This window comes from Microcaecilia unicolor, chromosome 7, assembly GCF_901765095.1.
Source record: "Microcaecilia unicolor chromosome 7, aMicUni1.1, whole genome shotgun sequence".
In the NCBI taxonomy this organism is placed as follows: Eukaryota; Metazoa; Chordata; class Amphibia; order Gymnophiona; family Siphonopidae; genus Microcaecilia; species Microcaecilia unicolor.
The window spans coordinates 277,840,014-277,912,102 of NC_044037.1; the positions used below are offsets into that span (position 1 = coordinate 277,840,014).

The 72,089-nt window shown below is 45.9% G+C and overlaps 1 protein-coding gene across 1 annotated transcript; it reads right to left on the reverse strand.

The window, feature by feature from the left end:
- Positions 1–267: 267 nt before the first annotated feature.
- LOC115474513 (glycerol-3-phosphate dehydrogenase 1-like protein) lies at positions 268–53,808 on the reverse strand. Its single transcript, XM_030210004.1, has 8 exons — positions 53,645–53,808; positions 41,435–41,612; positions 32,110–32,250; positions 28,031–28,169; positions 24,172–24,284; positions 12,555–12,788; positions 9,946–10,052; positions 268–465 (listed from the first exon to the last, which is right to left on the reverse strand). Exons 1-8 carry the CDS (start codon positions 53,683–53,685, stop codon positions 369–371), a joined length of 1,050 nt encoding a protein of 349 aa, XP_030065864.1. The 5' UTR covers positions 53,686–53,808; the 3' UTR covers positions 268–368.
- Positions 53,809–72,089: the final 18,281 nt, after the last annotated feature.

Genomic DNA, 72,089 nt, shown 5'->3' on the forward strand with positions numbered 1-72,089 from the left:
CCCGCCTTCTTCTGACGTCATTTCTGATGTCAGAAGAAGGCGGAACTGAGCGAAGGGAAGACTGACACGTCGGGGCGGGGGGAGCGCCGCCTCCTTCTCACTAACGCTACGCTGCCGCCGGACAGAGGTAAATTTAAACAAAAAAAAAAGAAAAGGATCTGGGGAGAAGAGGGCGGGTAGTGTAGCGATCGTTTTCGGGGGGGGGGGGCAACTGCAGGGGGGCGCCGGAGGGGGGGGGGGGCACCGGAGACCCTAGGCACGGCCCTGGCCTGAAAATTCAGTCTGTCTGTCCTGCTGCTTTTCTTTGAAGTTGTTCGTCCGGAAGGCAGGGAGACGGAGAATATGAGAGTTTTAGTCCTTGGGTCTGGCTAGATATGCTCTGGGTGGTTCTGTAGGCAGCTGATGAACTCTTTCACCGGTTTCCCCTCATAGCAGGTCTGGTAAACAGCTACAAACAATGGAAATCTGTAATGACAACAAAATGCAATTATTAAAAGGGTTTGCTTTTTTTAAGTCTCCTGGCTGGAAGAATGCTACCTGTCAGACTCACCCATTCGGTTATCAGCCTCCTTTAAGAGAGTGAGGTCAGTAATCAGCAGGGCAGTCTGTGTATAAAGACTTATTCATTTATGTTTATGAACATTTTCAGTCACACTATCCATTTAAAGAAGACATAGAGAAACGCAGATAAAGACCTAAGGTCTATCCAGTCTGCCCTTCCATACCATCTATTCCCTTCCTCTCCCTTAGAGATCCTATATGCTTGTCCCACGCCTTCTTAAATTCAGATACAGTTTAAGTCTCCTCCACCTCCAATACACTTTCTGTAAAGAAATATTTCCTTAGATTACTTCTAAGTCTATCATCTTTTACCCAGTGGCGTAGCTACGTGGGGCCTGAGGGGGCCGGGGCCCCCGCAGATTCACCCCAGGACCCCCCTCCCGGCGAACCCGCCCCCGCCGCCGCCTACCTTTACTTTTGCTGGCGGGGGATCCCACTCCCCGCCAGCCGACGTCTTCTCAGTCCTTCCTGCACTTCAATTTGTTTGCTGACGTCCTGCACGTAATTATACGTGCAGGACGTCAGACTCAGAGAACAGTTCTGTTCTCTGAGTCTGACGTACTGCACGTACAACGTGCAGGACGTCAGCAAACAAATTGAAGAGCGGGAAGCGACTAAGAAGAAGACGTCGGCTGGCGGGGAGTGGGATCCCCCGCCAGCAAAAGTAAAGGTAGGATGCAGCGGAGGCGGGTTCGCGGCGGGAGGGGGGGGCGGCAATGTCGGCGGTGGGGGGGCGGCGCCGGGGGGAGGGCTAAAATGTGCCCCCTCCCCCCGGGCTCGGACCCCTCTCCCACGGAAGGCTGGCTACGCCCCTGCTTTTACCGTGGGTTCTATCTTCGTCCCCACCCCATCCCCACAGGTTCTGTCTCCGTCTCCATCCCGCCCCGTCCCCGCCCCCATCCCCGTGGGCTCTGTCCTCATCTGCAGAAACCTCAAACACTTAGGATTTTATATTAAAATCTTTTTATTACAGTATAAAAAGGAACAATATGCTGTGCAACTGTTGTTCATAAATCACAAATAGAAAACAATAATAACGAGCAACTATAATAACCCCCCTCACCACCATCCTCTACCCTTCCAACCCCAACAATAGCTGACTTCTACTACCCCAAGGAATTGTAATCCACCCTGTTAAAATGTCCAGGGGTGCAAAATACAACCCATTCTGTATGCACAGAAGTCTTCGCCCCCAAAACTGTACCACTCCCTTGGGTTTTTGTAGCCGAAATGCATGGCCCTGCATTTTTTAGCATTAAATCTTAGCTGCCAAATTCCAGACTATTCTTCAAGCTTTGCTAGGTCCCTCCTCATGTTATCTACACCATCAGGGGTGTCTATCCTATGGCAGATTTTGGTTTCACCTGTAAAGAGACAAACCTTACCACTATCACTTACAGAGTCTGTATGCCTCAGGAATCCAAATCTGTGTATATGAGCATGTAATCCTAACTTGAACCAAAAAGTTATTCATTCAACTTAGGAGAGCTACTTGTGTGGTTCTACTTAAATGGATAAACTTAAACCTGACAGTGACTCGATATAACTCCCAAGGAGGCAGTGCATGCAAATCTATCTCATGCATATTCATTAAGGATATCCTAAAAACCTGATGGGACTAGGTGTGCCTCAAGGACTGGGTTGAGAAGCACTTGATTAAGCCATTATTAAAATGGACTTGGGAAACTCCACTGCTTATTTCTAGGATAAGCGGCATAAAATCTGTTTTACTCTTTTGGGATCTTGCCAGGTTCTCCTGACCTGGATTGGCCTCAAGGACCACAACCCAGTAAGGTTTTCAAGATTTCCACAATGAATATGCATGAGATCGATTTCCATACAATAGAAGCAGTACATGCAGTGGCGTACCAAGGGGGGGTGGTCCGCCCCGGGTACACGCCGCTGGGGGGGTGCTGCGCGCCTGTCGGCTCTTCGTTTTCATGCTCCCTTTGCCCTGGAACAGGTTACTTCCTGTTCCGGGGCAGAGGGAGCATGAAAACGAAGAGCCGGCAGGCGCGCGGCATCCCCCCCCCAGCGGCGTGCACCTGAGGGGGGTTCTTTCGCCGGGGGTGGGGGCGTCGCGCTGTTCCGGGGGGCGCTGCACCTGGGGGGCGGGGCGCATCAGCGATCTGCCCCGTGTGCCAGCCCCCCTAGGAACGCCACTGAGTACATGCAAATCAATCTCATGCATATTGTTTCCTAATCTATACCAGAACCAACCAATATTGATCCCTTCTGATTTATTTTATCATATTATCATTATTGAACATTACATTTTTTCCTACTCTCACTTGTATGTTATGTATTATCATTTTATTTACCCTATTTACCTGATATTCTTGCACATTAATTGTAACAATATGCCGAACCTCTTACTCTGTTAATGGTGATGCCATTGCAACATAATGTAAGCCACATTGAGCTTGCAAATAGGTGGGAAAATGTGGAATACAAATGGCAGCAAATAAATAAATATTCATTGCAGAAATCTTAAAAACCTTACTGGGTTGTGGTCCTTGAGGATCGTGGTTGCCCACTCCTGCTATACCCTAACACAGGGAGCTATATACAGTTCAGTAGTGGCTTTTAGAATCTTGCCCTTCCTACTAGCTATGATGGATAGAGTTGCTGAGTTCGGCAGTTCTAAGAGGGAGATTTTAGGCTAGTCTTGGATTTCAGGAAACCCTAACTTGAAGCGCTATGGGATCTGAAGCACTGCTTTGCATAGTGAGAATCAGGGATTGCAAGTACCCCCACTGCTTCAGGGATTTAAGCTCAAAACCAGGAGTGGCCAAAAAGTCTACCTCCTGGAACTGGGTAACGTGTCAGCTCTAAAGCTATAGAGTACTGGAAGGCCTGGCAACAAGCCAAGGAGTGATAGTGATGACTCAGTCTCACAAGACAGTAAGCCATGGAGACAGATGCATGAAGAATGCAAATTTCAAAACTTTAATAGAGAAGACAACAGAAAAAAAAAATAAACTATGAATTTATCTTGGAATCATTCATAATGGTATCAGGCGAGTTCCCACCCACCAATTCCCCTGTGCCAATTCCCATTTACGGGGACAATTTCAACCAAGGACTTTTCCCCCCGGACATTTCCCACCCTCCCTAGCCTGTAGCTTCTTTCTTATATCGGGTCCCATTTTTGCTGACCTCTGCTTCAATAAAGAAGCCAGCAATTTACCAGTCTTATTACCCCATTGGTATGGGAGTGGAGGAGTGGCCTAGTGGTTAGAGTGGTGGACTTTGGTCCTGGGGAACTGAGATTGATTCCCACTGCAGCTCCCTGTGACTCTGGGCAAGTCACTTAACCCTCCATTGCCCCAGGTACAAATAAGTACCTAAGCTGCATTGAGCCTGCCATGAGTGGGAAAGCGCAGGGTACAAATGTAACAAAAATAAAATAGATACTATTGGAGATTCTACAGGGAATGTTGCTATTCCACTAGCAACATTCCATGTAGAAGGCTGCGCAGGCTTCTGTTTCTGTGAGTCCTATGTGCAGGACGTCAGACTCACAGAAGCAGAAGCCTGCGCGGCCACATTGGTGATCTGCAAGGGCCGACTTCTACATGGAATGTTGGAATAGCAACATTCCATGTAGAATCTCAAATAGTAGCAACAGTGGAGGAGTGGCCTAGTGGTTAGGGTGGTGGACTTTGGTCCTGGGGAACTGGGTTCGATTCCCACTGCAGGCACAGGCAGCTCTTTGTGACTCTGGGCAAGTCACTTAACCCTCCATTGCCCCAGGTACAAATAAGTACCTGTATATAATATGTAAGCCGCATTGAGCCTGCCATGAGTGGGAAAGCGCGGGGTACATATATAAAAAATAAAGTCCTGGCAGTGCTTTTTTTTTTTTTAACATCGTATGAAACAAGGTGGTTAGAACAGCATATGAATGTACACAGAGAATGTATAGTAACGGAATAACTTTTCATAGATAGAGTAGTAATCTGTTATAAATTGTAATCAGTGTGTCATTTTGAGGGGCTGAATTAGGTTGAAGCCTAGTTTGGGAGTGTGTGTGTGTGTGTGGGGAGGGGGGGGGAATTGTGCCCCCTCTCTCCACGAGCTGCACTTTGTATTTATCTATTTATGTACAGTGCACTCCATTTAAGTGCACGTCGGATAAGCGCATGCTCTGTTTAACTGCATGCCGCATTTCGGTCCCGTTTTTGGCGCCATCAATTTCTATGGGGACAAACTTCGGTTTAGCGCACCACTGATAGGTGCAAGATTCGCTTATATGCATTGTTTAAGACCACTCCTCTGCAGGAAAGACTCTGCATAAGCGCACGCACGGAATATGGAAGCCGACTGGCATGTGACAAAGGGGCAATAAATTGGAAATCTCATTGGTTAACTGCCACATGCAGAATAAGCAAAAGAATGTTGTTAGATTGTACTGGAGTTGTCGTCTTCGTCGTCATCGCGCAACTGTAAGACTTTAACACTGGCTGAACGAATAGAAGTTCTTAAAAAATTAGAAAACAAACAAAGTCAAGCATCTATTGCTAAAGAATATGGTGTCAATCCCAGTCAAATTTCACGTATTTTGAAGCAGAAAGATCAGCATCTGGAAGACTGGCAAAACAATACAAATCCACACAGGAAATGAAAACGGGCGGGAAAAGCTGAGGAGCTAGAAGATGCTCTTCTTCGGTGGTTTTCTCAAGTCAGGAGCAGTTTCCTGTCAGTGGTCCACTGCTTATGGAGAAAGCTAATCAGCAAGCTGAAAGTCTTGGACTAACTGAATTCAAAGCCACTGTTGGATGATTGGAAAGATGGAAGGAGAGGAACAACATAAAATTCAAGAAACAGCATGGTGAAAAACAAGACGCTGATGACTTTGGTGCTGAAAATTGGGTTGTTTCAGTTCTTCCTTCCATCTTGAACGAGTTTGCAGCTCATGATATTTTCAATGCCGACGAAAACGCTCTCTACTGGCGAGCGATTCCTGATGGAACACTTGCATTCAAACAAGCCAAAACTACAGGAAGTAAAACATCGAAGGACCGACTGACGATCCTCCTTTGCTGCAATATGGATGGGAGTGAGAAGTTGGAACCACTTGTCAATGGAAAGAGCAAACAGCCCCGTTGCTTCCAGAATGTTAAGCGACTTCCTGTGTCATACGAGGCTAATGCAAATTCATGGATGACTGGGGAAATTTGGAAGTAGTGACTAAAGAAGTTAGACACTAGAATGTGGGCACAAAAGCGACAGATTTTGTTGCTTTGTGATAATTGTGCAAGCTTTGTTAAGGATGTGGAGAGGGACGAAATAGATGCAGCTGTTTCAAACGCGTCAGATGAACAGGCTATTGACATCCCAGCCGGTGTTACTGAAGAGCAGTTTCATCACCACGTAGCTGTTATGATCTACAAACAGCTGATGACAGCACTAATGTCGAGATATGCGCCTACACGCAGGCAACGGCTGATGATGAAACAGATGATGAAATGAGCAGCGAGGCACATGCTGACAAAATTCAACAACCTCCTGTCAGTTTTGCAAGCGCGCTGGAAAGTCTCAACACCGTGCAGGCCTATGTGGAGGCCACTGGATGTCAGTGCTATGACAGTTTTTACTATCTGGCAGACATAGTTTATGGAACTCACAGACACAATAGTGTACAAAGGACTATGACTGATTACTTCAAGTAAGCCTAACGTCAGTTAACGGAGACTGTATAATGTCAGTTAACGGAGACTGTATACTGTACGATTAATAAACAGTACTGTACATATGTTTATCAGATGTCAAGCTTCTTTGGGTCACAACGGTTAAGTGCATGCTCCGGTTAACTCAGTGGTATGCTGGAGCCGGCTTGCAAGAGCTGGTTGTTAATTTTTTAAAGATCTTGCGAGCCAGTTGTTCAGCACGGCAAGCCGGCTCCGGTAAACGAGGTAAGCATGGCAGGAGGGCGCCACAAGCCATGCTTACCCCATTTACCTCACCTCCCACCACTGCCCTCATTTGCCTGCACCGCCCTGGGGGGGGGGGGGGGTTAAATCATTTTTATTGCCTCTGTCGAAGCAGCCACGTCATTGACAGCCCTGCCTGTCTCTAGCCTTGCCTTCGTGAGTTCGTTCCCTCAGAGTCCCGCCTTCTGACATCATTTCCTCTTTCCACGAGGGCGGGACTCTGAGGGAACGAACTCGAAGGGAAGGCTAGAGACAGGCAGGGCTTTCAATAACGCGGCCGCTTCGACGGAGGTAATCAGGGGAGAGCAGAGAATCGCTGGGTATGGATGGCTGGAGGGGAGGCAGGGGAGAGAAGAGAATCGCTGGGTATGGAGGGGGGCAGGGGAGAGGAGAGTTGCTGGATATGGATGAAGGGAGGGCAGGGGAGAGGAGAGTTGCTGGACATGGGTGGATGGAGGGGAGGGGGGACAGGAGGGTTGCTGGACATGGGTGGATGGAGGGGAGGGCAGGGGAGAGGAGGGTTGCTAGACATGGATGGAGGAGAGGGAACACAGCTGCTGAGTGTGGCAATTGCTGCATTCCAAAGGACTGCAGAACCAGGTGAGGTAGACAGGTAGCAGAGCATGCTAAGAATGATCACATAGGACCAAATTCTATAAATAGAGCCGAAAAATAACGCACGAAGGGGCCTTTTTACTAAGCTATGTAAGGGCCTATGCATGTCCAGCGGGCGCCAAATTGGCACTACCGCCTGGCTAGCAAGTGAGCCGGGCAGTAATTCTGAATTTGGCCCGCGCTGAATCCAACGGTAGAAAAGGGCTGTTACCTGGTGGTAAACAGCAGTTGGCGCACTCTGCATGCTTACCATGCGGGTAGCACGTGAGACCTTACCGCTACATGAATGGATGGCAGTGAGGTCTCGGACCAAAAATGGACACACACTGGTTTCAATTTTAGCGCACGTCCATTTTCCAGCCCCTTAAAAAGAGGCCCTTTTCCTGGACGTGGTAAAAAATGGTACAGCGTGTGCTCAAAAGATACGCTCACATTACTGCAGGCCACTTTTTACTGCGACTTAGTAAAAGGACCCCTCAGTGCTATTCTCTATATGGAACTGAAAGTTAGGTGCAGTTTATAGAATACGCTTAGTGCCAGAATTGATGCCTAACTTTAGACACGAGGATTTACACCTATGTCTAAATTAAGCATTAATCTCCCGTATTCTATAACAGCATGCCTAAATTCTAGGAACACCCCTGATTTACCCATGACCCTCCCATGGCTGTGTTGATTCTTTGCAGCCAGATCCACACGACTAAAAATGCATGTGTAAATTTCAATTAAGGCCAATTAATGCCAATAATTGATCATTAGCACCCAATTATTGGCACTAATTGGCTCATTATTCAATTACTACTACTATATCGACCTGTTCATAAATACATATAGGCACATTGTTATAGAATTACCCTCTATTTACCCAGGTAAATGCCTTTGAAAATTATCCTCCTATCTTGTTGGGCAGACTGGATGGACCGTGCAGGTCTTTTTCTGCCGTCATCTACTATGTTACTACTACTACTACTACTACTTATCATTCCTATAGCACTACTAGACGTACGCAGCAACATAGATTGCATGTCCAAATTAGGTGTGCGCCCAAATTTGCATGCATAATTCAAACATGCGTGGGATAAGCATAAAGGAATCCTGTGCCGAAGGAATGGATCCTCAGGAGCTTAGTCAAGATCGGGAGGCGGGGCTGGTGGTTGGGAGGCGGGGATAGGGCTGGGCAGACTTATACGGTCTGTGCCAGAGCCGGTGGTGGGAAGCGGGACTGGTGGTTGGGAGGCGGGGATAGTGCTGGACAGACTTGTACGGTCTGTGCCAGAGCCGGTGGTTGGGAGGCAGGGCTGGTGGTGGGGAGGTGAGGATAGTGCTGGGCAGACTTATACGGTCTGTGCCTGTGCCAGAGCCGGTGGTTGGGAGGTGGGGCTGGTGATTGGGAGGCGGGGATAGCGCTGGGCAGACTTATACGGTTTGTGCCCTGAAGAGCACAGGTACAAATCAAAGTAGGGTATACACAAAAAGCAGCAAATATGAGTTATCTTGTTGGGCAGACTGGATGGACCGTGCAGGTCTTTTTCTGCCGTCATCTACTATGTTACTATGTTACTAAGTGCCATTTATAGAATTTGGGAGATAGCAGGTATGGGGTTACAGGCAATTAATACATTATGGTGCTAATTTTAGAAGCTCTCTTCATGTTTTGGACGTCTGAAAACCAGTGTTCAGTCATCCATATTGCATGGATGTCTAAATCCCAATTTTATAAAGCTAGGACATGAACGTCTAAAATTGCAGTATGTCCACATGGCAATATGGCGTGGTCTGAGCATGTTTTGGGTGGGACTAGGGAGGGGCCAAGAGATTGATGTCCAACTCCAAATGCAGAAAGGGAAGAGACGTCCATGTCCAAAAAGATGGACATCAGTATTTAGACCTGGTGCTTGGCATGTCCAGGTTACAGAAATCTGCTCCGACTGACCAAATCTCTATTGGATAGACTAAGGGAAATAATAGTAGGTATTTTTCTGTCCATGGAGGGTTCACAATTAGAAAGAAAAAGAAAAGGAAAAGAAAATTATAAACAGCAGCAGAGGGATATGAACCAATGTCCTTTGGCTCCCTGAAGGTTGTCAGCTGGCTGCTCTAACCATTACGCTAGTCCTCCACATGGCTATCTATGTGGTCGTTTTATAATATGGACATTCCTCTGCTGCCACAAAGACGTCTATGTCCCTTCTTTTGTCCCATTCATAGTTTCAACATTTCATTCACGCTAGACGTAGCCAGCACTTGGATGTCCTTCGTGTATTTTAGAACAGGCAGAAAGGTCGGCAGATTCTGTTCTAAACTACATGAGAAATGGATGTCCATATTTTGAGTTGGACGCCCTTTCTAAAATGGTGCTCTATATCACGTGCAATAGCTTTTTCAGTTGTAGCTCAAGGTGAGTTGCATTCAGGTACCATAGGTACTTCCCTATCACTAAATGGTTTACAATCTAAAGGCTCCTTCTACTTAGATGTGCTAGTGGATTTAGAACGTGCTAAACGCTAAGACACTCATTATATTTCTATGGGTGTCTTAGCGTTTAGCGCATGCTCATTTTTAGCATGCTCTTAAATCTGCTAGCGCGCCTTAGTAAAAGGGGCCCTAAGTTTCTAACTAAAGCAACGAAGGGTAAAGTGACTTGCCCAAGGTCAAAAGGAGCAGCAGTGGAATGAGGCAGGCTTCCCTGGTTCTTAGCCTGCTGCTCTACCCATTAGGTTACTCCTCCACTCTACACTGAGCTTGGTTCTCCAGAGACACTTTCAAGGTTCCTTTGGAAAATGCTGTAGCAGAACAGAAGAAGAAGTCTAGTCTGAAAAAACCAGCTACTTACTTATCCACCATGTTTTTCTGCTTCAGAATCTTATAAACTTCTGCTGAAGCCTGAGGGCCTTGGAGCTTTTGTCCATTTAACATCTCGTTCTCCAGTTCCTCAATAGACTGAGAAATGTGAAACAATTACTGGTAATAGCATAAAACAAACTGCACACACAAATCAAGAACCCATTTTAACAGAAGAGTTCAGTTAGACAACCAACACATAGTTATATCCTGTGCTATGGTACAAAGATGTTGCTCACTTATTCTGTGCCTTCAGAAAGTAAATGCAATAAAAATAGTACAAGAAATACAAAATATGGCTGACGCTATCCTCTAGATCCTTCAACAATAGCAAAATCTCCCTTTATTCTCACACAACTTTCAAATATCTAAGGTGGAAAGGTGCCCATCAATGGCCAAACCAGTAGATGGCTTTATTTCACGTCTCCTTTGATCACAGTGTTTTTCTTCCCCTCCACTCACTAAGAAGTTCTTGCAGAGTGACGTCTACTGTTCCTATCTGATGTTGTTCCATCATATTGACAATTCAACATGTCAGTACAACAAAAAAATGGGAGAGCGACCAAGGATACCAAAGACTGGAAGATGTATGTTGGTAAAAAAGTCTTCGTACTTCAATAAACTTTTTTACCAACATACATCTTCCAGCCTTTGGTATCCTTGGTCGCTCTCCCATTTTTTTGTTATACTGTTACTTTTACTGTGGGGCATCTTGAGTTCTCCATCTTTTGGCAGATTTCTTATCACAATTCAACATGTCTACATTATTTGCCTTGTTCAGTATGTAGCACTGGGAAGTCAAAGAATGTACTTTGCACAAAAGGTCAAAGACAAAGTTCTACATTTTAACTACATACATAATCGGTATTAGATCTAGAGATGGGCCAATTTTTAGGTAACAATGAAGTACGAGGGGTAAATTGTGGTATTTTTCCAGAGCTCTTCCTCTTTTGGATCGCAACCTCTGAACAAACTTTATTAATCCAAGCAATATGTGGAAGCCATGTTGCCAAAGATATAAAAAAAAAAAAAAAAAAGGGCACAGTCCAAAGCAGAGCTACCACAACACTGAGAGTAATTCTCTACAGATCACCTTAAGTTAGGCACTGGGATGATGCCTTAGGTGCGAGAACTTACGGTAGCTCAATAGCTGGTAACTGCTCACGCCTAACTGATGTGTAACTGCTAAAATTCTATAACCTGTGCATGCAAGTGCTGGGCATGCCCCTGGTCCACCCATGCCCCTCCCCAGTCAACACCCTCTTGCAGTTACAACACTTTGGATTTTGCACATCAGTTTACAGAATACTAACCTAAGGCAGTTACATGCATTACTGCTAATTAGTGCCAATTAGCACCAATTAACACAAATTATAGCCAATTGGTTACTGCCAATTAGCAGCTCGTTAATCGATCAAGCCATGTGCATAACCGACAGTATTCTATAACTTGTGCGTGCAAATTCGTACACTGAGAATAAAGTTGTGCATGAAAATTTATAGAATTACAGGGTGAAGAATCCATATTATAATCCCCATGAGGAAAGACTTAAGGACTAAACACAGAAAGGTGTAGAGCAGGAAGATAAGATATACATTCAAATTTTTCAGAGGTGTCAAGTATGCGAGGTGAGAATTTGGAAAGAAACTGCTGGAGCAAGGATGCATGGTATGAAGCGCTGCGTACGACTGGTAGCGCTATAGAAATGATTTATAGTAGAGGTTGAAAGGGGAAAGACTGCAAAATCTCTGTTGAAATGGAGGTATAGGCATAGAACAGCCTCCCTGTAAAGGAGGTGAGGGCAAAAAATGGTATCAGAATTCGAGACAGCATGGAATGAGTACAGAGCATTAGTAGGAAAGTGAAATCATGTAGGATCTGCAATACCTTATGGAAATATAGGCAGTCTAAATGGATCCAAAATACACTTTTGATTTACTGATTTGATATGACAAAATAAATTAAAGTTTTAAAGCGGTTTACAAGACGATGTAGAAGGGGTTCCAACAATAGGTTGGCTTTGTATTATCCCACAGTAGCAGAGTGGAAAGGTGTTTGGAGAGGAATCAAAAGAGCGAAAACCATGAAGGTAGGGGGGAAAAAAAGGAGTGTGGCAAAACAAGTAAGGGGGGAGGGAGGGGAGAGGGATAGGAAACTTCAGATAGGGTACCGTAATAATTATAGCATTCCATGTGATGTTAGTGAAATTAATATGTTATTTTGATTAAGACTATTTCCTGTTCATTTTGACAAAGTAAGCAAACACTTGCAGTTTGTGGGAATGAGGGGAGAAAAAGGAACAAAAACAAAATATTGGTGACACAAGTTATTGTTAAATTCGCAAAAGAATGTTGTGTTCATTGATTTGTTAATTGTTACATTTCAAGGCTATGTATAAGCTATGGAATCATCAATTAAAAAAAGTTGAAACATAAAGCAGTTTACAATGAAAACTTATGATTATGATCCACAGGAAAGGAGGGGGCTTCTAGAAAAAATCCAGCTTTGCTTCATTCTAAAAATTACCCCAAATCTCTTCTTTGAACTGCAACCTAAGGTAGACATTTCCTGTACATGATCATCATCTTTCTAAACACCTACTTTTCCAGTTTTGACGAAGGCTTCTGAAACTTTCCTGTTCCGGCCCCCATAGCATGTGGTGATTAGGTCAGCGACTCCGCAGCTCTCCAGAAAGGTGCCTGTGGCTACTGGTCCCTTGCAGAATAGCTTTGCAAAGGCCACCATCTCCATGAGGCCAAGGCGAATGACTGCTGCCTTTGTGTTGTCCCCAAAGCCAAGGCCATCGCAGAATCCAGCTCCCACCGCTACAATGTTCTAAACCCCAGAGGAGAAACACAGCAAGAGAAATGAAAAAGAGCAGGCAGGTTTTAACTGTGTTATGCTCATACTGAGTCACTCTAGAACTGGACATCAAATTGTGAGGGTAAGCCCCTGGATTGCTTGTACATATCTCCTTCCCTCTTCGTCTATTACAGGGGTTCTCAAACCAGTCCTTGGGACCCAGCCAGTCTGGTTTTCAGCATATCCACAATGAATATGCATGAGATTGGAAGCAGATCTGTTTCATGTATATTCATCATGGAAATCCTGACAATCAGACTGGCTGAATGTATCCTGAGGACTGGGTTCTCCAGGCATTAGTTTAACCCTGAAACATATTGCAATGAGAGCAGTAACCCAAATGCACCGAGAAGCTGACACCACTGGAACAAGAGCGCATATCTCAGTGGCTTAATACTCTGGACTTTGTAACTCATGGTTAAAGGCTGAAATATATTCCTAACTAGCCGTTAAGCCCGTAAAAATGGGCGAGATTTCCAGCTACCCTCCTTGCCGCCGCTCCCTCCCCCCTCCGTGCCAGGCCCCGCTCTGCTGCTGCCTGCAGCGCTTCCACACGGAGGTGAGAGGCGCTGTCAGGTCAGTGCAGGGGGCCCGATGCGGAAGAGGGCAGGAGCGGCGGCGGGGATGGGGGGGGGGAGGGTGGAGGTTGGTGCGCGCGATGTCCATTTCCAGGCGGCAGCGTCCGACAGTGACTCCGACTCCGTTTCCCTCTCTGTTCCGCCCTCTGATGTCATCAAGTTGACACGAGGGCGGGACAGAGAGGGAAGTCTGTACTGCACATTTGCAGGTGAGTCGGTCACTTGCCGTTTATATGTTTAACTAGCAGTTGAGCCCGTAAAAACGGGCTGGTATTGGGGTTTTCCTTCCTTCCTCCTTCCCCCTCTCCCTCCCTCCCCACGAGGTCGCCACCGCTACCGTTTCCCCCCCCCCCCGGAGTCGCCGCAATCCCTCTACCCGGCCTGGGCCCTCTCTCTCTCCGCTACTAAACTTACAGATCCATTCGCCGGAACGCAGCACGCACATCAGCTGAGCTGCCGTCGGCCCTTCCTTCTCTGCCTGTGTCCCGCCCTCCTGTGATGTAACGTCAGCGAGGGCGGGACACAGGCAGGGAAGGAAGGCCGACGGCAGCTCAGCTAATGTACGTGCTGCGTTCCGGCGAATGGATGTGTAAGTTTAGTAGCAGAGAGAGGGCCCGGGCCGGGGGGGGGGGGGGGTAATGGTAGCGGCGACCTCGGGTGGGCGGGTGGGGGGGGGAGCGGTATCAACCTCGGCGGCGCAGTTTCCCTCTCTGTCCCGCCCTTGTCATCACGTATTGACGCGGGGGCGGGACAGAGAGGGAAGTCTCTACTGCGCATTTGCGAGTGAGTCGGTCACTCGCCGTTTATATGTTTGATGGACCTTATTTTCCAAGTTACTGGAACTTCCGTGATTTTCCAAGTACCGTAAACAGCAGCGAAGCTGGCAGCGCCAAGGGTGGGGTTTTTTTTACAATAAAGAAAAGGGCCCTTTTACAAAGGCGTGCTAAAAAGTGGTCTACGGTAGTGTGGGCGCATGTATTGGATGCACGCTGGACCATTTCTCCACTGTGTCTGGAAAAAAGGGGGAAGGGGTTTGGGCTGGGAAATGGACATGCGGCAAAATTAAAACCAGCGCACATCTATTTACGGCCTGAGCCCCTAACACCACCCACTGATTTAGTGGTAAGAGCTCACGAGTTACCCGTGTGGTAACCGTCCAGTGCACGCCAACTGATGATTACCTCCCTCCCCCTTTTCCCAGACATGACAGGGATCTTGCTCTCATCCCAGAAGGCCCAAAAGACCCAGTCAGCTCCCCAGTCAAAACCAGGGGTGGGATTTTGACTACCGCCATTGAATATAACCAATCCGTACTGGACAACCTGCCAATAGCAGAGAAGCTATATTTCGTTTAGCAAGCCACTGACCCTTTAAAACCTCTAATCAGTGGGTTCTAAAGATCGTCCAACTAGGATAACATTTGCACCTATTCAAAAAACTTCCTTTGTGGTCAGGTTCTCAGCATTAGGAACTAGTTGCCAAGGAGCTTTCTTCTCTCTTAGAAGCCAGTGTGGTCAAACCCATTCTATCAGGGTAAAGAAGGAAGGGGTTTTACTCCAAGTATTTCCTGAACACAAAGATGGAGGGATTCCATCCCATCCTAGACCAAAGGATATTGTGAACAAGTATTTAGAAAGAGAAGTGGAGGAGTGGCCTAGTGGTTATGGTGGTGGACTTTGGTCCTGAGGAACTGAGTTTGATTCCCACTTCAGGCACAGGCAGCTCTGGGCAAGTCACTTAACCCTCCACTGCCCCATGTAAGCCGCATTGAGCCTGCCATGAGTGGGAAAGCGCGGGGTACAAATGTAACAACAAAAAAAAAAAAGTTCAGGATGGTCTCCCTGGGTACCCTAATTCTCTTTGTTCAAAGAGGAGACTGGTTATGTTCTGTGGACTTAAATGATGCTTACACTCACACAGAGATACATCCCAGTCACAGGAAGTATCGCAGAGGAAAACACCATTACCAGTACTGCATACTGCCTTTTGGCCTTGCATCAGCTCCTTGGGTATTCACAAACTGCCTTCTAATAGTAGCAGCAGACCGGGGTGCACATGCTTCCTATTTGGATAATTGGCTGGTAAAGAGCACATCTTGGGAAGAGGGAGAAGGATCAGTGCACAAAACCATCCGGGTGCTGGAGTTACTAGGGTACATCACAAACCACCCCAAGTCCCGACTAAACCTGCCACCAAAACTGGAATTCAAAGGAGCTCTGCTAGACACAACTCAAATAAAGGATCACTAATCTAGTGTGCATAGTGGTAGAGATCCATGGGAGTCAGCAGACATCAGCATGGATTATGTTGAGTATGTTGGGCTACACGGCTTCACAGGCCAATCAGTCTGCCACAAAATCCCTCTGGGACCCTGTCCTGGTGGGCAGTATAATCCAGGTTGGCAAAGAGCATTCCACTTCCAAATTCCACAATATCAAACAATATTGTTTGTTTGTTTTGTTACATTTGTACCCTGTGCTTTCCCACTCATGGCAGGCTCAATGCAGCTTACATGGGGCAATGGAGGGTTAAGTGACTTGCCCAGAGTCACAAGGAGCTGCCTGTGCCTGAAGTGGGAATCAAACTCAGTTCCTCAGGACCAAAGTCCACCACCCTAACCACTAGGCCACTCCTCCACTGTTGCTACTATTTGAGATTCTACATGGAATGTTAATGTTGCTATTCCACTAGCAACATTCCATGTAGAAGTCAGCCCTTGCAGATCACCAATGTGGCCGCGCAGGCTTCTGCAAGTCTGACGTCCTGCACGTACGTGCAGGTCGTCAGACTCACAGAAACAGAAGCCTGCGCAGCCTTCTACATGGAATGCTGCTAGTGGAATAGCAACATTCCATGTAGAATCTCCAATAGTAGCAACATTCCATGTAGAATCTCCAATAGTATCTATTTTATTTTTGTTACATTTGTACCCTGCGCTTTCCCACTCATGGCAGGCTCAATGCGGCTTACATGGGGCAATGGAGGGTTAAGTGACTTGCCCAGAGTCACAAGGAGCTGCCTGTGCCTGAAGTGGGAATCGAACTCAGTTCCTCAGTTCCCCAGGACCAAAGTCCACCACCCTAACCACTAGGCCACTCCTCCACAGATGTGTCCAAATTGGGCTGGAGAGGCCACGTAGATGGGTTTCACGCACAGGGATTGTGGACTTCCTATGAGACGTTTCACCAGATAAATTAACTGGAATTGAGAGCAGTTTGGAATGCTCTAAACGCTTTAAAAGATCAGTTGGCCAGGGACACACCTCCTATATTTGGAGACTGTCAGGATATAGAAATGACAGGATGACTCTGAGGGACACTTACCTTGCAGGGGAAAAAAACTCCCTGGCAGACAAGCTGATTTTTACACTACAGCTACGCGAGTGGACCTTGGAGGAGGAGGTGGCTCAAAGGACATTTTGAGAGTGGGGCACTCTCACAATAGATCTTTTTGCCACTGTTTGGGACAAGAAAGCACCTCAGTTCTGTTCCAGGATAGGGACACACAGTAATTGATCAGAATGACTCATTGGGATAGGAGGTGGGAGTCCAGCCTTGTGGGGGATGGGGGGTAGGCGAGGGGTTCTAGCCTTGTAGGGGGGGAGTGGATCAGGAGGAGCACAGGGCACTTTACTCTTTTATGTGGGTCCAGCTCAGCCGAGGCCCATATAACCGTCTTATGCGGGCCCCTGCTGATTACTGGCTGGGACCCAAATGAGCTCTGGCAGCCAGCACCACTGTAATTAGATCCGAATATTCACTGCCAATGCTCAGACATGGCCTAGCACTGAATATTGGCTGGACACTGTCTAACTGGCTAGCAGACTTGCAAGCTCATTTTCTTTTTTTTTTTTTTTTTTTTTTTTTCAGTTTTATTTTTATTTAGTCATTTTTCATTGCCATACAGAGTCATTACCATCAAACAAATGTCATCAACAGGTACTTGTAACTGAATAACTCTTCTGAAAGCTTAACTGCTATAATTATTAACAATAAGTATTAACCATGTCCCAGGTCCCCTGACTCTCCCACCCTCCCCTCCCCCTTCCCCTCTTGAGCTAAGTATTATGTGTCTTTATTGGCTTGCGTTAGCAGATGACCAGGTATTATACAAGTCCCATATTCTCTGATGTTGTATTATGTGTCCATTGCGTAGTGCAGTGAGCTTCGACATCAGTTGGATGTGTTTCAGTTTTTCCAACACGGCCGGTAATTCTGGTAGCCGAGGTCGCTTCCATGATGCCGCCAGCACCAGCTTGCCAGCGACAAATACCTGCGTAGCAAATTGGTGGATATGTTTTTTGGCCTCTGGCGGGCGAAAATGTAGGAGACAATAGTCTATTTTCAGCTGGTATTTTGTAGCAGTTACCAAATGCACAAAGTCCACAATTTTTTCCCAGTATCGGCGGGCATGTACACATGACCACCATATGTGCTGCATATCCCCTACCTCACCACAGTCCCGCCAACATAGAGCTGATCCCGAGTGGTATATCTTGAACAAGCGGCTGGGCGTATAATACCAACTATATAATATCTTGTGTCCATTTTCTACCATTGCACTGGATATTGACACTCTAAGCAGGGACCTAAACGCTCTAACCCATTGTAATGGCTCATATGTGTTCTCCATTGCTCGCTCCCATCTTTGTGTGTAGAATTCTACCGGGTGGGTGCGGGCCAACAACGCTTTGTATATTCTGGAAATACCCCCCCTTCCTCCACCACCCATCAATCCCTTCTCCAGTTGTGTTTCTGTTAGATTAAGCTCCTCCAAGGCTCTGCGACGTATAAAGTCTCGTGCCTGGTAATACTGAAAAGCTTGCAGAGGGGAAAGCTCATGCTCCTGACATAGGTCTTGGAAGGAAGGAACCTGACCTTCCTCACACATCTGCCCCAATTCGCAAAGACCCATGTCCTCCCAGTCTCTATATGCCAAATCCACTACTCCTGGTCCAAACTGGGGGGCAAATCTAAGAAATGAGTGTTTAAAGTATTTCCGCTCTGGGAAAAATTGCTCCCGTATCTTACACCAAGTTTGTAATGGCCACTGGAGAATTGGGGGACTCCTTTTGGTAAGCTCTCTGAGTGTGTGCTTTGGCAACCATGGTACTGCTCTGAGCGGATAGGGTTCCAGCCAGCTCTGTTCTATACATGTCCAAATTTTTCCTGCGTCCCTCAGCCAGATAGCCAAAATTCGCAGGTGTGCAGCTATATAGTATGTATAGAAGGAAGGGACCCCCATCCCTCCTCTGTCTCTAAATTGGTACATCACCTCTCGTCTAACCCGTGGTGGCCTCCTCCTCCAGATAAACGAGAACACTCTACCCTGTAAGCCCCTGAAAAAGGTATCTGGTATGGCAATAGGTAAGGCCATAAACAAGTATAACAGCTTTGGGAGAACTATCATCTTAATGGCATTAACCCTGCCCGCCCATGACAGGGTCAAGCCCTCCCACCTCTCCAGTTCCTGAGAGATCTCTCGCATTTTATGAGGAAAATTGGTGTCAAAAATATCTTCTAATTGACGAGGTATATTAACCCCTAGGTATCTAATGTATTTACGAGCCCATTTATATGGGAACTGTGCCTTCAGCAACTCTAACTGCACACTGGGTAGATGTATATCAAGTGCCTCTGATTTATTGAAGTTAATTTTAAATCCTGATACTGCCCCATAGGCTAAGATTTCTTCCCCAATAGTTGGAAAAGCTGTCAGGGGATCCTTAAGGATTAATAGGATGTCATCCGCAAACAGGAGTATTTTGGTTTCAATCCCCCCTCCCTTTAGGCCCTGTATGTTCAAGTTTGCTCTAATCCTGGCTGCCAGCGGCTCCATCACCAGAGCAAACAGCAAGGGGGATAGCGCACATCCTTGTCTAGTACCTCTATAAAGGGAAAAGGGGCGAGTTAAAGTCCCGTTTATCCGTACCGCTGCTGTTGGGGTCTTATATATTATTTGCAGCCACTCTGCAAATCGCCCTCCTATACCAGCCTTCTCCAGAATCGCAAAGAGAAATGGCCAACTGACCCGATCAAAAGCTTTTTCTGCGTCTAGGGATAATATACATAGCGGGGTTTTAGTTATTTGTGCCCCTTGTAACACTTGCAAAGTACGCCTTATATTATCGAAGGTCTGGTGATGTTGTACAAACCCAGCCTGGTCTTCATGTATGAGCAGTGGGAGATATTTCTGCAGTCTAGTGGCCATAATTTTTGAAAATATCTTATAGTCTACTCCTAATAGTGAAATAGGCCTGTATGAGCTGCATAGTTGAGGATCCTTGCCCGGTTTAGGCAGGACCGTGATTGTCGCCAAGTTCCATGTCGGTGGCAGACCCGTAGTCTCATCTGTCGAATTGAAAACCTTGACTAAAAGGGGGGCTATTAATTTCCCAAACATTTTATAGAATTTGTTCGTATATCCGTCAGGACCCGGGGCCTTATTAGGGGATAAACCTTTAATCGTCTGCTCCACCTCTTCTAACATAATAAGGGCCCCTAGGGTGTTGTCTAGGACCTCAGGGAGCCTAGGTAGCTCAATGCCTGCCAGAAAATTTGTAACCTCTTCCATCCCACCTTCAGATTCTGATCTATATAGCTCCATGTAATATTCCCTGAACGCCAATTCAAGAAATTCAGGGTCAGAATGCACAGTTCCCCCCGCGTCTCGTATACCCCCTATCAGATTCCTGCTAACCTGTTGTTTTAGTTTGTGGGCCAAGAGCCTGCTAGGCTTATTGCCAAATTCAAAGTGCGATTGGCGCGCTCTTAGTAGTTTTTCTGCCACATCTGCTAATTCTAATTCGTGCAATTGGTTGCGGAGGTCTGTCTCCCGCAGCCTAATGCTCGAGAGGTTCTGAACAGTCTCCTGTTGCATAAGCGTCTCCGTCTGTACTAACTGCTGGCGTAGCTCAGTCTCCTTGGCACAGCGTATCTTCCATGCCTGAGACCGCAGGGCTATCAGGTGACCTCGCACCACTGCTTTAAACCCTTCCCAGACAGTAGTAGGGGACACCTCCCCGTTGTCGTTGAAAAAAATATAATCTTTAATGTGTTGCTCCAATTGGTTAACAATATTGGGGTCAGTCAGCAAGGCGTCATCTAAGCGCCAATTATGTTGCCGTCTGACATGTCCCTGTCCCTTAAGCTGTAAAAGCACTGTGGAATGATCCGACCAAGTGCATGGATTAATAAGATGGTCCCCCACTATATTCAACATTGAGGTATCACCTAGCCACATATCAATTCTGGAGGAGGAGTGGTGTACTGCTGAAAAGTGAGTGTAAGAACGCTGTGTAGGGTTCTCGCGTCTCCAGTAGTCTATTAATTGCCAGCGTGTTATAAAGTCATGGAATTTCCGCCTATCTTGTCTGGCATAGTTTGTGTCAGTAGAGGTATTGTCTAATGTTGGATTAAGGGTAAGATTAAAATCCCCTCCTATCAGTAGGGACCCTTCGATATTTCTCGTGAGTACCTTATCTAGCTCTGCAAAGAAATCTCCTTGGTTTGTGTTGGGACCATATACATTTATCAAAGTATATACTCTGCCTGCCAGTGCAAAAACAATTAACAAATACCTCCCCCCCTTATCTTTAACCACCTTCTTGACCTCCCAGGGTTTAGACCCGTGGAATGCTATCAGCACTCCTTTACTTTTCGTGTTGTCAATACTAGAAGCAAAGTATATAGAAGGATATTGCTTATGTTTGCACAGATATTCATATCGGGCTTTAAGATGAGTCTCCTGTACCAGACCTATATCTATTTTGAGCCTCTGCATCTCTCTAAACAGCAATTGCCACTTCCTAGGCACATTTAGCCCTCGTACATTGAGTAGCATACACTTAATGTCTCCCATTAGTACTTAATGTTTTAGGTGCCATTTTAAGCCCCTGCTTACACACTGGACATCATCCCTCTGCTTATGGCCATCTTGCTTCATACCAATTCCCTTCCCTCCCATCCCCTTCTCCCACATATAAACCCCTCCCCCCTCCCACATCAACCCCAATTTCTTACAGAACACCCCTGTATATACCAGTAAGTGTTTAAGTGTGAGGAAGGAACCGCGTTTCTGCTTCCCACGTATCCCTTAAGTAACATATATCTCAAACTACCTTGCGTTCAAGGCTGGAGAGTTGCTTAACATGTGCAGTATCTGAAACCAACATTAACACTATTTGTGATAAAAGTAACAGTCTCACCACCTGAATTTTAGTTAGTTCATGTAATCTGTGTAGTAGATCGTTGACGTTGTAGCCTTTTATGGCCTTTTCCTACTCTCTGCCATTTTGGTGGGAGAGAGCGTTGGTTGATCTTTCTGTTCGGGTCTGCCTCTGTCCGGGCTTCTGGTTCCACAGCCTCCGGGCAAATCACTCGGGCCTCAGAAATTGATCTTATTTGGTGTTGTTTCCCATCTTTGTAAAAGACTAGTGCAAACGGATGTTTCCATCTGTATTGTATTTTAAGGTCTCTCAGGTGTCTGGTGAAGGGCTTTAGTTCTCCTCTGCGTCTGAGAGTAGCTGCTGCCAAGTCTTGATATATTTCAACAGCATATGAGTCCCACTTAAATTCCTGGGTCTGGCGCGCCGTATTCAACACCTTTTCCTTTAACTTGTAGTTGGAAAAACAAGCAATAATGTCCTTAGGTGTATTATTGCGCCCAGTACCTAGTTCCCTGTGTACTCGGTCTAAATGCACCGATTCCGGTTCCATAACTTCTCCGCTTGCCGATAACAGTTCACAAACTACTTTTTGGATTACTTGTTCACAATTTTGATAAGTAGGGGTTTCCGGGATACCGCGAAATCTCAGATTGCTGCGGCGGCCCCTATTTTCTAAGTCCTCAAGTTTGTCCAGTAGTTGTTGTTGCTCACCCTGCATCTCCGAAATCTGGTGATCCAGTGCTCCCAGCGTTTCGCTATGGACTTCTACCTGGGACTCTGTATCCTCAAGACGCGAGCCCAACTCCCGTATCTCTCCTCGTAAGTCAGTTCCCAGCGTCGCCACTTCGGCCCGTAGGGCTTTCAGGTCCGCGCTAATATCTTGCAGCCAGGTTTGTATATTTGGAGACTCTCCCTCATCAGATAACTTATCTTTCGGCTGTTCCACCGGTTGCTCTGAGAGTTTGGATTTTTCTCCGTTTACCGAGTCTCTCGGTTTCCGAACCTCCGCCATTTTGTTTTTAGCCGCTACCGCACCACCGGAGAAAGCAAATCGCGAGAGGTCCGCCGATTTTCGAGCTGCGCTCATATAGTGCTATTGCTCTGCTTTTTGGGTACTCCCCTAGCTGTTTTTTGACTTTCCAGCCCCTGTGAACTCCGGTTTATCGCTCGTTTTCTCCGTGGGATCGCGGGAGCTTCACTCTCAAGCGTCCATGCGATCTGATGACGTCACTTCACAAGCTCATTTTCAAAGCACTTAGCCTCCCAAAGTTCCATAGAAACCTATGGAACTTAGCCTCCCAAAGTGCTTTGAAAATATGCCTCTATATTTCCTTCACTTATGCCCAAACAGACTTGAGGATCATGTCACAGCTCATGATGTCAGAGCTCTGGTATTGTTGATGGAGCCTCAATGGCTGTTACATAGACATCTATTCATATATTCACAGCTCAATCCTTTAGAAAAGGGCTCCTGGTACGACAATTGGTTTGGCCTGTCAGTCCTCCAGAATCTCTTTGGGGATTAGAATCCAACTTCATCCACCCTAGACCCGTTACTGGTGAATTCAAGAAAAACAGTAAAAAGGCTGGTTGCCACCAACCATATGTCTGTGTCTGCTTATTGCAGCACCTTGTTCATTGTTTTCCTTTTTTTCTGTTGAAGGCTGTGAAGATTTGCTATCCTGTTGGTCCGCAGAGAAAATCAAGTTACTTACTTTTTGTAGGTATTCTTCGTGGACAGTAGGATGCAAATTCTCTCATACCCACCCACCTGCCAAAGGAATTGTATTCTACTCAGGCTGAATAAAAAAGACTGATGCGGTTCTGCATGAGAGCAGTGTGGACGCACAGTGAAGCAACTCAGAAGTTTCTGGTATTTACTAAGCTGGAGAAGCTTTCCTGTGTGGGCTCCATTAGTGACATCAGCCATGCTGTTAACCATATCACCTTAAGAAATGCAAGTACCAAAGTAAAGCTTGGCCCTAAGAATCTCACCCACTGAAACCCATGACTGGTCTTTTTTTTTTTTTTTTAATTTGCATGAAGTCTTTATTAAACAACTGAACAAAACAACATTGCTTCCTGTACAGAAAGGAGAAAGCTCTGATGCAGTGGCTTAGCAAGGGGGGGGGGGGGGGGCGGGAGGGGCGGTCCGCCCCGGGTGTCAGCTCGGGGGGGGGGGGGTGCTCCCTGCCAGCTCCCCCCCTCGGCAAATCGACACCCCCCCACCTTTAAAAAGAATATCGGGAGTCCGCCTGCCCTGCACGTACATGAAATGTGGACCGTCGGCTCTTCCCTCGCTCTGTCTGTCCCGCCCTCCGCTGCCGCAACTTCCTATTTCCGCAAGGGCGGGACAGACAGAGTGAGAGAAGAGCCGACGGTCCACATTTCTTGTATGTGCAGGGCAGGCGCGACTTCCGGTATTCTTTTTAAAGGTAGGGTGCGGGAGCTGGTTGTCGGGGGGGGGGGGGTGTCATCGTGCTGCACCCGGGGGGGGGGTGCAACGGCGAACCGCCACGCCCCGGGTGGCAGCCCCCCCCTGCTATGCCACTGCTCTGATGCACTGCTTATACACATAATAAACCCAACAAATTATCCTGTGATCACTAACCTTCAAGGCGCCACAGATTTCCACTGTATCGCAGTCGTCTACCACTGTGATTCGAAAGTTTGGTGTCTGCAACAGTTCCTTGAAGATCTGACCATGCTCCTTATTTTTACATCCTGTACAACAAAAAACAGCAACCACAGATTCTATAATATCAAAAATGTGTGGCTCCCCTACACACGTGACAGAAGCAGGGACTAGAACAGTGTACCTGATCTATCTCAAGTTTTAACCTATTAATTTTTTTACTATTCTTTATAGTAATCACTTTAAATTGTGCATAGTGTTGAAAAAATCTGAGGGGCCCTTTTACAGAGTGGTGGTAAGCCCAACACGGGCTTACCACTTGCTCTTCTGGGTAGCCCCGCCCCGAGCGCATGCCATTTCCGGGGAAAAAAGAGAAAACCACCGGAAATGGCTTTTGTGGCAGTAACCGGGCATCACCATGTGCTGCCTGGTTACTGCTGGGTTAGCGTGGGAGCTCTTATCGCCACCTCAATGGGTGGCGGTAAGTGCTCCCCGTCGCATGGCCACGTGATAAGAGTTCTGTTACCGCATGGCCATGTGTGTCTGGGGGCTTTTTACCCGCTGCGGTAAAAAGGGCCCTGGCGCACGGGAAAAAGGGCCCTCACCACTTGGACAGGGCCCTTTTTCCCACAGCTTGGTAAAAGGACCCCTGAATGAAGACAATTCTTTTATCCGTAAATTGTAAGGATAATAAATAATAGGCTAAAATAAACCCGGGTCCCCTTAAGTACACTCCCTCACAGAGATACCTTAAGAGAGTTCTACTGTGGATCTAGACTGCTTAACCAGGAGAATGTGGTCCAGCTAGGGGGGAAATAAAAACCAGGCCCAGAGCAAGAAGGAACAGCCCTTCAGGGTAGACCTCCAAGAATTAAGGACAAGGAACCAGAAGAGTGGCCAAGGTAGGAATGTTCTCAGTCGAACAATGTGAACTGCTAGGTCCTTTCTTCTCTGTTGAAGGCTGAACTTAAGTTAATACTCCTGTGTACAAGGTAACTAACTGCAGCCTGGCAGTAACCACTCCTTTTGTATTGGAACTGGGTTACAAGAGGATTATACTTACTACTGAGTTACCAAGCCTGTGATAGGGAACAGCTCTAGGTGTACACTTGATGCACAGCCCAAAAGAGTCTCGCTCTACTTTACGCTTTGGCTTGACTGTTGAAGATCTGTGCCTTAAACCCACTTACGTTATCATAATCATATACACGGTTCAGGCCCCTCATAATACAGTTTGATATTGATCAATATAGGGATATGAATTTGTTTTGTGAAATAACCCAGTTTAGTGACACACAAGAAGTAATGGAGTGGGGGAGTAACCTAGTGATTAGAGACAACCAGAGACGCCCAATTCAAATCCTACTGCTGCTTCTTGTGATCTTGAGCAAATCACTTAATTCTCTACCGCCTCACGTACAAAGTTAGACTGTGAGCCCTACAGGGACAAAAAATACCTGCTGCACCTGAAGGTAACTCACCTTGAGCTACTACTGAAAAGACGTGAACTAAATCCAAAGAAATACAATTACGGGATAATTCTGAATAGCCTGTATTGTTTTCAGTGAACACAGGCACATACAGGTCACACACATTGCAGTATAGTTGCTCTTAGTCTAATTCAATGCGCAGAAAGAAAGGTCAATAAAAACTTGGATCAATGACCTAACATTACATTTCATGGACTAACTTTCTGGAGCTAACAGTCCCTCAGGTCCAAACAAAAAGTCAGAGCAAAAGATGACCTTGCCTGCAGACAAAAGTGAACCACAGATTACATTACAGTGGTCGTGTGAATGGGAACAGGTGAAGGAGATGTGTTAGCCAAATGATAAGAAAGTGACAAGAGAAGCACTAAATTATGTTGGGTAATGACTCTTAAAAACCCTCCAAGTCTCTGTTAAGTAATTTCTGAAAAGAACTTTGTTAAAACATGCCAGAACAGAGGACATTAACTAACACCAGCTTCTCAATCCCTTGATTCAGGCAGTAATTGAATACTTGTTTCCCATATTAACCAGAAGGAAGCCAGGAGGTATGTTTATGGTTATGAAAATATTTGCTATATTGCCTTTCATAAAAATCTAAGCACATAAGCACCGCCATACTGGGAAAAGACCAAGGGTCCATCAAGCCCAGCATCCTGTCTCCGACAGCGGCCAATCCAGGCCTCAAGAACCCGGCACAACCCAAAAATAAATAATTTTTTAATAATGTTCAATGGACTTTTCCCTCAGGAATCTGTCCAAACCCCCCTTAAACTCCGTAAGGCCAGCTGCTGTCACTACATTCTCCAGTAACGAGTTCCAGAGTCCAACTACACGCTGAGTAAAGAAAAACTTTCTCCTATTTGTTTTAAATCTACCATATTCTAGCTTCTTGTGTCCCCTGGTTCTATTGTTGTTTGAAAGTGTAAACAAACGCTTCACATAAATTTCATAAATTGCACTTGCAAATTTAGGCACTCTCCCAATTTGATAACTAAGTCAATAGACAGTATGGACTGTTAATCCTGCTAAGGTAATCTAATACAAAAAAACTGAAAAACAGCCAAGCACAATCTCAAAGGGTCATATGAAAAGACCCTAAAATAGCTAACCAGTGGGAAATACCCTCAGAAACCAAGGTCTTTGCCAAGGTCTGAACACCAGGACACCGATGTCTACATGAGATCTTTTGTGCCTGTGATCTTGTCTCATTCATAGGGTATAATATCCCACCTGTTTTCAAACAAAACTATTCGCAACAAAACTAATAATTTGAAAAACATAATCAGAAATGAAAAATTAAACATTCCAAGCTTAGCATGAATAAACAACTTTTTCAAGGCTGGCTTGGTAACCCCACAATCTCCCAATTTGCACACGAAATTTAGGAAAAACACTTTTTATTGAATTTTCAAATAACACAACATATACAATACGAGAAACGCACATATTCTCACCCCCCCCTTCTCTCCCACCCAAACCCCTACATCTACAAAACCAAGACTGTTCAGCCTTCTCGGTCCTTGCGATCAGTTTCTTCTAATACGCTTGATGTTCCTTCTTTTAAGATTGTTTTTCTTGATAAGTATAAAAACTTGATTTTTTTATATTGCAGGTCTAATAAGATTTTGGAATGCATTTATATATATATATATATATATATATATTTATTTTTTTTTTGTTACATTTGTACCCTGCGCTTTCCCACTCATGGCAGGCTCAATGGGGCTTACATGGGGCAATGGAGGGTTAAGTGACTTGCCCAGAGTCACAAGGAGCTGCCTGTGCCTGAAGTGGGAATCAAACTCAGTTCCCCAGGACCAACGTCCACCACCCTAACCACTGGGCCACTCCTCCACTGTCGCTACTATTTGAGATTCTACATGGAATGTTGCTATTCCAACATTCCATGTAGAAGTCAGCCCTTGCAGATCACCAATGCGCGGCCACATTGGTGATCTGCAAGGGCCGACTTCTACATGGAATGTTGCTAGTGGGACTCTGGGCAAGTTACTTAACCCTCCATTGCCCCATGTAAGCCGCATCGAGCCTACCATGAGTGGGAAAGCACAGGGTACAAATGTAACAGAAAAAAAATGACAATCCAAAACATATAAGACAGAAAAAAAGAATATAAGTACATAAGTAATGCCATACTGGGAAAAGACCAAAAGTCCATCGAGCCCAGCATCCTGTCCCCGACAGCGGCCAATCCAGGTCAAGGGCACCTGGCAAGCTACCCAAACGTTATCTCACATAACAATAATAACAAAATAACAATCCAGGCTTAGTCCATCAGTTCATGCTGTGAGCAAGCCCTGAACTGCTTCTGTTGGACCTTTACTTACCAACTGTTGTCTCACAGAACTTTTCTTCAGCCACCTCACTGGCAATGTTGGCCCCCATCAAGACATTAACTTCAATTTCAAGCTTCTGGCGAATAATGTCCGATATGAGCTTCAGGCCTTCTGGCCCTTCATCAACCCCCTGTTAACAAGAAAGGTTAGAGTCACATTATCTGGCATTTAGCAAGAAGATAAAAGCACTTCTGTGTGTTCGAGCTTTCAGAAGTTAAGGAGTTAAGTGCTGATGCTAAATAGTTTGCGTTGGTTTTGTGGTCATGCTTCATTAGTTGTCTGGAGATCTATTATTGCTGTGTTATGTATGGTATTATTACAGATGGTCCCAAGAAACAACAAGGCAGCCAATCTGCAAACTCCGATGTGGAAGTAAACAGAGCAGATCAGCAGTAGGTGCAAACAAAATTTTATTGTAGAGTTTCAACCAAATGCAATGCCCGACACAGACCGTGTTTCGCCCACAGATATACTGATCTTCACCACCAAAGAATTAATACCCTTGTGCATATGGCACCAAAATCCAGCACAGTCAAAATGCTCTCTAGAAGGTGGAAAGTGCTCACAGACTCACGTTGGTACAGTAGTAACATAGTAACATAGTAGATGACGGCAGAAAAAGACCTGCACGGTCCATCCAGTCTGCCCAACAAGATAACTCATATGTGCTACTTTTTGTGTATACCCTACTTTGATTTGTACCTGTGCTCTTCCGGGCACAGACCGTAAGAGTCTGCCCAGCACTATCCCTGCCTCCTAACCACCAGTCCTGCTTCCCACCACCGGCTCTGGCACAGACTGTATAAGTCTGCCCAGCACAATCCCCGCCTCTCAACCACCAGCCCCGCCTCCCGATCTTGACTAAGCTCCTGAGGATCCATTCCTTCTGCACAGGATTCCTTTATGCTTATCCCACGCATGTTTGAATTCCGTTACCGTTTTCATTTCCACCACCTCCCGCGGGAGGGCATTCCAAGCATCCACTACTCTCTCCGTGAAAAAATACTTCCTGCTTGGGGCTGCAGTAAAGATTTTACTGATCGGATAGGGTGAAGTTTATAAAATGACCTACAAAACAACTTGACCAATTTGTGGTTGGAATGATAGTTCTATGTTTAAGATGACTCCGAGGATTCTTGTGTTAGCTTGAGGAACTGAATTGTCACGGATAAGAATAGGCTGGGATAGAATATTTGTGGGCTGATTGCTGAAAAGAAGTACCTTTGACTTGGTTGGGTTGGGTTGGGTTGAGACTGAGGTGGCTAACCTGTAACCAGTTTGTTATTTGGGACAGTTTGTATTAATGTGTGCGATCACCTGGTGATCCGGGGAGTCAAGGGGACAAAAAGAGCTATATATTTTCCATATATACAAAATATACAAACAAGGTAAAATCAAGAGACTGAGGTAATAAGAGTAGAGGCGCTAAAAAAAAATGTTAGTGTTGGGGATAGGATGGAACCTTGAAGGACTCCTGCCTCTGGGGCATACGGAGCAGAAGTACTATTGTCCAGATGGATTCTGTGTTGCCTATTTGAGAGGTCATCTTTGAATCATTTATAGATGGTGGTACCAAAATGGTACCAGAACACCAGCTCTGAATCTAATTAAGCTGAAAGATAAAAGAAAGGAGGAAAGGCTGGACTGGACAAAAAAAAATCAGTCTTGTAGAAAACCCTTCACAGTTTCAGTCAGACAGCTGAATAAGGAGACCACATAATCCAGAATGTGCTTGTACCTGGCAACGCCTAGCACTCATAATCCAGTCTATGACTGAGAAACACTGGTCTGGAAGATATACTCATGCCACAAAGAGGTTATGCAAGGTCAAGTCACCCAGTCTGTGCCTGGTTGCAGGTTATCACTGTAAGCAGCCAACAAAATAGGTTTTCATTCTGCAATACACTCCCTGTATGAAATAGTGTGACTGCTCTTAGTTCACTTTAAAGATGATAAATAGAAATAAAACAAAATATCAAAGGAAAATAGGACTGTGATAGTGTGTGTGAGGTTTGAGCATGGGTCTTCAGAATTACAGCCAGACAAATGTAAAAAGGAAACCAAAAATTCTTTATTAACACAAAGCCTGGAGCCTGTTCCTTCACAGGCACAATAAATGAGGAATAAAGTCTCTACAAACTCAGATGCAATCTTTATGTGAGCCTGTTGCTGACAGGCCCCAAGTCACAGTTCATGCAGCCTTACTGCGGAGTTGCACAACCTCTGGTCTGGCTCCAACCAGGCCTCAAGCACAGCTTTCTTACAATACACAAGTTAAAGCTTGGCCTACCTTAGCAAGGTTCTGGTACCTTATACATGAGCTTTGACCTCAGCCAAGAAGGTTGGATTTACAGGAGACGGCCTGACGTCACAAGGCTGAAGCCGTCTCCCCATCTTGGTACACCTAAAACAAAGATCAGCTGCTGCATCCATGCGACCCATAAGCTTCTGCAAACGTATTCAGCCGAGTAAAACTCCAAAAGTAGATTAGCCGTAGCACAATGTAAAACCCCCAAAATATACAAAACTAGTAAAAAAAAGCCCCGTTTCTGATGCAAATGAAACGGGGGCTAGCAATGTTTTCTTCTGTGTGCATGTGGGAGTGTGTGTGTCCCTGCCCTCTGGCCTCTCTCCCCTCCCCCCTCTGAGTCCTTCACTGTTACAGAGCCAGCGATTTGATTTCGTGCTCTGCTGTTTTCCTTCACTGACTGTGTTACAGAGAGGGCGGGGCAGACACTCATAGGGAAACCGGATATCTCGCCCACTTCACACTTCCGGCTGGAGGCTTCATAGAACGTTGGTTTTGCCTTTTATATAGAGAGATAATACATGTGACCAGGAGATTCCACTTACCTTGTCCACTCGGGCGGTCATCGCGACCCATAACCTTCTGCAGAAGTATCCAGCCAGATGATCACCCGGGTGGATAAGCTAAGTGGAATTTTTCTCCTGTGCACATGTATTATTTTGTATATCTTTTAGTGTTCAGATGACATTAACCCTGTAGATTATCGTTTGAGTATTTTCCTGTTTTTTTTGGCTGTAATGTTTTGTTTTTTTTACCCGCGTTGGAGTTGTTTTCCATTGCAGCTTGTTTCAGAGGATAATTGAAACCTGTGATATGAGCCATTAAAAGGGGAAGTCCATCTCTGTAGATGCCCCTGGCTGTTGAGGTTTCCTTTCTTTAATACAGTACTTATAGATAATCTCTTGGGCTAATGTTAACGTTTAGGGCAAAACTTATTAGTATTCAGAGGGTCTACAGTCGAATCAATGGTTGCTGGTGAGGGGATCCTTGCATGCCGCCCGGATTAACCTGGCAAGGCATTGGAAGGCATCGCGGGTTCCCTCGCTGATAGACTGGATTACGAAGGTGAGAGACATATGTGAGATGGAGAGACTGACGGCTGTGAAAAGGAGAACTTTACCCAAGTGGGAAAAAGTGTGGATGCCATTCTTGACTGAGTGTCCGTGATAGCAGATGTTTGGTCTGAGAGGGGAGGGACGGAGGAGTGGGGGGTTTAGCTAGGGCGGTTCTTGGAGTTAGAAGGGGGGAGTGGGTAAATCGGGTGGGGGGGGGAGGGTATCAATAAAATGGATAAAAATTGAAGTACAAAATGTGTTTACATTGGGATTGCTGACTACATAAGGTATTCTTTGTTAAATACTCGATATTATGGTTATCTCACTTGGAACAAGATGTAACGAGCCGCGTTGAGTATGTTCTGTGTTATGTTAACAATGCTCAATAAAGACTTCTATAAATTAAAAAAAAAAACTTAGTAGTATTAGTTTTGCACATACCAGACAAGAATGAACCTCCTAAGCAATCTTATTTGTGGTGCCTGTGTGAGTTGATATTTGTCTTTAGTACCTGGACCATCTCCTCCTCATTATAGCATCCTTATCCACACTTACTACATTGAAAAACATATTCACAAATGGAGCAACATGTAATATCACACTAAAAATCAGCTTTGGAAGACAATCTGACAGTACAGTGTTTGCTGAACTTCCATTTTAAAACTAGCCTTCAGCTTTTGGCACTGTGTACATCACACACACATTACCTTGATCAGTGAAATCCCAAACGCCCCTTGTTTCACGTGCCCAACCAACTGATCACAGATACGGCTGATAAACTGGTGGGGTAGAACGAAGACCAGAATGTTGGCTCCGGCTACAGCTTCGGTCGCATCTGGTACAGCAACCTAAGGGTTAAAAGGCAGGTTACAGCTTGTGGACTGCTTTCTGCATGTAGTTTCCTACACCCAAGGCTGCCATGTTTCATCCACTGGGGCTGTGGATGAGAGATGGGGAGACTTCAGTGATGAATTCTTGCAGCACATGTTCTACAAATAACACCTTTATTACAGCCCCAGACGCACATTTTCTTTCCTGCCTCTTCCTGTAAACTCAACATGACTAACTTCGACCATACCATGTCTTTGATAAAGATAAGAATCATCCATACTATACCGTCTACAGAACCTATGTAGAATTTTTATATTATAAGATAACTAGGAAAAAAGGCCCTTTTCTGATACAAATGAAACTGGCGCTAGCAAGGTTTTCCTCGGAGTGTGTGTGTTTTACAGAGTGTGTGTGAGAGTGAGTGTGTGATAGAGAGAGTGAATGTGTGAGTGTGTGTGACAGAGAGAGTGAGACTGTGTGCGAGAGTGTGTGTGTGTGAGAATGAGAGTGTGTGCCAGGGGCCCCCTCCCTCCATCCCAGTTTCAGGGTCCGCCCGCCCCCCTCTCCAAGTTCCAGGGTCGTTGCCCCCCTCTCCTCCTCCCTCCCAGTTTCAGGGTCCGCCTGGCCCCCCTCCAAGTTCCAGGATCCGCCCTCCCTCCCACCCACTTCCAGGGTCGTTGCCCCCCTCTCTCCCTCCCTCCTAGTTCCAGGGCAGTTGCCCCCCTCTTCCCCCCTCCCTCCTCCAGCCACCCTGTGATGTTTAAGTGAAAAATTAGGGAGCTGTGAGTGTGTGTGTGTGAGAATGAGAGTGTGTGCCAGGGGCCCCCTCCCTCCCTCCCAGTTTCAGGGTCCGCCCGCCCGCCCTCCAAGTTCCAGGGGCCCCCTCCCTCCCACTCAGTTCCAGGGTCGTTGCCTCCCCTCTCTCTCTCCCTCCCAGTTCCAGGCTAGTTGCCCCCCCTCTTTCCCCCCCCCTCCCTCCAGCCACCTTGCGATGTTTAAGTGAAAAATTAGGGAGCTGTGCAGTGTAACAAAACGCACCTGCAACGTTGTGAAGCTGACTCCGTGGCTTCATTGAAGTGAAGGGTTGGTAAGTTTTGTCAGATTCGTGAGTCTGTGACCATCTCTCTCAGCCCCGCCCTCGCGCATCTGATAGGTCCACCGCCCTCAACGTCAAAACGTGATGACGTCGAGGGCGGTGGACCTATCATAGGCACAAGGGCGGGGCCAAGAGAGATGGTTACAGATTCATGAATCTGACGAACCTTACGAACCCTTCACTTCAGTGAAGCCACGGAGTCAGCTTCAGAACGTTGGAGGTGCTTTTTATTATAGTAGAGATTTTATGGACAGTGGTTCTGTTCATGGAGTATCCATTGCTAATTAATCTTCAATTACAAAGTGACTAGGCTTTCCTGGAGACCCCACAACCAGTTGGTTTGTAGCTGTCGCGTTCTCGGGGGCCTTAGTATGCTGTCAGGTCCTTGAGGCGGAACTGGGAATAGCGAGTCCTTGGACCCCTGCCGAGGAGCGGCAGAGGCAGGCAAGACCACCGTGGAGCGGAACAGACGGAAGGGCTGGACTAGACCTCTGGATTGGAAGCAGGCAACTGGAACTAGCAGAACAGGAACCTCTTCACCTGCACTTAGCCACCGTTCCGCTGGAGTTGAGCTCCAGCGTGCAGGCGGCCGGCAGGACTTGCAGGACCAGGTGGAACTGGAATCCAGAGGACCCGACCCCGGGTCTAGGAAACACGAGGGAACAAACTATACTAGACTGCACTAAGCGCTGCACGCAGCCGCTAAGCCAGACACACCGGACAGACTAGACAGACAGAAGCTTATCAGGAGCAGGGCCTAGGGCAGACATGCAAGCAGGGAAAAAGGGGAGACAGGGAATACCCACAGGGCAAACCCACTAGCTAGGTCGAGGCAGGTAACAGGATAAATCCCCCAGAAGATACACGCTAGCTAGACAGATACAGGAATCAGGATACATAAGCAGGGATCCGGATAAGCACACAGGATATACAAGCAAGGTACAAGGTAGACACACGGGACAGAAGGTAGCTAGGCAGAGCGGAAAGCTGGATAACACTAGCTAGCCAAAACCAGGACTCAGGACGAACAAGCAAGGACCAGGATGTGCACACAGGATATACAAGGTTCAGGATGTGCACACAGAATATACAAGCAGGGAGTAGGGCAGGCTGCTAACACAGACGGGGAAACCCGGGCTGAGCTGCAGGCTCCAAACACAGACTAAAGGCAGAAGGGCTAGCAGCCCATGCAGAAGGGCAACTGGCCCACAGGTACAAAACAGAAGGACAAGAAGCCCACACAGAAGACAGGCTTAGAAGCAGCGCAGCAACATACTGACTAACCTGTAGGCCTCTGGGCATGACACCAGACAATGACACCATGCGAAGGCACTGACTGCAAGCACAGGCCTTCCTTATAAAGGAACTCACTGATGAGTCACCCCCAGCAGGACAGAAGCAGGAAGTTCCTTGCCTCCAAACAGAGGCTTGACACCCAGAGGAAGTGAGCCCACAGGAAGGACAAGCAGGAGCCATCTTGGATACTGGCATAGAGGAGGCAGCAGCCATCTTGGAAGAGGCATAGCCCACACAGGTGAGGTCCAATAAGGCAATCAGCACACAGAGCCAGAGAGAAACTAAGACAGAGACAGACACAGAGACAAGCAGAAGCCAGCACAGCCACTGACTCCCAGAAACAGGGTAAGTATGAGGGTGGTCACGGCCACAGACGTGACAGTAGCAGTGGCGTAGCCACAGGGAGGTCTTGGGGACCTGGGACCTCCCCTACTTTGAACTCGGGTCCCCTCCAGAACTGCAGCACCTCTTTACCTTTGCTGGCAGGGATGCCAAAGCTCCACCAGAAAAATAAATACAGTGCCTCCGCTCCCCTCCTCATCTGCTTCCTTCCTGTAGATGTCAGCGACGTACCTTCAGCCACCGCTGCTGGGACATCTCACTTTATCTCCTGATGCCTTAGGTCCTTAGCCTTCATTCCTAGTCCTCGAGGTTCACCAATGACTCAGATTTTCAGGATATCCATAATGAATGTGCAGGTATATGAATCTCCTTCATACATATTCATTACAGATATCCTGAAAACCTGAGCTGCTGACGGCCCTTGATGACTGGGAGTAAAGGCCAAGGCCTTAGGTACTGAATTAGACTAAGATCTTTTGGATAATTGGAAGTCTGTGCGTAAACCTGCTCTTCTAATTATAATAGAGTGCAGTAACCGGCAGGCACAGTTTCCAGAACAATCCTGCCAAAAAGCAGCTTCCACACCCTACAGTTGGGGCGAGGCAACCACATGCTGTACAACAAATGCCAAAGGGAATCAACCATTGAGTTTTCTTAAATAATGTGTCTCCTCGGCCAACTCAATGGAATGTGTTTGTTCATGAGAAGTGTGGGGGCTTGGTGGTTAAAACACAGAACTGTGAGATTTCCTGTGATGAGATTAAGAGTCATTAGGGCCGGCGTTAGGGTGTGCCACCATGTTATAGGGGAGCCCTAAACTTGCCTGAAGCTGAAGGAGGCACATCTTACAGGCAGGCTTTAGGACCTTTTCTCAAATTTCTGCCCGGTGCCCCAGCATGTTTAATATCAGCCTTGGGTCACATGCACATAAGTGTAGTATTAAGTACCAGCTTTATCTCTGACTGCTGTAAAAGCACTCAGCAGGTCATGTGCAACAAAAGGCTTATTTCCGCTGACAAATGCACAAAAAAAAGCCACTTCTGCAATCCAGCGGTTTCCCTACAGCCATATCTCCCTATTTGTTCATACAAGGCTAGTGACTTCAAAACTTGTGAATGAAAATGCCCCAGTGGTATATGCCAAGATATACACTGCATCAAGAGAATTAACGTCAATTAGTTGTACAATGCTCCACCAGCTTTCTTCTAAATACAATGCACTTTGTATAGCTATTCTTTCACTCAACGTGTAATTAAACTCTAATTAATTGCCAGAGAATGTGGTAAAAGTTAGCTTAGCAGGGTTTAAAAGAGGTTTGGACAAGTGCCTACAAGAAAAGTCCATAAGACATTCTTAAGATGGAAAAATCAACTGCTTATTCCCGGGCTAAGCAGCATAAAATCTGTTTTTTGGGATCTTGCCAGGTACTTGTGACCTGAATTGGCCACTGTTGGAAATGGGATACTCACTGGGCTTCATGGACTTTTGGCAATACTTATGTTCTTATGTTATGATCTTATTCCATTGAAAAATAACACAATACAGAAGCATAACAACTTTCCTAAAGCAACCTGACAGGCAACCTCCCCCCCTCCAAAAAAAAGTTACACCCCCTCCAAAAAAAAAAAAAATTTAAAATCAGGTAGAAAAGCTCACCATGATACTATCGGTACACAACCTTGATTCCATCTCTTGCCTGATTGGGATAAACACAGAGGACCCCTATCTAGGAGGATGGGATCAGGGCCACAGAGAGGGGGGGCAGGGGGGACACAATTCCCCAGGTTCGGGCCTCCAAGGGGGGGCCCAGTGCTGGGGTCTCTCTCCTTCTGTTCTCCTGATCTCAGGCCACCTGCACCGCAGTCCCCAGTCTCCACCCAACCACCCCCATCGACAGCCCCCCTCTGTCCGCCACCGTGACCGGGCCCCCTGCATTCAAATCGGCAGCGCCTCACCAACGTGTGAAAGCGCAAGCGGCAGATCGCCTCCCTTCGGGCCTTCCCTCACTGTGCCCCGCCCTCACGGAAACAGGAAGTGACAAGGGCGAGACACAGTGAGGGAAGGCCCGAAGGGAGGCGATCTGCCGCTTGCACTTTCACACGTTGGTGAGGTGCTGCTGATTTGAATGCAAGGGGCCCAGTCACGGTGGCGGACAGAGGGGGGCTGTCGACGGAGCTGGGGGTGGATGGGTGGAGACTGGGGACTGCAGCGCCGGTGGCCTGAGATGAGGAAAGGGAGGCGAGAGTGGTAGGGATTGGGAGGGGGCGGCGGCGGGGGCCCCATGGGCGGCCTTGCCCCGGACCCGGCTCAGTCTCTCGGCAGCCCTGGATGGGATCAAAATAAAACAAATGACATGAGGGGTGTAACCTGCATATACTGTACAGAGTGGCACGCACGACTAACTACTTTGCTGGTCGGACTAGATTCTAGTCTTTATCCTCCATTTGTCGTGATGTTACTATGTTGGAGTGGAGGAGTGGCCTAATGGTTAGAGCACTGGCCTTGATATCCAGAGGTACCCGCTTCAAATCCCACTGCTGCTCCTTGTGATCTTAGGCAAGTTACTTAACCCTCCATTGCCTCTGGTACAAACTTAAATTGTGAGCCCTCATGGGACAGAGAAATACCCAGAGTTACCTGAATGTAACTCAGCTACTACTAAAAAAAGGTGTAAGCAAAATCCAAATAAATACGAACAATCTGCTTTGTAAGCAGGATCTTATGTGTCACAAAAACAACTTCCCTCCCTAGTGACCATCCAGTGTGCTCTGCTCTGCTAAGCCAAGGAAGGAGCCCAAAGCTCTCCGACAGGCCCAAAATGGGGTAAAGGGCAGCCAGGAGCACAGTACTCTGAGTTTTGAAACAAATGGAGAAGCAAACGTCCTGATAAGAAACTCTCGTACCAGATTTTGGTTACACAACAGTAGGAAGTACTTTTATCTGATCAGCATTTGGGCAGCCTGTGACCAAGAAAGGTTATTTTTAAACAATTCTGTTGTCAGAACTAATTTATTTTAATTTCCTTTCTCATTTTTTTTAAGTGCACTTGTTCATTTATTGTATTTGTTATATTAAAAAACAAAAACAAAACAGTAATGATGATTGTCCACTGAAAGTTATAGGGAATCTTAAGTTTGGTTCAGACTAGTCCATCTGAATACCAAACACACCCTTATGTTACACAAGCTGAAATTCTTTCCAAACAGCTTAAATCTGATTCTGCCAGGCGAAATAAGAGCTTAAAGAAATAATAGTTTAAAAGTCTCTCCTGCTTCAACCAAGCACAAAAGTAAATGCTGGGAGGGAGGGAGGGGGTACTGGAAAGCTGACTGAACTGAGCCGGAACCATGCTGTTACATCAAAGCTATGAATACATATAGTAACATAGTAGATGACGGCAGAAAAAGACCTGCACAGTCCATCCAGTCTGCCCAACAAGATAACTTATATTTGCTACTTTTTGTGTATACCCTACTTTGATTTGTACCTGTGCTCTTCAGGGCACAGACCGTATAAGTCTGCCCAGCACTATCCCCGCCTCCCAACCACCAGCCCCTCCTGGCACAGACCGTATAAGTCTGCCCAGCACTATCCCCGCCTCCCACCACCGGCTCTGGCACAGACCATATAAGTCTGCCCAGCACTATCCCCTCCTCCCAACCTCCAGCCCCGCCTCCCACTACCGGCTCAGCTATCCAATCTCAGTTAAGCTCCTGAGGATCCATTCTTTCTGAACAGTTAGCAAGACAAAGTCATTCAGAACATGGGAGAGCACATTTCTACTGTAAGTACACACATGAGCAGAAGGAATTAAAATAATAGTGGGTGAAAATGGGGCACGATTAACTCTTTGGTGGGCTCCAGGTAAGCCCAAGCACATTGGGTTCTCTATCTGAACATAAATAAGCCCCCCAGACTGGGCCCTCCGTGGTTCTGACTGCAGAGGAAATCCAGTAGATGGGAAGCAGCAGGTAAGAGGTGCTGTCTGCTGATCGGAGGATAATGCACGGGAACCTACAGTGTGTATTAATAGACAGACTTCTGTGGGCAGCAAAGATTTCTGTAACACACCCAATATGGACAGCCAAGTCCTGCACAGCTTAGAGGGAACACTGGCTTTGATATCACTCTGTCCCCCTCAGCATTGCCCTTTCCTCTGCCAAGCCCCACAATGCCCCTCTCGTTCACACAAATCTCTGATCCTGTAAATCACTCACATGTACAAATTCCATACCGTAGGCCATCTGATAAAATCCTCCCCTAATCCTCACATACCGCCACCACTCCCTCCCTCACTCTCACTAAATCTCCCTTCTGATCACCTCACTTGCAGCTATGTGGAGTATCTGTCTCCCCCCCCAAACTAATCAGGAGAACGGTGACACTGGCCATATGTTTTTGTCAACAAGGAGTGGACTTGAGCAGCTCTACCTTTGTCCCATTTAATCTACCCCTGCCTTTCTTAAGAAGCAGGAGTTATATAGGTCTGTAGATGCAACAGCAGGAAAGCAGGACTGGCTTAGACTGGTTTTTGTCTGTTATAAGTGGATGCAGAATAGAGGCTGACTCAATTTTAGTTTAAGAGCAAAAACCGGCCTGAAATCCACACTCGGCCTTGTTTAGGTTTCGGCCAAAAAATACCACATTTTCAAATGAAACCAAAACTTTTGGTCTCTCCTTCTCCCTACTCACCCACCCCTTCCCCAGAACCGAAGAAGCTCAAATTCCTTTCTCCCTCACCCCCCCCCCCAAAAAAAAAACCCGAAGAAACTCAACTTCCTTCCTTCCCTCCCTCCCTCCCTCCCTCCCACTTCTATAAAGAAGAAGCACAACTTCCTCCCTCTCTCCCCCCCAAACAGAAGAAATCCCCCCTCCTGGACCCACCCATAGCCCCAGGCCTACCCTATCACCCTAGTGATACCATACGTCTCACGTGGATTTCTACTCCCTAAGTGCATCACTTTGCATTTCTTCGCTTTGAATTTTAATTGCCAAACCTTAGACCATTCTTCTAGCTTCCACAGTTTTGTTTTGTTTTTTAATCCATTTTTTTTTTGTTACATTTGTACCCCGTGCTTTCCCACTCATGGCAGGCTCAATTTGGCTTACATGAGGCAATGGAGGGTTAAGTGACTTGCCCAGAGTCACAAGGAGCTGCCTGTGCCTGAAGTGGGAATCGAACTCAGTTCCTCAGGACCAAAGTCCACCACCCTAACCACTAGGCCACTCCTCCACTCTGGGCATATTAGTAAGGACAGATAACGGAAGGGAAAGCTTGTAAGTGCATTTGCTGCCTGCACAGCCCAGGAAGGAGCTGTAGCACTAGGATTAGTGTGGATGTGTCTCCTCTGCCGGGCTGTTTCCTGCCGCCTGCGCTGTCCTCTCCCGGCCATGGCTGTTTTTGCTGGCCGGCCCCACGACACACCAACCGGGTGTTCACAACACGCCAGTTGAGAATTGCTAATCTAACTGGATAGAAAACAGGAACTGCAGTCTGAACATAGCTCTCTAGTACAGAGGTCATGACTGAAAGGGCATGAGGACTGCCTGACATCTACCCTACCTGACTTCTTGCTAACTTTAAACGGTTTTAAGGTTGTGTAATCAAAAGTCCATTTATTAATTATTCCAGCCAACAAAACTAAATTTCCTCTTTACAAGTTAATCCCTTAAAATGTATTTGTTTTCTAATATTTTTGATCGTGTAGATAATTTTTATTTCCTTTTGTAATTTCCCCCTATGGTTGAGGCTTCTTATTCTTTGTAAACTGCTTAGAATCTTTAATTTAGGAAAGCAGCGGTATATAAGATTGTGAAACTAATGTAATCCTTAGACTTTCAAATAACCACTGACATATTACAGCTCAGGTCCTGCTCAATTACTTCAGTGCTATTCAGATTTCTGAGCAAGCCCCACAGGTCTCTAAAACAATGAGTGGAGTGGAATGGGTAGACGTGAATCGCTTCTTTACTCTTTCCAAAAATACTAGGACTAGGAGGCATGCAATGAAGCTACAAAGTAGTAAATTTAAAACAAATTGGAGAAAATAATTCTTCATTCAATGTGTAATTAAACTCTGGAATTCATTGCCAAAGAATGTGGTAAAAGAAGTTAGCTTAGCAGGATTTAAAACAAAGTTTGGATACTTTTCTAAAAGAAAAGTCCATAAGCCGTTATTAAGATGGACTTATCCACTGTTTATTTCTAGGATAAGCAGCATAAAATGTATTGTACTGTTTTGGGATCTTGTCAGGTACTTGTAATCTGGATTGGCCACTGTTGTAAACAGGACGCTAGGCTTGATGGACCTTCGGTCTGTCCCAGTTTGGCAATGCTTCTGTTCTTATGTCCATCACAGAAGGGAGGAAAAACTGGTTATATCTTCATCCATGCAGCTTCACAGACTCCACTCTGATTCTTGAGTCACAACAATGACTACAAAGTGAAACCAGACAGCTTAACTTACCACATTTTTAGGCAACTTGTGTCCTGGGAGGTATTTCACATTTTCATGCTCAGTGTTTATTATCTCAGTAAGTTTTCTTCCACTGATGAGCTCTTCGAACACCCACATATTCACAATGGGGTTGAATCTGTTGGATTTCTTAACATTGCCACCTATGATTTTTGAAATAGCTGAACCCCTAGAAGAGAAATAAGAGACAACGAGGCATTATAAAAGAGGAGAATGGATTCCCAGTAACAACTCCCTGAAGACAGTGAATCCTGAATGTACTGATCTACTACTACTACTACTTATCACTTCTATAGCGCTACAAGGCATATGCAGCGCTGTACACCATACATGAAAAGACAGTCCCTGCTCAAAGAGCTCACAATCTAAAAATGGAATGTTCCATGTAGAATCTCAAATAGTAGCAACAGAATCTCCAAAAGTAGCAACATTCCATGTAGAATCTCAAGTAATAGCAACATTCCAGAATCTCAAATAGTAGCAACATTCCATGTTCCACTGCACTAACCACTAAGCTACTCCTCCACTAGTAACATTCCATCTAGAAGCCTGCCCTTGCAGATCAGCAACGCAGCCGCGCAGGCTTCTGTTTCTGTGAGTCTGACGTCCTGCACATACGTCAGACTCACAGAAACAGAAGCCTGCGTGGCCGCATTGCTGATCTGCAAGGGCAGGCTTCTACATTACTACTACTACTACTTATCACTTCTATAGTGCTACAAGGCATATGCAGCGCTGTACACCATACATGAAAAGACAGTCCTTGCTCAAAAAGCTCACAATCTAAATAGGACAAACACGCAATAGAACAACTAAGAGGTAAGGGAATTAAAGAGGTGGGGATAAGAGGGTACAGGGCAAGTGAGTAGTGGTTTCGAGTCAAAAACAGCGTTAAAGAGGTGGGCTTTTAGCCTGGATTTGAAAACGGCTAAAGACGGGGCTAGACGTAAAGGCTCGGGAAGTCTATTCCAGGCGTGAGGTGCAGTGAGATAAAAGGAACGGAGTCTGGAATTAGCAGTAGAGGAGAAGGGGACAGACAAGAGAGATTTATCCACAGAACGGAGTACCCGAGGGGGGGGGAGGCGTAGGGAGAGACAAGAGTGGAGAGGTACTGGGGAGCGGTAGAGTGAATGCACTTATAGGTCAGTAAGAGAAGTTTGAATTGAATGTGGAAACGGATAGGGGGCCGGTGAAGTGACTTGAGGAGAGGGCTAACATGAGCATAGCGACTCTGGCGGAAAATGAGTCGCACAGCAGAATTTTGGACTGATTGAAGAGGATCTATCAAATGAGAGCGTGTTAAGCAGTTTCAAATACTATACCAGTCTGGACAGTTTCATCAACAGTAAATACACGTGTTTCTGTACAGTTCTACATAAGGCTGGAATCACGACAGAAATTAATAACAGGGCCAGTATTCAGCAAGTGGCGGCAAGCGTTTTGCTCACTGCTGACGGAGTTATTCTCAGATAGTCAAAGCCGGGACCTATGCAGGCTTCAGCTTTTTTTTTTTTTTTAAGTTTCAACAATTTTTTTTATTCATGAGGTCACATGGTATACAATTCCATCTCAGTCAATATAAATCGTATAACAGCAAAGTCTAGTACATATTACTAAACCTGAAATGTCCATCTTCAATGTTTTCCAAACTTTTCTCCCCTATCCCTTCCTTCTTGTCTACTCCTATATCTATAATGTGTACATGTATAATTACTGTACAATGCATAACTATTAACAATAAACTTTTATATGAAACTCCAATATTTATAACTCGTATTTTACTCAGTGTATTATCCCAACAATATTTACTGGTGGGTCCTCTTAATGTGCTCCTTCAAAGGATTGTTCTCCTATCTAATAATACACATGTCCCTCTATTATGCATTGAACATTACCCTTCCCACTCCTATACCCCCCTCCCCCCCCCAACCTCCCTCCCCCTCTACTCGCTTAAAATGTTCTCTAAACATCATGGTTAGTTACCTCTACTGCAGGCTTCAGCTTTGAATATCCGGTTACTCTGAAGCCGACTAACACACAGGTAAGGAAGAGTGGCCTAGTGGTTAGGGTGGTGGACTTTGGTCCTGGGGAACTGAGGAACTGAGTTCAATTCCCGGCACAGGTACCTCCTTGTGACTCTGGGCAACTCACTTAACCCTCCATTGCCCCATGTAAGCCGCATTGAGCCTGCCATGAGTGGGAAAGCGCAGGGTACAAATGTAACAAAAAAAAAATAGATACTATTGGAGATTCTACATGGAATGTTGCTACTAGTGGAGATTCTACATGGAATGTTGCTATTCCACTAGCAACATTCCATGTAGAAGGCTGCGCAGGCTTCTGTTTCTGTGAGTCTGACGTCCTGCACTGAAACTGAATTTTACACAACACTGCCCTTTGACCCTGCTTGGGTGGAACAGCTTGTGGTATAATTAGCATTTATTTACACAGGGCTTTGGCAATGTGGTTTTTTTAAACAAATTTTGTAATAAGGAGTTTGATTTTATGTCCAATGAATCTAGGTTACCAATTTATAAGAACGCTTGAAATATTGTATGCACTGAAGTGGGGATATGTTGTAATTATCTTTCCACACCATGATGCCGTATTAGAATGCTGGCAGATTGTTCACATAGATCTTTTGCAAGCATGGAATAAATAAACTTTTCTCACTGCATCATTTGAAAAACTAACTGCTAAGGTAAATGGGTTCAACAATTATTTTAACAAGATGTTATTGGTTATAAATAAAACTCTGATTAGTAGTGCTTAGGCTAATAGTGAAAACAAGATGTAGTAAATTGGATAAGTACAGCTAAGAATCAGAAAATACAAGAATACAAATCTGAATGTGTATGAATTTTGTGGGGAGGGACAGCGTTAAGTTATTCTTGGGTTTTTATTTTTGTTTTGTTTTAATGGAGATGGCTGTTTAAAATACCTGGTGGTAAGGGAACCGCAGAAGCGGAGGACTGTGATCTACTACTACCTGTCCAGGGCTAACCAGGCATTTTCAGTGGCACCGGGGGAATAGCTACTATGGGGCCACGGGGGCCTGGGCCCCCGTAGATTTGCCCTGGACCCCCCTGCCGACGACCCTCTCAAATCCCCCCCTCCCGCCGCCAACCCGCCGTCGCCGTCTGCTACCTTTTGCTGGCAGGGGACCCCAACTCCCGCCAGCCGAAGTCTTATTCTTTCGTTTTGTTTCTGAGTCTGACGTCATGCACCTACAACGTGCAGGACGTCAGACTCACAGAAACAGAATGAAGGAAGAAGAGGACCTCGGCTTGCGGGGGTTGGGGTCCCCCGCCAGCAAAGGTAGGAGACGGCAGGTGGGTGGGGGGGGGTCCAGAGGATTGTCGGCAGGGGGGGGTCAAAGTTGTTGGTGGTGGTGCTAGGGGGGGGTGTCGGCAATGGCGGCGGGGGGGGGGGGGGTCGGCAGCGCCGGGAGGGGGGGGCTAAAATGTGCCCCCTCACCTCAGGCTCTGGACCCCCCTCCTGCCAAAGTCTGGCTACGCCCCTGAGTGGCACTTAACTGCACAGCACCACTGAAAATACCTGGTTAGCGCTCAAGCTGAGACCAGTTATTTTTGAGGCGTCCTGGGAGTGGAGTCAGCACTTATCAGGTTAAGTGCCAATATTTGGCATAAAAGTCGGTTCTATCTTTGGGGCCCTTTTACTGAACAGCTTATCATACACCAATCTGCAGCTACCACCGGTCTAACACGGGTGCTGGCAGTAGCTCCACCCCCAGCGTGCGACATTCCCAGCACTAACGGAAATATTTAAAAAATATTTCCACAGGGAACCCCAGCAGTAGTCGGGCAGCGCTATGCGCTACCAGCACGTGAGCCCTTACCGCCACCTCAATGGGTGGCGGTAAGTGCTCCCCCCGCCCCCCCCCCCCACATGGCCATGTCTTTTTTCGGCCTTTTTACCTGCTGAGGTGATAGACATAAGAACATAAGCATTGCCATACTGGGACAGACCGAAGGTCCACCAAGTCCAGCATCCTGTTTCCAACAGTGGCCAATCCAGGTTACAAGTACCTGGCAAGATCCCAGAACAGTACAATTTTATACTGCTTATCCTAGAAATAAGCAGTGGATTTTCCCCAAGTCCATTTTAATAATGGCTTATGGACTTTTCTTTAAGGAAGCTATCCAAACCCTTTTTAAACCCCGCTAAGCTAACTGCTTTTACTACATTCTCTGGCAATGAATTCCAGAGTTTCATTACACGTTGAGTGAAGAACTATTTTCTCCATTTTAAAGTTACTATTTTGTAGCTTCATTGTGTCACCCTCCTCCTCCTCGGTAATCATGCTCCTCCCACCTCACTGGGTGTGGGGGGAGGGGGGCACTAAACTGGTCTGTACAGGGCTATGGCCTGCCCTGCATAGACTGTTTAAGGAATTCAACTAGGTCATTAAAGTTACTCTAGTAAATTGCTGAGATTTAAAACTTATTTTCATTTATTATGCACATATGCAGCTTTGGACTTTTTCAGCTAAAAAATTTCAAAGTGGGATCTCTATTTGTATGGCACTGACCCCATGAGAGAAAGGGTCTGGGTTTGTCTGTGAACAGGAGACTAAAGAACAGGAAATGAGATGGAGTGATAACTGTATCAGGGTGACCTTGGCTTTTACTGTCTGAGAATTCCATATTGAAGCTATGTTGATTTTGCAAAATCTCACACTGTCTGCTTCTTGGTCCAATGATTGTCTCATGTGGGCTTATTTCTATGTTGGGAAAGATACAGCCATAAGAGATTGAGAACGTCTGTGTGTCTTGATGGCAAGACAACTGAAAATGTAACAGAACCGGACCAAATTTTGCATGGGGGAAAACGGTAAAAAGGCAAGTCGAAAATGGGTTGGATCAGAGTGGAGGTTCCAGAGAAATAAGCTCCCCCCCAAAAAAATATGTCAACACATTTCTATGGGAGAAGAAGTTTTGGGTTCTGCAGCATAGAAAGTTAGATCGTAAGCTCTACTGAGCAGGGACTGTCTCTCTGTGTCAGGTGTTCAGCACTGCGTGTGTCTGGTAGCGCTATACAAATGTTAATAATAATAATATAGCGAAACATAGCAGTTGGGCAATTGCTTTCTACCGCTTGAACCGATACTCTCATATCACCCCTCTCCTCAAGTCACTTCACTGGCTCCCGATCCGCTACCGTATACAATTCAAGCTTCTCCTATTGACCTTCAAGTGCACTCAATCTGCAGCCCCCCATTACCTCTCTACCCTGCTCTCCCCGTATGTTCCCACCCGTAACCTCCGCTCTCAGGACAAATCACTCCTATCTGTACCCTTCTCCACCACCGCTAACTCCAGACTCCGCCCCTTCTGCCTCGCTTCACCTTATGCCTGGAACAGACTTCCTGAGCCCATACGCCGTGCACCCTCCCTGCCCATTTTCAAGTCCTTACTCAAGGCCCATCTCTTCTCCCTTGCTTTTGGCGCCTAACCACCTTCCCCATTCCCGATACCTACACTGACTACATAGCTTATTACCTTTAGATTGTAAGCTCTCTTCAGCAGGGACTGTCCTTCCCCTTGTCTAAACTTGTACAGCGCTGCGTAACCCTGGCAGCGCTATAGAAATGCTAAGTAGTAGTAGTAGTAAAGTGCCTCTTCTAGCTTGCAAAGAACAGTTTACGTAAGTGCATTAATTCATTCATTTATTTTCAGCATTTGTACCCCACATTTTCCAAACTAGTAGTCGGTTCAATGTGGCTAACAGATAGCTTTGCTTAGGTTAGGTTATTCTGCTATCCCTCCAAGAAAACATCAGCAAAAGCTTCTGATCACTGCAGGTTGTTATCGGCTCTTGCGGAAAAGCAAAATGCTATGTTACAAATGTTTCACTACCAGTGCTACATCACTGTTGAGTTCCAGCTGACATTCACTGTTTAAACTTTATACAGTGTACAGCCAGACTTAAGCACTATTCTATAAACCGCACCTAACTTTAAGCGTGGCTTACAGAATAGTGCTTAAGTGGGGGGGGTTTGGCATAAGATTTTTTTAGGCGCAATTTATATAATTCACCCCTAAAAGCCCTCCATTGCCCCAGGTACAAACAAGTACCTGTATACAATATGTAAGCCACATTGAGCCTGCCATGAGTGGGAAAGCGCAGGGTACAAATGTAACAAAAATAAAATAGATACTATTGGAGATTCTACATGGAATGTTGCTACTATTGGACATTCTACATGGAATGTTGCTACTATTGGACATTCTACATGGAATGTTGCTATTCCACTAGCAACATTCCATGTAGAAGGCTGCACAGGCTTCTGTTTCTGTGAGTCTGACGTCCTGCACGTATGTGCAGGACGTCAGACTCACAGAAGCAGAAGCCTGCGCGGCCACATTGGTGATCTGCAAGGGCCGACTTCTACATGGAATGTTGCTAGTGGAATAGCAACATTCCATGTAGAATCTCAAATAGCAGCAACAGTGGAGGACTGGCCCAGTGGTTAGGGTGGTGCACTTTGGTCCTGGGGAGCTGAGTTCAATTCCCACTTACTTCAGGCACAGGCAGCTCCTTGTCTCTCTGGGCAAGTCACTTAACCCTCCATTGCCCCATGTAAGCCGCATTGAGCCTGCCATGAGTGGGAAAGCGCAGGGTACAAATGTAACAAAAATAAAATAGATACTATTGGAGATTCTACATGGAATGTTGCTACTAGTGGAGATTCTACATGGAATGTTGCTATTCCACTAGCAACATTCCATATAGAAGGCTGCGCAGGCTTCTGTTTCTGTGAGTCTGACGTCCTGCACGTACGTGCAGGACGTCAGACTCACAGAAGCAGAAGCCTGCGCGGCCACATTGGTGATCTGCAAGGGCCACCCATTTTATATCTATGGGCATCTTGGCAGTTAGCGCGTGCTAAGCTTTAGTAACAGAGCCCCTAAATGAAGCAATGTACAAATTCATAACAGAGAAAACCCCTGCACCATGGAGCTTATGATTGATTTTATTTTATTTATTTATTTGTATTTCTAGATTGCCCTCAATCTTAGCTCGAAGTGGTTTACGGAGCTTATAATGTAAAACTGAGTGAGTATAGAGAAACTGTTTTTCACGTAGCAGGTCCTACTATGTGGAATAGTTTACCATTAAGGCTAAAAAAAAATCAGGAGGTAAAACAGTTTAAAAGAGAGTAGAAAACCTCTCTCTCCAGGGGGGAAGAAGGGGGGAGGGGAGGGTGGGAGATGGAGATTAGCACAATGATGTTAATAGCTGAAGAGACATGGAACTGTAAAAAGCAATCATTCCAAAAGTTATTTAATTTGTGAAAGGTAAATGTTTAATGTCGATGTTATATGGTTATGGAAAAAAATATAAATAAAAAACTAAAAAAAAAAAAAAAAGAAAACCTCTCTCTCCATACTAGTGTATGGAGTAGCAGAAGATCAAGAACAGACTGGCAGAAGTAATTTGATTGAAGCGACTGGATTGAAGTTTTGAGTCTGATAACAATCTTTGATCCATGTAGGTCTTAGTTACTGAAGTTTTGTATTTGATAGTATATGTGTCTATTATATGCTTTTATGTATGTACATTCTGTTAACCACTGAAAACTTTCAGGATTATATGGGAAAGAAAGAAAGAAAGAAAGAAAGAAAGAAAGTACCTGAGGCAACAGGACATGAAGCAACCTTCCCAAGGTCACAAAAAGTGAGTAAAAGCATCTCAAAGAGGTGGATCTTAAGCAGTGGAGGAGTGGCCTAGTGGTTAGGGTGGTGGACTTTGGTCCTGAGGAACTGAGTTTGATTCCCACTTCAGGCACAGGCAGCTCCTTGTGACTCTGGGCAAGTCACTTAACCCTCCATTGCCCCAGGTACAAATAAGAACCTGTATACAATATGTAAGCTGCATTGAGCCTGCCATGAGTGGGAAAGTGCAGGGTACAAATGTAACAAAAATAAAATAGATACTATTGGAGATTCTACATGGAATGTTGCTATTCCACTAGCAACATTCCATGTAGAAGGCTGTGCAGGCTTCTGTTTCTGTGAGTACGTACGTGCAGGACGTCAGACTCACAGAAGCAGAAGCATGCGCAGCCACATTGGTGATCTGCAAGGGCCGACTTCTACATGGAATGTTGCTAGTGGAATAGCAACATTCCATGTAGAATCTCAAATAGTAGCAACAGTGGAGGAGTGGCCAAGTGGTTAGGGTGGTGGACTTTGGTCCTGAGGAACTGAGTTCAATTCCCGGCACAGGCAGCTCCTTGTGACTCTGGGCAAGTCACTTAACCCTTCATTGCCCCATGTAAGCCGCATTGAACCTGCCATGAGTGGGAAAGCGCAGGGTACAAATGTAACAAAAATAAATAAATTTGGTGAAAAAGGGAGCAAGGGAACTAGCATCCTCTCTGTCTCTCTATTTATTATCAGTAAGTACTGATCCTGCAAAAGAGTGATTTTCATTTTTTACCTTCACAAAAACTGGACTGGATTTACATATGTAAGTTTAATATATGTTGTCAAGGCTGAAATGGAAATGCCTCTTCTACAGGGTCAGTTCAGTAACGACGACAGAAAGTGGGCCAGAAGCAGTAAGAGTTTTCTATATTTTGGGCTTGATTCAATTACAGGATACCTATGTGAGAAGTCTCAAAAGGTGCCTATTTGAAGCCTATTTTATTAAAGTAATATAGGTGTCTGTGCCGATAAAAAACAGACCCAACAGCACACAAATGCTGATGCTCACATTTACATCTGCTCCAAAAATGGTGTAAATTTGTTTATATGTACACTGTGCACGTACATATGTATTTTTTTTTTACCTACTACATCTCTTATCTGCCTCCACTATGCACCCCAGAATATCTACGTGCGAGTCATGTAAATGACATGCTGTCGCGTTCCCCGCCGGCCGCGCCTCTCACCTGAGCAGCGCCGCAACCGCGAAGGACGCGCTTCGGAAATAGCCGCCTTTCCTCGCGCCATTGGCCAGCCTATCTAGCTCCCGCTCCGGATCGCCAGCCATCCTGGCCACGCTGCTCCCGATGGCCGGCCATGGGCCGCGGCAACGAAGTCCTGGATCATGGCGCCGGCGTTCGTGAGCCGGCTTCTCTTCCGGCCGCGGATCCCGGGAATCGAGACTCCGCCTTGTGGTTTCCTGGTTGGCTGCTTGAGGCGAAGCTCCGCCTCGGGTCTGACGCTGCACCTCTCCTGGAGGCCTCTCGGGTGACGTCTCCTGTGGTCTCCAGCTGATTCTCGGTTCCCTGATGAGGCGAGCTATTTAAGGAGCGGCGTTTCACACAGTCTTTGCTTCGGCTTCTCGTCTCTGAGGACTTAGCTCTCGCGTGTTGTTTTCAGACACTGTGCTACTTGACCTGACTCGACATCTGCTAGTTCCTGACCATCCTTGTTTGCTGCCAGCCTCGAACTCTGTGAGTTCCTGACCATCCCTGACTGCAGTTCATCAGACCGCTTCCTGGTCCCTGTCCTCGCTCTGCTCGGTCAGCCCGTCAGCACCCACGGTTCCAGAAGTCCCGTTGGCCGCCTGCAGCTGGGGGCTCAACTCCCGGTGAACGGCAGTCGCCACGGGTTAAGACTGGGGGTTGGTTGGCTGTCCTCTGGAGGACAGCGGTTCCTCTCGCCTCTGCCCTCCTGACGGACCCAAGGGCTCACCTAAAACTGCACAACAAGACAAAACAAGACACATGCATACTTTCAATGTGTATACTGGTTTTGTGTGAGTGCGATCGTGCTTTTTCCATGTGTAAAGCAGGCTTTACATGCAGAAAAGTTTTATAAAATTACACTCTGCGTGTCTATGAAAAAAAAAAACAAAAATCTGTCCCTGTCTTGCTACAGGAATACGAGGTGACTGTAAACGCTACTACAAACTTCTGCCAAATTTACGTTTAGAAAAATGACAAAACCTATGCTCGTGTGTTCTTTTTGAAAGTGACATTCCCTACAGAAACTTCAGGCTTGCACAATGCTTCTGCTGACTGCCTGCCACTGATCACATTCCAAACACTGGCCCTTCCTCCATACAGTGCCCTTGGCTTTTTCATTCATTTTATTTAGTGCATAAATATGGGTTCATGTGCAAGTAGAAGTGAATGGAAATGGGTCAGCACGTTCTCATGTTGGGTGCTTTCAATGTGATCTGTACTGCCATTGGCCCTCCTCAGTGGCACAGCTAATATTTTGTTCTATAGGCCCTACTGTAGCCCTTGCTCCACTCTGTCCATACACAGAAAGACAGAAGGGAAGACATGAAGAGGACCTCTGATAAGAAAATATGCCTAAAATCACTGGTCAGCATGCAAACTAGAGCCATCAAGACAATGGGGTCCTTTTACTAAGCTGTGATAAAACGTAGCCTTGGCACGCCCATACACAGATCTTTTCAGCGCACTAAATCCATTTTAACTGCAGCCTTTTAAAAGGCCTTTTTTTTTTCAAATTTTGTATTTATTTATTTACATACTAACATAGTAAATGACCATCACCCCAAGGTCCCTCTTCTGAGCTATGCTTATCAATCTCTCTCCTAGGCATGGTTTATAGAATAGCACTTAAGTGCAAGGGTCGCACATACATTTAGGCACGTCCACTTGCACAGACGAAAAAGTGATGCAAATGCTCCCGCCAAAATTTACGGGCAGAATGCCCTTATTCTATAAAGGTGCGCGTAACTGGAATCCACACCCATGACCCTCCTATTTCCGCACCATTTTGCACCTTCGTGCGCATCCGCAGTTTTCTGCCTAGATTGTTCTCCATTCCATCTATTATCTTTCCAGTATTCTGTCCATTTCCACACACTAGTGTGGATCAGGAATGATCCCATTCATTGTTCTATACTCGAACTCTCAGTATATAATTGGCTCATGCCGAATCCTCTGACTGAATGTTTCAGTTTTTTTTTCCTTTCACTTTGTGCAAAGTGACCTTTATGTCAATAGATTGTGGCTCATATCTTTTCTGCTAGAAACAGAGCGGACGTTATCACCCGTTGCAAACCCCACTTGTCATGACAAATCATCTAGGAGCTCTTACGAAACCTCATTTGAAAAGTGCTGCTTCAATACCCGCCTGTACAGCAGACATATGGGCCTCTTTGCTTATCTTGAGGTAACTCTGCTGCATTGATGCTGCTTCTTCTGCAGAATGTTTTACAACTGCTCTTTTATTTTCGTTGCTTTGAGACGTCAACTCACCATCTCCTCCAGTTCCAGGAAACAGTCCTACTATTATTGCATTTATTATGTTTGGCATTCTTAGTCAGACTGTTCCCTTTTCTAGCTTGGGAGTCTTCAGCTGTGTGGCTAGATGATCTGACTGTCCATGGAGAAAATATAGTTGCTTACCTGGTAGTTCTCTTTGGACAGTCAGATCATCTAGCCACACAGATCCACCCTCGCCACCGGGATGTGCCTACATTTACGAACATAAGTGTTGAGTTCCATTAGTGCCAATAATTGCTTGTAAAAATGTCAATTAGCTTGTTATTCAATTAAATTGTGTGTCAAATCGGGTGCATGCACAATTTTTGGCAACTTTTATAGAATTAGGGGGATTACCACTGTAATGCAGCTTGATAACCCTCTCTCTCTCCTTAGATATGTATTTTGCCTACCTGCCTCTGTTTATGTTTTACATGTTGGCAATTCAAAAATGGTTGCTCCTACTGCCTGTAACCAGTCCATACATGTGCATCCCTCCATGTATTTTAGAACAGGGTCTATGGGTAGATTATTTTCTTAAGATACTTCCAGAATTTAAACACATCCCGACCTGGACATCTCAATTCCAGTTTCTCTGTTCTGCCTATAAGGGGGCTGTATATGCTAATTCCACAAAAGTTTAAAAGAAAACAATCAAATACAAAATAATAAAATGAAATACAGCTGGTCCACTTATGCATAAAGAAATAAACATGGCGCAACATCAAAGACGATGCTTGTCTCACACAACATAGGATATGCACAAAACATGTTACTTGTCTTTTATAGCCAAGGTCCACCCTACTTTTGAATGCAACTATTGTGCAACAGCCTCTAGACAACATCAAGACGGGCTCCGAAGTTCGGCATCCGGCTCGGCCCTTTAGTAAGGAAGGAAGACATTTAAAACAGATCCTGTGACGCTTCGCCAGCCTTAATCCCCAGGGCAAAGTAAGGACAGAACCCCTGCCGGTACCACTTACCAGTTTCCGGAGCCAATAATGCAGACTTTCAGGGGAGGCATTGCTGCGGCTGGGGCTCAAACTGGGTGCACGCGCTGTCCAGGAACCTGTTAGCAGCACACTTATGCAAGTCTCGCGCTCCCCTGCCCTACAACCTCCTTGAGTCCAACACAGCCATGCCAACACCAACTTCCCGGTACCAGCTAGCTTCTGATTGGCTACTGTGTGACGGCTAGGCGGTAATTCCCCAGCCACAAACCAATGATACAGCGGCCATGCAAATAAGCGGAGAAGGCGTGGTGGTGTTGCGAGGACTGGGGGGAAAGATCAAGGGATGGAAGAGCGCGCGCTGCTTCTGTGCTGTGGTGCAGGACTGGAGCGCACAGAGCTGCTGATGAGTAATGAGGATACACTGTAACACCGTCTCTTCGCTCTCCTGCTTTCTTGTGTGGAGTAATTTTCTTTTTGGCCCCATTTTTTTTTTACATTTCTTGTTAATTTCTTTTAAAAATGTTTGCATAATCATTGTACACCTATAGTCACACCCCTTATGTTTAAGACTGGTAGTCGCAAGTACTACAGTCCTGTGAGCAGGGCCGTGCCAACACGGTAAGCGTGGTAAGCACCGCAGGGGGGCGCCTACTTTCAAGGGCGCCGCTGCGGTGCTGCCCCGCCATACCGCTTCCGCTGCTGTGCCTCCCACCTACCTTTAAAAAAATTTTTGTGAAGTTGAAGCCGAGTTGCAAGCAGCGCCTCGCGTCTGCCCGGCTGCTTGTAAAACAAGAAAATCTCTTCTCCTCGTCATCGTCTGGCCTCACTGTGTCCCGCCCTCCTCTGAGGTAACTTCCTTTTTCCGCGAGGGCGGGACACAGTGAGGCCAGTCGATGACGAGGAGAAGAGATTTTCTTGTTTTACAAGCAGCCGGGCAGACGCGAGGCGCTGCTTGCAACTCGGCTTCAACTTCACAAAATTTTTTTAAAGGTAGGGGCGGATAATCATAACCGCAACGTGATGTGACTTGCGAAGGTGCCGAGCGGGCCACAGGAGCCTCGGGCTCTTCCGGGTTGGGCTGCCTCTTTTGCCTTCCACTTGTCGGCTCCCCGAAATTTGCCCCGATGAAGCTTTAGTTCTTCTAGGAAGTGGACAAGCCTTTCACTTGCAAGCGCAATCTGTACTCAAAAGTTGAGGGAAAAGCAGACGCAGATTTAGGTCGGTTCTTTTTAAAGCCCAGTCCTTTGATCTTCCTGCGGCCTGCCTTTTGCACAGGGCAGGCTTACATGGGCATGCATGGTGTTTGACAGCTGCCAGTTAGAAGGAGGTTGGGCATTATGTAGCAGAAAGGCAAGCTAACGTTGGACTGATGAAGTGCAAGGGCACAGTTTGTGCAATACTACACGAGATATTCAACAGGTCTACTGATGGATATCATTTCTCCAGCGTTACTACAGATACCCAGCGCTCTGCAAATACCTAGATAACCCCTGCTCCCTAGAGCTTAGTGTGTTCAAAACACAACGCTGACCTCACTTTTGCTCACTGCAGAGAGCTCTTGGAGGTGCCAATAACTCCAGTTTGAGGCTTTAAAGGGGAATCCAGAGCCCCCTTGCTGCCCAGTGGAAAGCAGCATAATATTACAGTCTAAATATTTCTGGATTTAAAAATGGAATGGTATGTTTGTTTCCATTGTCCATTGTAAGCTTTCCTTTTGTAAGCTTACTTCCCTCTGCAGAAGGCGGGCCCAGAAGGGACAGAGAAAGTACCTGCATAGAATATGTAAACCACTGCGGTTGTGCCACAGAAAGGTGGCACATCAAGTCCATAACCTAACCAGTTCCCTCTACATGTGGATTCAGTGACAGGGTTTATTTATCTGATCCACAAGGCTTCTAATGCTCCGTGTTTTGCCCATCTTTTATTCTTAATATTCCTTCTCAGATGGTAGAGGGTTGTTTTGGGGGAAGGGATAGAAAGGGCAGACAGTGAATGGAAGGGGGAGAGAGAGAGGGCAGACAGGGGCAGATGGTGGATGGAAGGGGCAGAGATAGAGGGCAGATGTAGATGAAAAGGGCAGGGAGAGAGGGCAGACATTGGATGGAGGGGACAGCAGAGAGGGCAGACACTGGATGGCAGAGAGAGAACAAAGAGATGCTGGATGGAAGGAAGACAGTGAAAAGAAGATGAGGAAAGCAGAAACCAGAGACAACAAACTGTAAATAAAATATATATTTTTATTTTTTTGCTTTAGGATAAAGTAGTATTGTAGCTGTGTTAATAAATGTTTATAATAGAACATGTAAACAAGGTAATGTTTTTATTGAACTAATTTTAATACATTTTGGTTAACTTTCGGAGAACAAAACCCCCTTCCTCAGGTCAGGATAGGATACTGTAACAGTACTATACTGTATTGACCTGAGGAAGGATGTTTTGGCCTCTGAAAGCTAAATGTATTAGTCCAATAAAATGGTATTATTTTATTTTCTATATTTGTTTTATTTCTATTTGTTAATTTGTAAAGTGGTGATTGGTACTTGTTAGTTTTTTCAAATTTACATCTGCTGTCTTTATATTTTGCACAGTATGGTATTTTGGTATTTATGGTATTTTATGCTAGACGGGGGGGGGGGGGGGGGGGGGGGGGGGGCGCCAACTGATAGTCTGCAGGGGGGCATCAGAGACCCTAGGCACGGCCCTGCCTGTGAGTGCAATGACTGAACACGAACACCCGAATACAATGTTGAGCAGAGCAAGCTCCTTCATTGTGTCCAGGGAGGGGTCAATTGTGTTGTGCTTATCATCCCCATTCCCCACTCATTCTGAAACGTTGGCACATCTGCTGTCATACAGAAGGATGAGGGTTCAATTCCCTGGGCCACGTTTCTATGCCCCTGTGCAAAGGCTGTGCTGTCTGAGCTGAGGTGGAAACTGGATTAGGGCCAGTGTGAGACACACAGAGGTCCAGAGTAGAAGATCTAAAGCTCTGCCTGAATGACATCACATACAGTGGTCACAGGCAATTGCCCTATTTTTGACCTGATCAGGTGGGAGGGAAAAAGAGCAAGTAAACTGTGTAAAATCCAGGTCATCAAAGAAGTTCTTTAATGTTCTTAAATGGCCAAACTAATATGGCAAAAGTTAAGTTATGACATAAGACTTTAATGTAAGTAAAAATCAGAAACTCCAATTTTAACTTCAGAATTTAAATATGCAAACAATTAATAGATTAAAACATTTTTTATATAATATGTGCTCAGTTTTTAGGTGTATACACTTAAACTCAGGAACTGAGATGTTATAGCACCTTTCCATACATCATAGCACACCCTGCCTCCTCCTGATAAGTTATAATAACTCAATCAAATCTTCAAAGTAAACCAAAAAAAAAGTTTTTTTGTTAATGCAGATTATGTAGCACTATTACTTAGCTTGATCAGTGGGTTTAATGCAGTCAATGGTGTGTACAAGTCGCTTCGTACAGATTCCTGGTTAGTGTATAACTTTTTTTTATATATAGTGCAAAACTTCTTCATTCAGAACAACACAACTTCCCAAGTTCCCTACATGGGCCATGTTTCGCCAATCAAATGGCGTCTTCAGGGGAACTCAACTGTGGAAAAAAAAACAAAAATGTTTCAAAATTCTAAAAACTACAACATAATACTTTGTACAAACTTATTCAGTCTCCATAAAATTTCAATCTTATCTCAAAAATTCTTTACTCACAATACAGCACTTTAATGCCCAGAAACCTGAAAAATCACTTAGGGGTCTTTGTACTAAGCTGCGGTAAACAGTGGCCTTAGCATACCTTTTTGAGGGGTTTTCCCGCATGCTAAGGCCATTTTTACTGCAACAGTAAAATGGCCGATTTAACTTTTCTTTTTTAATCAATGGCCATGCACGTATATTACCACCAGCACATGACCATTAAAAAAATGACTGCGTAAGCACTTACCCAACCTATTTTGTAGGTGGTAAGGGCCCGTGCAGTAATCCTGCTCTAATCAGTGAGCAGTAATGTGGATGCGCTAACTGATTAGCGCAGGAACACCTACTCTCCGCATCCTGACATGACTCCTCCAACAAAACTGTGAAAATGTTTTTTTAATTTGTGGTTAGCACATGCTGATTTAGAACTTACCGCAAGATGCCTCAGCATGTCCCGCAGTAAACCATTTTAACCTGCAGTACGTGCGCATTAGTGCATATCACAGCTTAGTAGAAGGGCCCCTTATAAATCATGTATCTATTTAGCAGAAATCTACAACTGGTCCTATAGATCCTCAAAATGTCCCAACAGAGACCCCTGTTTCACAAACAAGCTGCTTCAGGGCAACTTTCACCACTTTCTTCACTTCAGCATAAGCTTGTGTAATTTTGACATTTTGATAAGTTTTATTAAATGATATGGAGGCATATTTTCAAAGCACTTAGACTTACAAAGTTACGTAGAGGGGCATTTTCAAAAGGGACGTCCAAGTTGCGATTTGGATGTCCTTGCAAAATGGCAAAATCCAGGGGCAGGGAAACCCGTATTTTCGAAACAAGATGGACGTCCATCTTTTGTTTAGAAAATACTGTCAGAGACGTCCAAATCCTTAAATTTGGACGTCCCTAGACATGGATGTTTCTGACTTTCAGCGATTTTCAAAACCAAAGACGTCCATGTCAAAAACGTCCAAATGCAAGCCATTTGGACATGGGAGGAGCAAGCATTTGTAATGCACTGGTCCTCCTGACATGCCAGAACACCAACTGGGCACCCTAGGGGGCACTGCAGTGGACTTCATAAAATGCTCACAGGAACATATCTCCCTTACCTTGTGTGCTGATCCCCCCCCAACCCCCCTCAAACCTCACTACCCACAACTGTACACCACTACCATAGCCCTTACGGGTGAAGGGGGGCACCTATATGTGGTACAGTGGGTTTGTGGTGGGTTTTGGAGAGCTCGCTGTTTCTTCCAGAAATGTAACAGGTAGGGGGGTATGGGCCTGGGTCTGCCTGTCTGAAGTGCACTGCAGTACCCACTAAAATTGCTCCTGGCACCTGCATGCGCTGTCATGGACCTGACTATGACATCTGAGGCTGGCATAGAGGCTGACACAACATATTTTTAAAGATGTTTTTTGGGAGGGGGAGTGACCACTGGGGGAGTAACGGGAGGTCATCCCCGATTCCCTCCGGTGGTCATCTGGTCATTTCGGGCACCTTTTAGTGCCTTATTCATAATAAAAACATGTCTGGGTGAAAACGTCCAAGTGTTTGTCAGGGACGTCCTTGTTTTTTTCGATTATGGGTCAAAGACGTCCAAGTGTTAAGCATGCCCAAGTCCCGCCTTCACTATGCATCCTTGCAATGGACTGCAGTTGGAGACGTCCAAAATCGGGTTTCGATTATATCGATTTGGACGTCCCTGGGAGAAGGATTCCCATCTTCCGATTTATGTCGAAAGATGGGTGTCCTTTTTTGAAAATGAGCCCAATAGTAACCTACGGGACTTTGTAAGTCTAAGTACTTTGAAAATTAGCCCATATGTTGTGGGTTTTTTTTTTTTTTAAATATAACCAGATGTTTTTTTGGGGGGGGTTGTTTTTTTTTAACTGCTGGCTTTTTTTCGCTGATTTTTTTTTGTAGTGTTTTAGTTTGGGGTGCCTTTGCTTCTATTTTATCATTGTATTTAGAGCAACATTTTTTTTTATTTTCAGTGTTTTTTTTTTTTTTTTGCTGATCCTCTTTTGTTATTATTGATTATAGAGGGGGAGACCCCCATCAAAGATACAATGCAATCAATGAGCAGCTCCTACTCCTTCCTCCAGGCTACTTTCTCTCCTCTAGGATCTGTCACTTGAAAGGCACATGGCACACTTTAGACAGGTGTGCCTAAGCAGGAATTTGTTCTGCTACTGAGAAATCCAGCCCTGGCAGTACGATAAGAGAATGGAAGGTCTAGATGTTGAACTAAGTATGAAAACTTAGTAGAAAAGTAGAAAAGGGGAATTGCAAAGTTGAATTGCAATATGGCTGCATCAAGCTCCAAATGAGAGGAAGCATTTGGTATATTCTCAGACATAATCAACAGAGGTTACAAACTTCCTAGCCTGGGCAGCACATTTTATTTTTGTTACATTTGTACCCTGCGCTTTCCCACTCATGGCAGGCTCAATGCTGCTTACATGGGGCAATGGAGGGTTAAGTGACTTGTCCAGAGTCACAAGGAGCTGCCTGTGCCTGAAGTGGGAATCAAACTCAGTTCCTCAGGACCAGAGTCCACCACCCTAACCACTAGGCCACTCCTCCACTGTTGCTACTATTTGAGATTCTACATGGAATGTTGCTATTCCAACATTCCATGTAGAAGTCGGCCCTTGCAGATCACCAATGTGGCCGTGCAGGCTTCTACATGGAATGTTGCTAGTGGAATAGCAACATTCCATGTAGAATCTCCAATAGTAGTAACATTCCATGTAGAATCTCCAATAGTATCTATTTTATTTTTGTTACATTTGTACCCTGCGCTTTCCCACTCATTGCAGGCTCAATGCAGCTTACATGGGGCAATGGAGGGTTAAGTGACTTGCCCAGATTCACAAGGAGCTGCCTGTGCCTGAAGTGGGAATCGAACTCAGTTCCCCAGGACCAAAGTCCACCACCCTAACCACTAGGCCACTCCTCCACATTGTCTAGTAGGATACAATTTCCAGCTAAGGGTAAAAATGGAGAAAAATCAGACCCCTGCGGGTGTTCAAACTTGTACTGCTGACAGATAGAAAATATAATTTGCTGCAGGAAGAGAGACAGGTGAGCCTGCCATATGGAAGTATAAGGTACAAAGCATTAATCCATGGCCATTGCCCCACCCTAAACTAATCTTAATTAATGCTCATAAATTCACAAGGCCATCCTTTTGGCTGCCAATTGCATGAATCAAATTACCGTCGTGAGTTGAGAGATTAACAGTAAAGACAGACATACATGTATAGAAGAGAGTTGAATTAAGAATGAAAAATATGAACGGAAGGAACAAAAAAGGGAGAATGCAGGCAGTAAAAAGAACAAAAGTTTAAGGAGTGAGGAATAAAAATTAACTGTTGTAGAGGGGGGAAAACAGGCAATCATAAGGCAAACGTAGCCTAGTGGTTAGTGCAGCGGACTTTGGTCCTGGGGAACTGGGTTCGATTCCCACTGCAGCTCCTTGTGACTCTGGGCAAGTCACTTAACCCTCCATTGCCCCTGGTACAAAATAAGTACCTGAATATATGTAAACCGCTTTGGATGTAGTTGCAAAAACCTCAGAAAGGCAGTATATCAAGTCCCATTTCCCTTTCCCTATTTGAGATTCTACATGGAATGTTGCTACTATTTGAGATTCTACATGGAATGTTGCTAGTGAAGGAGTAGCCTAGTGGTTAGTGCAGTGGAGTTTGATCCTGGGGAACTGGGTTCAATTCTTACTGCAGCTCCTTGTGACTCTGGGCAAGTCACTTAACCCTCCATTGTCCCAGGTACAAATAAGTACCTGTATATACTATGTAAACCGCTTTGAATGTAGTTGCAAAAAACCTCAGAAAGGCGGTATATCAAGTCCCATTTCCCTTTTCCTGGCGATAGAAATTGTCAAGCTTTTCAAGTCATTCCCATCCCTCAGGGTGTAATTAATCAATGATAATGCTTACAAAAATAAGTTACCTCATAGAATCAAAATGTAGTGCTGCTCAGGGAAAGGTGGCTGGCTCTCCCTCACCTCAGGGAATGTGTAGGCTTCTACCAGTAGATATTGTGTATCTGGATTTTCAGAAGGTGTTTGACAAAGTACCTCATGAAAGACTCCAGAGGAAATTAGAGAGTCATGGGATAGGAGGTAGTGTTCTATTGTGGATTAAAAACTGGTTAAAAGGTAGAAAACAGAGAGTAGGGTTAAATGGTCAGTATTCTCAATGGAGAAGGGTAGTTAGTGGGGTTCCCCAGGGCTCTATGCTGGGACCGCTGCTTTTTAACATGTTTATAAATGACCTAAAGATGGGAGTAACTAGTGAGGTCATTAAATTTACTGACGACACAAAGTTATTCAAATTCATTAAATCGCGTGAGGATTGTGAAAAATTACAAGAGGACTTTACGAGACTGGGCGTCTAAATGGCAGATGATGTTTAATGTGAGCAAGTGCAAAGTGATGCATGTAGGAAAGAGGAACCCAAATTATAGCTACATCATGCAAGGTTCCAAGTTAGGAGTCATGGACCAAGAAAGGGATCTATGTCATTGTTGATACCTTGAAACCTTCTGCTCAGTGTGCTGCTGCGGCTAAGAAAGCATTATTAGGAAAGGAATGGAAAACAAAAATGAGGATGTTATAATGCCTTTATATCACAACATGGTGCGACCGCACCTCGAATATTGTATTCAATTCTGGTCGCCGTATCTCAAAAAAGATATAGTAGAATTAGAAAAGGTGCAGAGAAGAGCAACGAAAATGATAAAGGAGATGGGATGACTTCCCTATGAGGAAAGGCTAAAGCAACTAGGGCTCTTCAGCTTTGAGAAAAGGCGGCTGAGGGGAGATATGATAGAGATCTATAAAATAACGAGTGGAGTGGAACGGGTAGATGTGAAGCGTCTGTTTTCACTTTCCAAAAATACTAGGACTAGGGGGCATGCAATGAAGCTACAATGTAGTAAATTTAAAACGAATAGGATGAAAATTTTTCTTCACTCAATGTGTAATTAAACTCTGGAATTTGTTGCCAGAGAATGTGGTAAAGGCGGTTAGCTTAGCTGAGTAAAAAAAAAAAAAGATTTGGACGGCTTCCTAAAGAAAAAGTCCATAGACCATTATTAAATGGACTTGGGGAAAATCCACTATTTCTGGGATAAGCAGTATAGAATGTTTTGCACTTTTTTGGGATCTTGCCTGGTATCTATTAGATTGTAAGCTCTTTGAGCAGGCACTGTCTTTCTTCTATGTTTGTGCAGCGCTACGTACGCTTTGTAGCGCTGTAGAAATGCTAAATAGTAGTAGTAGTATTTGTGACCTGGATTAGCCACTGTTGGGAACAGAATGCTGGGCTTGATGGACCTTTGGTCTTTCCCAGTATGGCAATACTTATGTACTTATATAAAACACTTTACCAAGGGCTCAATCTGTTCAGTGTGAAACTGAGAAAAAGGCTGTGTTGAACTGCAATTCAGGAAACTTGACCAAATATTCAAAATATTATCCTGTGCCAGAAGCCTGAACAGTGATGAATATGGTCTTAACGAATGTATAATGAGGCATTAAGGCCTAACTGGGCAATGAGCTGCAGAATTGAAATTCTCATACACCTTGTGGTAATCTGCATACATAACCCTGTAGCTGATGCAGAAATCTGCAAGTAGAAGCACAGTTACCATGAAGTGTGAACGCACGTTACTGGGCCCACAATACATAGAGGAGTTCAGTGTAGAAGTTAAGTCCTTTGGTACACATGGGCACACAGTATATTAAAAAGAAAGGTAATGAGGCCACTAGGTTTTCCTTCACAATACACAAAAGTAAACAGGGCATTTTCGCATGTGCACAATGTGAGAAATTCAACACCAGGTCTGGGGCAGTGTAGAAAGTTTATTCAAGAGGATTTACTGCCAGTTTTTCTCTTTTTTTTTTTTTCTTTTTCCTGCAGTCATTGAAAACACCTGCAACTTTAAAAGACGGAATGGGAGGTAACAACTCTGCGAGCAAGCGTGTCCGAAGAAAACAAAAGTGCCAGCACACATCTGTGCATGAACTGGAATGGTTATGGTTACTCTTTGTTATACCACCATCCGTAATTAACAGCATATAGTGGTTTATAATAAAATCAAATCATAGAAACAGAAAAGAACACCAAAGTTCGATAGGACAGAGAAAACGTAAAGGGCAGCATCAAAATGGCGGCGCCCAGCACCGCCCACTGCATCGCTCCCTTACATGGTCTGTAGCCCCGCCCAGTGCATCCCAGGATGCAGTGGGCGGTGCTGGGCGCCGCCATTTTGGGCTTCGACTGACTGGAAGAGGAGGGAGGCAGGCATGCTGCGTCCCTCCTCCAACACAAGGTAGGGAGGCCGGGAGGGGGCCGGGACGGGGCCAGGGGGGTGTCACGACACCACGGACCACCAGGGAATTTAAGGAGAACTCTGGGGGGAGGATTTGGGGTGGGCTGGAGGTCCACCGGATCTCCAGCCCCCCTCCCCCCATCGATGGAGCAACGATTTCTGGGGGTTTAGGGGGCTGGAGACCCACCGGACCTCCAGCCCCCACCCTCCCCCCCGTCGGTGGGTGGGAGGGTGGGTGAGGGTTTGGCTGGCGGCGGCCACGACGTTTTCTGGGGGTTTGGGGGGGGCCTCGTTGTTCAGGCCTCGGGGCAGGCTGTTTGACATGTTTGGGCTTTTGACAGCCCACACCTGTCAAACAAGTGCGGGAGGATTGTGCTGAGCGCATGCTCGGCACAATTTCTCCCGCACTTTAAACATGATAATCAAAGATAATAGCACTGCTTAGATTTGCATGCATTATCTTTGCTCATCGATGCAGAAAAGCCCTGCGCTGTCCCGGCGCTATTTTTAGGGCGCTGTTTGGAACAGCGCAGGGCTTTTGATCATCTGGGCCTCAGTCTGCAGCTCCCAACAAACGGACAGAGACTCCAACCGTTTTATAATAAAGGATGCTCTTCTATTTACATCAGTTCAGTGATAGTAATTTCAGCAGCACAGAATATTTGTCTCATCTTGACCTTTGTTCACATTCACAATGCCAAGCAGGAGATAATCCTCTTGTTTGCTGATCCTAGTACAATGTCCACTCCTGTAACACCATCTCTCCCTCCTGGGCTTGTCACTGATCAACTTGTTAATCACCAGTTATTTACAACACACAGTATTTAACTTTTTCCATCACCCTTAACCTTCCGGGTTACTTGCTGCCGCAGATTCCTTCCCAGCTGCATCAAATCTGCCTTACCAACTCTAGACAGTTGAGGGAGTACAGCAACCAAGAAGCCTCTCACCTTAGCCCCAGCAGTCCGTGCTAATGCAGCCACCTCCATACCCCAGTGGCGTAGCCAAGGGCGGGCCTGGGTGGGCCTAGGCCCACCCACTTTGGGCTCAGGCCCACCCAGTAGCAGTACACCTATGATGTGACTGGCAGGGATTCCCAAGCCCCACCAGCTGAAAACTCCCAACGACTGTTCCTCCTTCATACCTTGTAAATAGCAGATCTTTGCCTGCAGCAGCAGCAACTGATATATACTACTCACACCGGCCCCACAGTCTTCCCTCTAACGTATTCTCACCTGTGCGAAACAGGAAGTTGGGTAAGTGGGAAGGCTGTGGAGCCAACATGAGCAGTATGTATAAGTTGATGCTTGCTGCAGGCAAAGATCTGCTATTTACAAGGTATGCGGGAGAGGGGGGGATGTTTGAAAGACCATATGGCATGCAGGCGAGAGAAGGAGAGACCAATTCACCTGTGGGATGGCACGGGGTTCTTCTGCCCACCCATCTTGGGCCCAGGCCCACCCAAAATTGGGTGTCTGGCTACGCCCCTGCCATACCCTCTTGCTCGCTCTCCTCTATCGCCTCCTTTTATCCCATTCCATTTCTTCTTCCTCCTCCCAGGGTTCCCCCAGCTGCTCCTCATCTCCCTGATTAGAAGCCATCTCCCAATCCTGTCCCTCCCTCTCCACTCCCTGTGAGTCCTGTACTGGGTCAGGTGCATTGAGGGCCTGGTGGTCCCTGGGCCTATTCCTTACTCCAATAAATCTCTTGACCATCGGAGGGCGCCCTCCCCCTCTATAAGAGATTTGTGAACGCCTCTTTATCTCCCTCCGGGGCTGCTCTCGCTTTCCTTGAGACCGTCTACTTAATAACCTCTCACAGTGTGGAATGGGCAAATCATGGGCGTATCTACAATCTATGCGTGCTGATATAGAATATACCTGTTCTGCGCCTAACTTAGGGTGTCTTTTACTAAGGCGCGCTCACGTTTTCAGCACGTGCTAAAATTGTGGGCTCGCTAAACATTAGAGGTGCCAATGCATTCCTATGGGCATCTCTAATGTTTAGCACACCCACAATTTCAGCGCGCACTAAAAACGTCAGCGCGTCGTAGTAAAAGACGCCCTTTGTTGCTGGCATTTACACCAAGTTTTACTTGGTGTAAATACCCGTGACTAAATATAGTTGTGTGGACGGGCACTAGGCGTATTCTGTAAACTGCACCTAAATTTAGGAATAGTTTATAGAATATGCCTTGGTGTATTTTTTTTTCAGTGCCGATTTTTACAGCACCATATATAGAATCTAGTCCTAAATGCTTATACATACCAAATGGAGCTGAGCCAGATATTCTTATTTTCCAGCATTTTTTTTTTTTTTAATTTTTGTTACATTTGTTCCCTGCGCTTTCCCACTCATGGCAGGCTCTATGCGGCAGGCAATGGAGGGTTAAGTGAGTTGCCCAGAGTCACAAGGAGCTGCCTGTGCCAGGAATCGAACTCAGTTCCTCAGGACCAAAGTCCACCACCCTAACCACTAGGCCACTCCTCCACTGTTGCTACTATTTGAGGTTCTACTATTCCACTAGCAACATTCCATGTAGAAGTCAGCCCTTGCAGATCACCAGTGTGGCCGCGCAGGCTTCTACATGGAATGTTGCTAGTGGAATAGCAACATTCCATGTAGAATCTCCAATAGTAGCAACATTCCATGTAGAATCTCCAATAGTATCTATTTTATTTTTGTTACATTTGTACCCCGCGCTTTCCCACTCATGGCAGGCTCAATGCGACTTACATATTAGATACAGGTACTTACTTGTACCTAGAGCAATGGAGGGTTAAGTGACTTGCCCAGAGTCACAAGGAGCTGCCTGTGCCTGCAGTGGGAATAAGAATTCTGTTCCTCAGTTCCCCAGGACCAAAGTCCACCACCCTAAACACTAGGCCACTCCTCCACTCCTCTCCCCCTATCACTGGGAAAACTACTACTACTACTTAACATTTCTACAGCGCTACCAGGGTTACGCAGCGCTGTACAAAAAAACAAAGAAGGACAGTCCCTGCTCAAAGGAGCTTACAATCTAAAGGACAAGAAGGACAAAAGGACAAAAAGCGCAGTCAATCAAAAATTGGGACAGTCTAGATTTCTTGGGTAGAGGTACAATGGTTAGGTGCCGAAAGCGACATTGAAGAGGTGGGCTTTGAGTAAGGATTTGAAGATGGATAGGGAGGGGGCTTGGCGTATGGGCTCAGGGAGTTATGTGGTCATTTCTATTCATGCCACGGAGTGGTGGCATCTCTATGTACCGTATCCAGTGGGAGGACTGGCACCCAACAGTCCTAACAGAGAAGGCCGAGTGACCAACCCTGCCTGTGGAGGTGCAGGAGTCACAAATTTATGGCAATTTTTATACCTACTTCCTAACTGGCCTAGATTTAAACAATAGGTAACATAAGCAACTGTGTTTAGTACCAAATTTTGGTAGGTGCTGGAGTACTCAGTTGCTGCTGCCACACCATCATCTGGGCTTGCTGCCGTCATTGTCCTCTTCTGTGTGGCTGACGGCAGCTGCAGTAATAACTTGAAGAAACTCAGCACAGGCCCTGTAAGTGACCCCACTACTCGCATGATAGGTCATATGGACAACAAGCCTACGGCGGCCCTACTCTTGCAGGATATATGGAAGATAGGCCCTGCGGCAGCTCTAATTATTATTATTATTTATTGCATTTGTACCCCACATTATCCCACCTTTTTGCAGGCTCAATGTGGCTTACAGAGTGTTGTTATGATGCAGTCTTTACATGGTCTTAAATACAGTCGATAATAAGCTAAGGTAGGTAATTTAGATGCAAGGTGCTAGGTAAGGTGTTGTGAGAGGTGTTTTAGATGCATCTGAGTAGTTTGGGGAATAGTTAGTGAGGATGTCCTTAGTAGGCTTTGTTGAAGAGATGTGTCTTCAAAGATTTGCGAAAGCTGGTTAGGTTGTCCATTTTTTTCCAGGGCCATGGGTAATGCGTTCCAGATCTGTGTGCTTTTGTACTCAAAAGTAGTAGCGTATGATTGTTTGTATTTAATTCCTTTGCAGCTGGGGAAGTTCAGATTGAGGAATTTGTGGGCCGATCTTTTGGCGTTTCTAGGTGGTAAAGAGGGGCGTCTGCGTGGATGATTTTGTGGACGGTTGTGCAGATCTTGAACTCGATTCGTTCCTTGAGTGGTAGCCAGTGTAGTTTCTCTCTTAGAGGTTTTGCTCTTTCGTATTTAGTTTTGCCAAAGATAAGTCTGGCTGCGGTGTTTTGGGCTGTTTGGAGTTTTTTAATGGTCTGTTCTTTACAGCCTGCATACAAAGTGTTACAGTAGTCCAGATGACTTATTACTAATGATTGTACTAGGGTACGGAAGATGTTTCTTGGGAAAAAAGGTTTTATTCTCCTGAGTTTCCACAACGAGAAGAACATTTTTTTCGTTGTATTCTTCGCGTGGGTATCGAGTGTGAGGTATCGATCAATGAAATATGGAAGACAGGCCCTGTGGTGGCTCTACACCTTGTACAGAAACAGGAAATGTGGAAGACGGGATGGGGCAGAGCCTGTGTTAGTTTGTTCTAGTTGTTTCTACAGCTACCATGGAAGAGTACAGTGATGGTAGGACCTTGGGTAATCTCCAGAGCTGATGAGAGACAGACATAACATGGAAGAAGACCAGAGAGAGAGAGAGAGAGAGAGGAAAATCTGGGCAGGAGTGATCTATAGAACCATTTTCTTTCCCCAGTGGATGACTTGTAGGAGGAGAGAAGGGACTTCCCAAGCAGCTGCACCCTCTGATCATTTCTGGTGCCGATCGTTACCCAGATTTTAAATCTGACCCTGCTATCTAGGTGTGTGAGTCCACATTAAATTTGTGTCTAATTTTCAAAGGAGAATTAGATGTGTAGCTTCCCACTGAACATTTTCATTGGAAAAATGGATCCACAAACTTTGTACTAGCTTGATTTGTAGGCAGAATACCGATGGAACACAGTGGCCCCTAGTGGCCTGAACAGGGAAATAGAGTGGCAGTCCTTGATCTAAAAAACTTTTCCCGCGCTTGCGAATCAGCTGATACCCGTATAAACACTGCGCATGAGTGGGCGTTTTTTTTGCAGGCTTCTAACCGGGTTGGAATATGTTCCTCCCTGGATTGTGCTGGTGTGAGTAACAAATCTAAACGATTATATATGTTTTTGTGAATATTTTAAGTTTTTCTATGAATGGCAAGTACATTGATAGATTTGTAGTGAGTCATTCAAAATTTTCAAGTGTTCATTGTCAGTTCTCCTGAAGACGCCAACATTATGGCGAAACATGGCCCATGTAGGGAACCATGAACACTGATTAATGGATACACTAATGGAGAAGTCACTTATGGATTTAGATTAATAAAAGTACTGCATCTACCTGGGACTTGATTTAACCCTTGAATCGGAACATTCTATCTTATCCCTCCCAATCCAACTTAAGCTAAGTAGCTGATATTTCTTCTTCTTCTTTTTTGAAGATTGTTGCATTGTGTGTTGCCACGATTAGGTTGGAGGTAGGGTGTGCGATGATAGCGATATGGTGGTTTTACACATCTCGAGTCTTCGGGACTTTGTAGTACACCAAAAAAACTGAGCACAACTTAATATTATTTATTAAGTACTAGTAAAAAAGGCCCGTTTCTGACACATATGAAACGGGCGCTAGCAAGGTTTTCCTCATAATGTGTATGTTTTGGAGAGTGTATGTGAGAGTGACTGTGTGTGATAGAGAGAGTGAAAGTGTGAGTGTGTGTGTGTGAGAGAGAGAGTGAGTCTGGGTGTGAGCGTGTCTGTGAGAGAGTGTGTGTGTGAGAATGAGAGTGTGTGCAATTGCGTATGGGAGACACAGTGTGATAGAGAGAGAGAGAGTGTGTTTCACACAGATACAGTGTGTGCGTGAATGAGAGTGTGTGTGAGGCACAGATTGTCTGTGAGACTGAGTGTATGAGACCAAGCGAGTATGTAAGTGACTGTGTGACACATAGAGAGTGAATGTGATACAATGTGAGACATAGATTGTATGAGTGAGAGACAGAAACACATTGTCTGTGAGAGAGAGTGTGTGTGTGTGTGACAGAGATACCTCCCTCCCTCCCTCTCTCTCTATGGTGTCAGGCCCCCCTCTTTCTCTGGTGTCTGAGATTGCTGCCACTGCACCAAAGCAATTGGTGTGCTGGAGGAGAGGAAGAGAGAGAGAGAGTGTGTGTGTGGGGTGGGGGGGATGTGTTGGAGGGGTTCAGCTTGGAAGAAGAGGGGTGTGGGGGATTCTGGATGCGCTGCCAGATGAAAGTAAGAGAGTGTGTGTGTGTGTGTGTGTGGGGGGGGGGGGGGGGGTTGAGGAAGCAATGGCAGATGACAGAGTGAGGGAGTGTGTGTGTGTGGGGGGGGAGGCAGGGGGTACAGGAAGCGCTGCCAGATGAGAGAGTGAGTGTGTGTGTATGGGGTTTCATGAAGCGCTCCCATCCTTGAACCCCCTCCCCACCTCAGTCCCCTTCTCTCATTCAAGAACCCCCTCCCCAGTCTCTCCCATCCAAAAACCCCAGTCCCCTCCCCACCCGTCCCCTTCTCCAATCCGAGAACCCCCTCCCCAGTCTCTCCCATCCAAAAACCCCAGTGCCCTTCCCACCCGTCCCCTTCAAGCATCCAAGAACCCCCTCCCCCATCCTTGAACCCCCTCCCCACCTCAGTCTCCTTCTCCCATTCAAGAACCCCCTCCCCAGTCTCTCCCATCCAAAAACCCCAGTCCCCTCCCCACTCATCCTCTTCAAGTATCCAAAAAACCCCTCCCCACCTCAGTCCCCTTCTCCCATTCAAGAATCCCAGTCCTCTCCCCATCCGTCGCCTTCTCCCATCCGAGAACCCCCTCCCCAGTCTCTCCCATCCAAGAACCCCGTCCCCTCCCCACCCGTCCCCTTCAACTATCCAAGAACCCCCTCCCCACCCCCTTCTGCTTCTCCCATCCATGAACCCCTCCCACCTCAGTCTCCTTCCCATTTGAGAACCCCCTCCCCCCCACCTGAGAGCCCCACACCCTTCTCCCATCTGAGTCCCTCCCCACCTACCAGCTCCATTCTCCTGCCGCCCAGGCCCACCACCCTCACTGCCTTAAAAGAAAACCCAATTTGAAGCACTGGAGTAACAGGCAGCAGCGCCTCGCGTCTGCCCTTCTACTAAAAATCTCTTCCACGACGTCATTGGGCCTTCCCACATTGAGTCCCACCCGCCCTCGCGGTAATTGGAAGTTACCTGAGAGGAGGGCGGGACTCAATGTGGGAAGGCTCAATGACGTCGCCGAAGAGATTTTTAGTAGAAGGGCAGACGCGAGGCGCTGCTGCCTGTTACTCCAGTGCTTCAAATTGGGTTTTAAAGGCAGGACAGCGCCGGGAGCGGACTCGCAGCACCCCCCACCCGCTGACATCTGGGGCGGAGCGCCCCCACCACGTCGCCGTCGCGCGTTGCTGAACTTGGGAGGGAGGGATAGTGGTGCTCGGGCGGTCGGGGCGGGGCTACCTGAGTCGCGCGGCGCGGTTGGTAGCCAGCGTTTCCTTGGCAGGGGGAGGAGTAGGGAAACACGCGGATGCGGTCCCTGCTTTAATTTTTCTGTTGGTTTTCCGCCCTCGACGTCATGACGTTTGACGCGAGGGCGGGGCAGCAAGTCATTCAGTGGCTTCACCACCACGAACTTACGAACCGTTCTGGGAGTCTGAGTGACTTCAGAACGTTGTCCTCAGAACGTTGAGGGTGCCTTTTATTATATTAGATAATATTTTAATGTTTTCTTTTTCTTTGTAATTAGTCTATTAATTATTGGTTTCCGTAATGGTTCATCAGTTAAAATTTAATGCCAAGAAGTGCAGAGTGATGCATTTGGGGTGTAGAAATCCAAAAGAGAGATACCGAATAGGAGGGGAGAGATTAGCAAGCTCGAATCAGGAGAGAGACCTTGGGGTGTTGGTGTTGCAATATATGAAGGTGAAGAAACAATGTGCTAAGGCGACGGCCGTGACTAGAAGGATGCTAGGCTGTATAGAGAGGGGTCTAACAAGAAGAAGAAAGGAGGTGTAGATGCCCCTCTACAAGTCATTGGTGAAGCCCCACTTGGAGTATTGTGTTCAGTTTTGGAGGCCGTATCTGGCTAAACATGTAAAAAGACTGGAAGTGGTGCAAAGAAAAGCTACGAAAATGGTATGGGATTTGCGTTGCAAACCATACGAGGAGAGACTTGCTAACCTGAACATGTACTGTATACCTTGGAGGAAAGGAGAAACAGGGGTGACATGATACAGACATTCAAATATTTGAAAGGTATTAATCTGCATACGAACCTTTTCCAGAGACAGGAAGGTGGTAGAACGAGAGGACATGAATTGATGTTGCAGGGGGGCAGACTC

Bases quoted from the DNA above. Each gene is read 5' to 3' on its own strand.
- LOC115474513 (XM_030210004.1), bottom strand. From the start codon at position 53,685: ATGCCTCCCCTGAAAGTCTGCATTATTGGCTCCGGAAACTG. The intron at 41,613-53,644 runs GTAAGTGGTACC...TTTCTCTTCTAG, and splicing joins ATTATTGGCTCCGGAAACTG to GGGTTCAGCTATTTCAAAAA. The intron at 466-9,945 runs GTAAGTAGCTGG...TTGTCATTACAG, and splicing joins CAGAAAAACATGGTGGATAA to ATTTCCATTGTTTGTAGCTG.